The 69983-nt window shown below is 36.7% G+C and overlaps 8 protein-coding genes across 16 annotated transcripts; 3 read left to right on the forward strand and 5 right to left on the reverse strand.

Moving 5' to 3' along the window:
* Window positions 1-1827: 1827 nt before the first annotated feature.
* LOC149954158 (uncharacterized) lies at window positions 1828-2996 on the reverse strand. Its single transcript, XM_090169859.1, has 4 exons — window positions 2928-2996; window positions 2412-2775; window positions 1927-2338; window positions 1828-1849 (listed from the first exon to the last, which is right to left on the reverse strand). The coding sequence occupies exons 1-4, from the start codon at window positions 2994-2996 to the stop codon at window positions 1828-1830; spliced, it is 867 nt and encodes a 288-aa protein (XP_090025985.1).
* Window positions 2997-8936: 5940 nt separating this feature from the next.
* Window positions 8937-14615, forward strand: LOC149954159 (uncharacterized). 2 transcript variants are annotated; one of them, XM_090168933.1, is made up of 7 exons: window positions 8937-9441; window positions 10640-10864; window positions 11081-11559; window positions 11623-11927; window positions 11994-12199; window positions 12267-12516; window positions 13581-14615. In XM_090168933.1, the coding sequence occupies exons 2-7, from the start codon at window positions 10644-10646 to the stop codon at window positions 14064-14066; spliced, it is 1947 nt and encodes a 648-aa protein (XP_090025059.1). In that variant the 5' UTR covers window positions 8937-9441; window positions 10640-10643; the 3' UTR covers window positions 14067-14615. The 2 variants fall into 2 exon arrangements, with proteins under 2 accessions (XP_090025059.1, XP_090025060.1); XM_090168934.1 differs by lacking the exon at window positions 8937-9441 and adding an exon at window positions 9479-9735.
* A 10598-nt stretch (window positions 14616-25213) lies between these two features.
* Window positions 25214-27629, reverse strand: LOC149954160 (uncharacterized). Its single transcript, XM_090168935.1, has 6 exons — window positions 27502-27629; window positions 26850-27051; window positions 26459-26778; window positions 25989-26398; window positions 25780-25915; window positions 25214-25717 (listed from the first exon to the last, which is right to left on the reverse strand). The coding sequence occupies exons 1-6, from the start codon at window positions 27524-27526 to the stop codon at window positions 25539-25541; spliced, it is 1272 nt and encodes a 423-aa protein (XP_090025061.1). The 5' UTR covers window positions 27527-27629; the 3' UTR covers window positions 25214-25538.
* A 142-nt stretch (window positions 27630-27771) lies between these two features.
* On the forward strand, window positions 27772-29393 carry RagA-B (Ras-related GTP binding A/B). The gene is made up of 8 exons (XM_090168936.1): window positions 27772-27927; window positions 28000-28099; window positions 28169-28299; window positions 28368-28526; window positions 28582-28677; window positions 28736-28858; window positions 28920-29127; window positions 29184-29393. Exons 1-8 carry the CDS (start codon window positions 27916-27918, stop codon window positions 29276-29278), a joined length of 924 nt encoding a protein of 307 aa, XP_090025062.1. The 5' UTR covers window positions 27772-27915; the 3' UTR covers window positions 29279-29393.
* Window positions 29280-30818, reverse strand: LOC149954162 (ADP-ribose pyrophosphatase). Its single transcript, XM_090168937.1, has 4 exons — window positions 30424-30818; window positions 30070-30364; window positions 29866-30009; window positions 29280-29801 (listed from the first exon to the last, which is right to left on the reverse strand). The coding sequence occupies exons 1-4, from the start codon at window positions 30594-30596 to the stop codon at window positions 29571-29573; spliced, it is 843 nt and encodes a 280-aa protein (XP_090025063.1). The 5' UTR covers window positions 30597-30818; the 3' UTR covers window positions 29280-29570.
* A 315-nt stretch (window positions 30819-31133) lies between these two features.
* On the reverse strand, window positions 31134-44070 carry LOC149954163 (mediator of RNA polymerase II transcription subunit 12-like protein). 8 transcript variants are annotated; one of them, XM_090168942.1, is made up of 32 exons: window positions 43921-44070; window positions 43724-43792; window positions 43507-43653; window positions 43354-43437; window positions 42858-43289; window positions 42527-42792; window positions 40221-40630; window positions 39843-40153; window positions 39663-39786; window positions 39401-39601; window positions 39033-39262; window positions 38853-38964; window positions 38171-38314; window positions 37333-37940; window positions 37099-37262; window positions 36685-36793; window positions 36375-36505; window positions 36039-36306; window positions 35837-35974; window positions 35373-35761; window positions 34564-35310; window positions 34260-34490; window positions 34063-34195; window positions 33822-34003; window positions 33639-33768; window positions 33412-33573; window positions 32953-33354; window positions 32441-32615; window positions 32099-32382; window positions 31957-32038; window positions 31684-31891; window positions 31134-31564 (listed from the first exon to the last, which is right to left on the reverse strand). In XM_090168942.1, exons 1-32 carry the CDS (start codon window positions 43993-43995, stop codon window positions 31234-31236), a joined length of 7479 nt encoding a protein of 2492 aa, XP_090025068.1. In that variant the 5' UTR covers window positions 43996-44070; the 3' UTR covers window positions 31134-31233. The 8 variants fall into 8 exon arrangements, with proteins under 8 accessions (XP_090025068.1, XP_090025067.1, XP_090025066.1 ...); XM_090168941.1 differs by having other exon boundaries at window positions 37333-37925; window positions 39033-39601; XM_090168940.1 differs by having other exon boundaries at window positions 36039-36291; window positions 39033-39601.
* Window positions 44071-44438: 368 nt separating this feature from the next.
* Window positions 44439-46326, reverse strand: LOC149954164 (uncharacterized). Its single transcript, XM_090169860.1, has one exon. The coding sequence runs from the start codon at window positions 46324-46326 to the stop codon at window positions 44506-44508; it is 1821 nt and encodes a 606-aa protein (XP_090025986.1). The 3' UTR covers window positions 44439-44505.
* Window positions 46327-54670: 8344 nt separating this feature from the next.
* LOC149954165 (protein FAM43A) lies at window positions 54671-58217 on the forward strand. The gene has a single exon (XM_090168946.1). The coding sequence runs from the start codon at window positions 55087-55089 to the stop codon at window positions 56041-56043; it is 957 nt and encodes a 318-aa protein (XP_090025072.1). The 5' UTR covers window positions 54671-55086; the 3' UTR covers window positions 56044-58217.
* The last annotated feature ends 11766 nt before the right edge of the window (window positions 58218-69983 follow it).

Genomic DNA, 69983 nt, shown 5'->3' on the forward strand with positions numbered 1-69983 from the left:
ACCTTGCGTAAGCCAACTAGTGGTTGTTCGACAGAAAGGTAAATTAAGACTTTGTATGGACCCAGTAGAGCTGAATAAAAATATTCTAAGACGACACCACCCGCTTAAAACCTTAGACGAAATAGCAGCCAAGCTGAAAGGTGCTAGGTATTTTACGTTGTTAGATTGCTCAAGAGGATTTTGGCAAATAAAGGTGTCCGAACGTACAAGTAGTTACCTGACATTTGCAACCCATTGGGGGCGTTACCAGTTTAAAAGTATGCCATTTGGGATTTCCTCAGCACCAGAGGTTTTTCAAGAGTTGGTTAGTGGCTTACCAGGAGCAGAGTCCTCCATGGATGATATCTTGTTGTATCACGAAACTGTAGAGGGCCTTGAAGCGTTAACAGCGAAGGTTATGAAAATTATAGAAGAAGCAGGCCTAACTTTAAACAAGAGTAAATGCTTTTTTTCCGTACCAACTGTAAAATTCTTGGGACATATTGTAACGCGAGAAGGCTTACAAGTAGATCCGGAGAAAGTTTCGTCAATAGAGAAACTCAAGGAACCGTCTAATAAAGAGGAACTCAGACGTTGGATAGGCATAACTACTTACTTGGGGAAATTCGTACCTCAATTTTCGAAGAAGGTTGAACCGTTAAGGGGGTGAGCTCCAGCGTAAAGCCATACAAGAAATAAAAACAGCATTGACCACTGCACCAGTACTTCAGTACTATGATGTTAATTTGCCAGTAAAGTTATCAGTAGACGCCAGCTCAAAGTCACTCGGTGCTGCTCTTATGCAGAATGATAAGCCGGTTGTGTTTGCGTCCGCCGCACTAACGGCGTCTCAACAAAATTATCCGCAAATTGCTAAAGAAGCACTAGCAGCTCGGTTTGCATGTGATAAGTTCCACCCGTATATATGTGGTAAAGAATTGGTGATCGAAACTGATCACAAACCGTTAGAAACACTTAGTCTAAAACCACTTTCAGCAGCGCCACCCAGACTACAACGTATCCTATTCGACATACAACAGTATTCGCCGAAAGTCGTTTATCGCAAGGGTTCAGAACTAAGCCGAGATGTTGAGACGGCGGAGAGTTTTACGACGGTATCTCAGGAAGATATGACTGTCTGTTTGGTTGTACCGATGTCCAACTCGAAATTTAAAGAACTTCAAGAAGAGACAGCCAATGAGCCCGTGTTGTCGAAGGTCATAAAATATCATTCTCAGGGTTGGCCGGCTGATGGTGCAAAGATTAGAGACCAAGTTACGACATACTGGTCCTTCAGGGATGAAATTTCTGTTCACGACGGCGTGGTCCTCAAGGGTGAACGCATCGTTATACCTACCGCCATGCGGCCTACGGTCTTGAAGCACATCCATGAAGACCATCTCGGTATTCAAAGTTGCATAAGGCGAGCAAGAGACGTTCTCTACTGGCCTGGCATGACCAACGATATCAAGCGCCTGGTAGAGACCTGTGCAACTTGCGAGGCGAATCAGAGGGCGCCAGCGAGTGAACCGTTGCTAATGAAGCCCGTTCCGATAGCTGGAGGGAACGTATCACGCCAACTTTGGAGTCATCGCCAGTATCCAGGTCACGCCTTCCAGTCACCGAGTCTTCAAGCGCCGGAAGTCAGATCTCAAAACCGACATCTCCACCGGTGCCATCATCACCGTCAGTTCCTGTGTCCAGTGTTCCTGAGGTTCCAGACGTCTTGCCCAACGCTACTGTCACGCGTTTTGGAAGAGTCGTGAAGCCACCAACTCGATTCGGTTTTTGTTAGTTCTGTTACCTGTTTTGTTTTAACTTATTTTCGCGCGTTTGAACTTTGCGTTTTTAAAGTTGTTTCGTTAAAATACTTAAGTAATTCATTGTAAAAAAAATAAAAAGTGAAAGATGTCACGATAGACGGCGCATGTACAGCGCCACCTGTACCTAACGAGGTTTATGTTTTTAAAATAAAGGTCACTCTTCCCTTGACACTCGTTGTTGTTACAGGTGGGGAAACGCTTCTGGTTAAGTCGCCAGAAGTCCAACACGCTGACATCTTCCTGATCGCATATTTTCTCATCTAAATACGCGACTAATTCCTTCTCATATTTAGATGAGTTTCCTCGCTTTTCGTAGCTATTAGCCGGCGCCATCAGCAGCGGAAAGCGAACGGATTTTTTCTTGGCCGTTTCGATTTGGAGGCTTTCGTCCACGATGGTGTCTTCCGCCGAAATTGATTTTAAAAACTCCAAAACAGTGTCGGTGGCTCTCTTTACATCTGGCGTTTTGAAACAAACCAATTCAGTTTCTAAATCGGGCAATTCTGCCGAATCATCCGAAGGATTGCTGTAGATTTCTGTATACCAACAAAAACGTTTTACATAATGGTTTAAAAATTTGAACGAGAAAAATTCTAATCATAAATATACCTTGAAACACGGTGGTTTTTTGCCAAGAGTCCAAAATTGCGGCGGCGATATACTCCTCGTCACTAATTTCTTTTTTAAATCGAGAAGCCAATTCCTGGAGTAATTTCATTTGAAATTCCTTCAGGGAAGGCTCCTCGATCGCTTGTATTTGAAGGAAGATAGTGATTAGTTGTCCTATAACTAAATGCGAACTTGGCCCGCTAGTTTGAAACATTTCAGTGGCCACTTTTACTGGTTTTAAAAGAACCAAAATGTCTCTCATAACTTTGGCGTGAGCCAACGATGGTATTTCGAGACCCTTGGGGCATTGTTTCGCCTCTCGAGCGTCCAAAATAGTCTCCCGTAAAGCTTTAAGCATTCCGTCCTAGAATATGAAACAAAAATATGGTAACTCTCACATAAAGCGGTTACCGCCGTTTTTAACTTAGGTAACTTTAATGGTTTCCAATGGGCTTAATGGAATGATTTGAGGTTTCGGTAAAGAAAAAGCCATTTTTAAAAAATGATTTTATTTACCTCAGCCAAACGCTCCATCGCTAAATAAACCGCGTTCCACCGAACGCCACCGATGCTTTTAACATCCATGTTTTTGGGGGAACGGCTCTTGAATGCTTCCGTCCATTTTGGAGAGCGGTGTAAGAAAGCGATCCAACCGCTAACGCGATCCACCATTCCTTGGACTACGTCGCAGCGTTTCATCGCGTTGTTTACGACTAATTGAAGCGAATGAGCTAAACATCACTTCCTGATCCACGAGGCTAAAGAATCTAAAATATCTTCGACCAGTTCTTCTTCATCGATGGTGTCGTCGAAAAGTTCCCCCAATTCAACCGATTGCTCTGTTTCGGGCAACGAGTCTACCAAATATTGTTCGGGGTTGAAAATTTGGTTTAGCGAGTTCCAGCCTATAGGAGTATATAAAATATCTAATTAAATTTATGAAAAATGTAACTGAAAAAAAAAATGAAATGAAAGCTACCATCATCTAAAATAGGAGCGTAATTGGTAGCATTCGGCTGACTGTCGCTATCGTCGTCGCTGCTGCTTATTAGGTCATCGGCGAATTGGGCCTTTTTTCCAGCCTCGGCTGACGGCTTCTCAAGAAGCCCCGTGACGGTCCAATTTCCATTGACCACGTCCGTCATATTCAACGCTTTAGTGATATTCTGCGCATTGTCGGCACATACGCAGGATATCTTAAAATAAGTGTAAATTAAAATGAGTATTAAATCAAAATGAAATAAGTACAAAACGTGTACTAACCAAGGAAGGTTGGAGGCCAACCTGATTTAAAATTTCCAAAATCTTCTTCTTGATATTTTCGGCGGTATGACTACCGGGAAAATGAACGAAAGCGAGGAGAAGGTTTTTAAGGGACCAAGCAGCGTCAATAAATTGTACTCTAATGCCCATGACGGATTGGCGCATTCTGCTACTCCAAAGGTCCAAGGTGAGGTGAACCTCTTTTGGTTTCAAGCTACTTAGCAAGGTCTAATAATAGATTTTATTACTACCTATAATATTTCATTTTGGGTAGCAGAGTGTTTTGGACGGTTTTCTCCAAACCTCTCACCAACGTCCGTCGGGAAGGCACAGCCAAATCGGGGTTTGCTATTTTTAAGTATCATACCATAACGTGGCGTTCCCAATTATAAGGACTGCTACTTTGGGCTTTCAACTCCTTGCTGCAGAAATTGCACACGGCTTTAACCGTAGTACCGAGATGGCCCGACGGGCAACTTCCAACGTAGACAAAATGGTCTTGGATATTTTTGTTGCCAATTGATCCGTTGTAAAAAGCTGTTTTATATATCTCATCTATTAAAAAGGTTTGAGATGGTCTCGGGGTGATATCTTCACTGCCACTACTACTAGGCGAAGTAGTTATACTCGACATGGTCTATATAATTCATAAAGAAGAAAATTAATCGAAACATAAACTTAATTTCGAACGGGGCTTATTTAAGTGAAAAATAACTAAAAATCCCCATCAGAAATTAGCCAATGACATTAATTGAATTACTCGTATTCAAATCGATTTTTTTCAACTATCATCACCTTTGGCTCGAGGTATCACTCCTTAATTAAATAATTACCTTTTATATTGAAGCTGTTGAATGATGTCCGTGAGACGAAGCGAACTTAAAGCCTGAAACTGAATAAAAAAACTCAAGTCGAAGTACTATAACTCCAAAACTATGGACTCGAAAAAATTAAACTTCGAAGGCGAGAAAAATTATGAACAGCTAAAGCAAATAACACGAAAAAATTAAACTAAGGAAGGACCGAAATACGAATCGAAAGACGCAGACTTGAGAAAAGTCGACAAGAAACTGTAACGAAATGAGAAAGGAACCTACTATTTATACTATTATTGTAGAAAGGATTACGAAGCGAGGTATAAGTATAGGAAACTTCGAAATTGCCCTAGCATTGGCTATCTTAAACGGCTAAGACCCAAGGGAGGGGAGACTCATTGGCGTCAGTTCGGAATTCTGGCGTTGACCCCCCGTCATATGACGTTAAGAAGTACACGCTATTGTTGAAATTGAAAACTGCGAGAATGAAGAAAATGGGTTCGATGCTAAATAGAAAAAAACCTCCATCGACTGTCCCCCTATTTTAATATTTTGGTCAGGTGCAGTAACGAGTAAGTGGCGCTCTTGCTGTCTGGAATGGGCAGTGTTGGAAAAAAAAGCCCAAAGTGGGAAAAAAGATTTGCATATCCAAATAGGATTTTATGAATCGGGCCAAGCCGCCAATTCAATGCTTTTGAATTAACTAATATTATTCTAATGTCTGAATATATCGGCTATAGATTCCAAGGTTCAATAATATCTAATCGGCCCGATTAGTCGCAACTTGGTAAATAGTAACACAGAATAAATAAATATTGTAAATAAATGTAGTAAAAATAGATAATAATACCATTAGTTAATAATATTGTTACATAAGTATGACACGTCTTATTCTTTATATGCAAAACGTTTACTGATAACTAGCCACAAGAGACACTCTATATAGAGGGCTTCTCGTGTATGACGTGCCCTTTATCAGCATCTCGCTATATTGAGTCCGCTCCTGTCAGAGGTGATTACAAACGACTTCCGGCCAGTGGCGTACCTAGGGGGGGGGGCGGGAGGGGCGGTCCGCCCCGGGTGGCACTTTCTAGGGGTGGAATTTTTCACTCAAGAAAAAAATTCGTCTTTTTAGTAATGGTTAACGTTTAGTCTTTTCTCGTAGTGAGCAGGCCCAGATTTAAGGGTAGGCATCCTAGGCACGTGCCTAGGGGCCCCCACAAAAATTAAAAAAACAATTATAAAGGATTGAAAAAATCCAAAAATTTGTTGAGACTTAGCTACGGCCCTGGGGAGTTCCAGAGGGCCCCTCTTTAGTTCATTTTATGACCTTGATTTTATTTTATTCTATCACGGCACAAGGTTTTCAGTCCTTAGGAAAAGATTTTTCGATAAATCGGGGATAATTATAAATGAAGAAAGTATTAGAATTATACAAGTTTTTAAATACGAATTTTACTTTCCTGAGTCCGGCGGCTACTATCATAGTAATAACCGTAGATAAATATCCGTCGAAGTTTTAGCCGATCGTTTTCAGTTTTTAGATTAACGGAAACGGATTATACGGATAGTTGAAATATATCTGTGCTGTGTAGTGTAGAACTGTAGATTACTCATTTGACATTGACACCGACTTTTAAGTTTGTAAGTTCTTTTTTTTCTGTATTTGTTTTTACATTGATAATACATATAGTAAATTGTTAACCAAGTTTATTAATCTTGAATTAACCCTTGGTTTAAAATCTAAAATCTAACAATTTTATCAATAATTCTAAAGTGAAACCAAGAATATATTTATTTATACTCGGGGATAATGAATATGTCGAGATTATTTTGAGCGTTTCTCCAATTCCACCCGTTGGGGCCCCCGGTATGCTCTTCCGCTTTAATAAAATCAAATAATACTGCAATCTCATTGGTTCTTAAAAATTACGTTTTTTGACGCGATTAACGCTACTGCGAGGACGCAAAAAATAAGACCGCCTCCTTTTTACCTCCGCCCCGCCCCCCCCCCCCCCCTTGGCGTGACGGGGTTAGGGCCTCAACGTGTCCGTCGATAGTCTCGTCATATACATTCTCCCTGAGTATAAATAAATACATTCTTGGTGAAACCAAAACTTTATCGTTTCCTTCAAACGTTCCATATTGTTATGATGTAGTAGTGTGCACAACCACACAAGATGACACATATATTTTTTAGGTAATACTAAAATACCGTTATATATAATCTGTTTTAATTCTTACTAAATACTAATTATACCGTATAGTACGCTATGATGGGGAAATATAATTTTAAAACCTTTATAGCACGAAAATCGAAACGAGTGCAAACAATTTTGTTCGGTTTAAATACGTTTATCACATCTTAACGAATTACGAGTTCTACTCTACTTCACTTTAACTTACATTGTTAGACTGCCTTGAAATCAGGGTTGCCAGACGTACAAAAATTATTGTACAAAACAATAATCTTAGGTTAAAATTTTGGTCGTACCATAATGTTAGGCTTGCACAATATTGTACGCTTATTTACAGTAATATAATAGTAACTTTACATTGCGTTTTGGCTCTTTTGGAAATTGGGAGGGGTAGCAAATTCGTGACCCGCCCCGGGCGTCAAAGGGTCTAGGTACGCCACTGCTTCCAGCCAGCGTTGCCAGATTTTTCTGACTGAATTATTGTACAAAGGGTAAAAGGTTATACCATATGTAACATAATTACTCATAAGTATGCCACTGTACCTTTATTCCATTCAAAAATCTTCACTAACGGTTTGTTTCACCACGAACCAGTAAAAAGTGGACTACGTTAGATTTTAACCTTTTTATTCATCCTAGTAATTTTGGGAGTCACACTATTGAGAAGGAATCTTTTGCGTCGGAATTTTAGTCTGCCCAATGTAGCTTTATTGAAATGTATAAACTCTCTCGGTTTGTGCGGATGAAGTTAAATTATGAGTAATTTAGAAAAATAAAAGGTTGGGGAAAATGACCAATAAGTGATCGCTTTCCAAGAATGGAACAAGTCGTTGAAGTGGGATATTCTACCAGCGTTATTAAAACCCAAATCAAGCCTAGAAGAGTTAGGCCTAGGCTCAAAAGAATCTGCAAAGACTGAAAGACTCCAACCTTGTAGATGCGCCAGAAAAGCTCAACCTGAATTTCAACTATTTTTTTCAATAAACCTACCTTTTTATTTGAAAATGCAAATTTATTATAGAACGTGAGTCTCCGAAAACTTTATTAATTTGCATATTAATAGCATTAACAGCACTTGACACTATATTGTAGTTCATTTTAGCTCCTAAGCCTTGGTTGCTCAAACCGGTTTGTTTACTAAAATAATGGCCGTCGGTTTATCAGACGTAGAGCTAATTATACGACTGCATAATCGGCATTTGAGATTCGTTGACGTCAAATATGACATCAAATATGACGTCAAATATTACGTAGGGTACGGATGACGCAATATCTGTGAAACAAACCGTTAGTGAAGAAATAGAGCTAGTGGCATACTTATGAGTAATTATGTTACATATGGTTATACTACCACAATAGAAATTATGGTACCAATATAAAATAGTATTAATTACTTTCAATTTAAAGTGTTTCTTGCAAAACATGCAGATAACTACTATCGTGTGTCGTTTCTTTATGGGGAGTGGATGTAGTCAATATCGACCGCAGAAATCGGAATAACTAACTATAACGATTTTTTGAAAATTTGCCGCGTGCGCCGATTAGAAATTTCGATTTCTATGGTATCGACTATCAATTGATCTGGCAACACTTGAACGTGGGCTTAATATTTAATTAATATAAAGTTACGTGGTTTTTGCTTTCAGGCGACGATTTTATGTATAGTTAAAATGAAATTCTTATTATTTACGTAGTGGAAATGATGTAAATATAAAAAATAGTACCGTTATAGTACAATAGGTTGGAAATATGGTACATTTTGGTACTATATAGTACGCTCTCAAAATAATAGTACCATTTATAATATTATGAAAAATTATGGTATTTGTACCATAATTATAGTACGTATGGCAACGCTGCGTCCAGCAGAGTTCTCTTCCCCCAGCCGCCAAGACGAGGGTTATTGTACAGCCTTCTGTCCACATTTATCCAGTTTCGCGCTAAAATACACGGTTGGCCAAAAACGCTTCTATTTGAACTTGTCAGCATAACGTCACGCCGTACTTTCTTACTATTCTTTGAAAAAGCATGAGTGACGTGTTATCTACGTCATGCTGACAAGTCGCTATAAATTAGCTTTTGGGCGGTAATACGATACCATTGGCTCCCAAAGCATCTAATTTGCCAACGATTCCCGCAACGTTAACGAACCGTTACTACATTGTTTAACAGTTTAAACGGAAACCCGTGACATCGAGGATGGATAGCGATACCAATCATACCACTACGAAAAAGAACCGTGTTTGTACGATAAAGTCGTTTTAGTTAAAAAGAAATAGAAAATTAATCCGAGTGCGACATATCGCGTATATCTTCGCGCATTTTCGCGTCCGTAAAAATTCAGGACACGTCGGGAAATTAGAAACGTCCGGCGGGAGATTCAATCGATCGCTTTGGCGAAACAAGGAAATTTATTTTTCGGCGGAGACGCGATTCGGAATCGGAGGTGAAGCAAGTCACTCGTCGCTCTCTCTCTCTCTAACTCTGAACTGGCGAAAGAAAGTTGTAAACAACCTTTAAAGATGGCTCCGCGGTGATAATAGACTCGCGGAGATGGGATAAAACAGGATTTTGTTAAAACGATTTTTGACAAATGGTAGACATCAAACCACCTTGAAGAAACACCATTAGTTTTTCTTTCAGGGTCATCTTAGGTTTTAAACGCCTAAAAGATTCTAAAAGCGAAGGCTTAAACAAGAATGCCGTAGTAAGAAAAAACCTTTTCTTGGAATGAATAACGTAACTACCAATTAGGTAAGTTAAGACGTTAGAATCCAAAGTTAGTGCATGTAATTTATTATAAAGATGACTCAGGGTAGGTGCTTCCACTATACTAGGTGGCAATGCCTCAAGAAAAAAATTAACATTTAGTGTTATGGTGATAAACTTTCACAATTGTTCGCCATCTCTCCAACCTATTCAAAGACTACGATATTATTTTTGTGAGTTACAAGGCAGAACCTTTTAAAACTACGAAACTGTGTGTGATAACTATTTCTGTGACTTACAAGGCGTAACCTTTTACCACTACTTTTTTTAAAACAAGAGGTAAATTTCCTACTATATTTATAATAGACAAATGTCAAGGTGTTTCCTGCTCATATTTCTTTGTTTATTCTATCAAGTTAACCTTATAATTAGGGTTAAAAAAATCCTTGAAATTTTTCCAGTATTTAAAAACCATGTTTTGCTAAATGTTCTATTTTCTCAGTTTAATTCCATGTAAACTGTTTGCAATTTGATATATTTTGATACTTTTGTTGAGATTTTTAATGAAACCAAAAGTTAGCATCAAGATAATTGTCTAAAATACAGGAACAGGAAACCATTACACATAAATAACTTAAATGTAGAAGTACTAATCATGAAGAAAAGAAATTTTTCCTGATCCCTCTTTTGTTTAGACAGCTGGATTTGCTGTGGGCTAATACAATGATATATCCATTTGGTTTCTACTTTATTTGAGGATAGTCATAATTCAAAATGTACTTTATCTGTAGTTTCCATTTTAAACTACTGCAAAGAAAGTAACCATATTGCTTCTTGCATTTTCTAGAATTTTATCTTAAATTCCAGGATATTGAATTTCCAAATTTTATCTAAAGTGTAAGAGTTTTGAAAGCAGGATTTAAGTCCAGGAGTCGAATTTGAGCCAGTATATTATTAATTAGGAAAAACACCTGCTCTGTTGGAAATCGTGGAAGATAATTGCTTATGTAAATGCTACAATAAAAACCACAACAACTGTGCTTTCAAACAAATTCTACAACCTCCTTTTTTTTGTGTAAGGGTCTATGGGAAAAAAACTTCACTATTTAAGTGTTCAAAAATATTTTATTTAAAAAATTAAAGTACGATTTTTAATAGCTTAATGTAGGCCTATAACTATTTTAATTAGGCTAGCATTAAAAAGTGGTGTCTATATCTGTTTTTTAAATGTTTTTCATTTCAGAAAAATGTTGCAGTGTTTAAGTAAATTACGTTTTATAAGACCACGTTGCCTATTGCTATCTACGCTTTTAGGCGCTGCTTTGCTTTGGACTTTCTTTACTAAAACTCAATTTTTAAATAATGGCAATTCATATTCTAACACTGTACCGCAACACGTAACCACAGCTCAATCAGAAAAAGCATGTCAACATCCAGATCTTGAGATCTATAACCCGTTAATGACCAAGTAAGCTACTCTATACAATTCTGGTACTGAAAAAAATATTTTCTTTCCCAAAAAATTTTGTACGTAATTTTATATAAATTATCTTCAATTTATTTTAGAAAATTTATTTTGCAAATTATATCTAACTTTGCAATTACAATTAAAATAAATTGCTATATTAGAGTTTTGGTTATCAGTATTGTTCAGATTAACTAGATTAATATAATCAATTTTTAGACACATTAAGAATTTGGGAAAATTAAAATGTGCCGATACTGATTGGCTGTACGTGAGTGATGGCTACGTCCACGTTTGCTCAGATGCCAAAAAGATTTATGGGGCGTACACCTGCTCTTTATCCTACTATGAAAGAACTTCAGACTATAACTCAAAGACATCAAAAACTGTTGTGATAGAGTCCACAGATGATAAACAAAAATTAGAAGCAGACTTTTTCAGTGCGGAATGCAAAAGCAAAAAAGGCCAATCTTGGCGCAGCATTTTGGCCGGAATTCACCGCCAAGATCATGTTGTTGAGAGATGTAAAAAGATACTGGAAGAGGATGACAAAAAGGGACTGGGCATGAATGTTCTTATAATGGGGCTGGATTCAATGTCAAGAGCTCATTACATTCGGAAAATGAACAGAACTTACAACTATATCACCAAAGATTTGAAAGGAATAGTATTGGAAGGTTACAATATTGTTGGTGATGGTTAGTTAGATTTATGAATATACAAAATTTACTAAACCAACGCTGATAATATTAATTTATTAGGTACACCGCAAGCTTTAATTCCAATATTAACTGGTTTCACTGAACCAGAATTGCCAGAAACTAGGAAAAGGATTGAAAATGCGAATTTCGTTAATATCTATCCATTTGCGTGGAAGAACTTTAGTGCAAAGGGTTACGTAACAGCATTTGCGGAAGATACTCCTAACACAGGGATTTTTACGTATCGTCTCACTGGTTTTAATGAAGAACCGACTGATCATTATATGAGACCTTTTCACATTGAGGCATCCAAAATCATGGGTCAACATAAACCATTTTGTCTCGGAAGTCTCCCCAGACACAAAGTATAATAGTTATTTAAATCCAAATGAAACAGTAATGAAATACTCTCAACTAAATTCTTTTCTCAGGTCATGTTCAACTGGGCTAAACAACTATTTGAGGTCTACAAAGATATACCAAAATTTGCTTTTTTATTTCATGGAGAACTTAGTCACGATGATTACAACATTGTGCAGTATGCGGACGATGATTTTACAGAACTACTTTCATCTTTGAAAAATAATGGTTACCTTGATAATACAATTCTGATCTTAATGAGTGACCATGGTCACAGGTATGTATTACTTTAATTTTTAAATGTCTTGCGCTCCAATTTAAATTCTAATAAATTTTTTAATTAGGTTTGCCAGTATTAGGTCAACTCAACAGGGCAAACAAGAAGAAAGGCTACCTTTTTTCTCTGTGATACCTCCTCAATCATTTAGAGATAAATATCCAAAATATTTTGAGAATTTACAAACCAACTCTAAACGTCTGGCAACGCCATTTGATATCTATTCAACCTTGCTAACCATTCTTAACCCTAATATACCAATGAGGGGTGACATCCGACAACGCAGCATTAGTTTATTTTCGGAAATACCAAGTGAGGTGTGTCATTTCAAGTTATAATCAAAGTTTTACTCTTAAACGAAGTAATACATTTCAGTAACAACGTTTTTCCCAATTCTGGTTTTTAAGATATAACACTAGAAACTTTTTTCTTATTCTATTTTTAAGAAAAACAGGGTTCATACAAAATTTCCGGAATTAAATTCCCTGACTTTTCCAGGTCGTGTACGAACCCTGAAAAACATTCTACAGGGTATAAAATTCAGTGAAATTTAAAAATTAGTCTAAAATTCAGGGAATTTAATTTCGGTGGCAAATAGGAAACTGATTGTGAAAAAACTGTGGCAACACTGTTTAATGGACAAGTCTAGCATTACTTTTAAAGCAAAATTAGCTACTAAGGATTATATGGGAACAGTGAACCCGACCCGTAAAATTTGAGATCCGTGTTTTTCCAAAAGTTAGATCTTTTTTCCTTCCAAATTAAATTGGAACTTCTTAAGAACGTAGTAAAAAAAAGAAAAAGCAAAGCTCAACCTGTTAAATTATGTAGCCAACACAACCAAAATTCCCAAAATAATTATTGCATTTACATCAATGAGGCTAATTAGAATTTCAAGAAATTATTTTTCAGTCTTTCATTCAAAATCTGCTATTTTTAATTATGACTATGCATTTAATAAACCCTGTTCTCAGACATTTTTTATCTACACGCTCCAGACTAAAATCTTTCCCTGTATAATCCCATTACTAAAATTTTATTATCATCATTAGTCTCATTTACATTGATATTTGGAGTAGCATTGATTGCAGTGATAGAATAATGCGGACGTAATCATAACAAAACTTAAGCTTTATTTGTAACATTTATTGACTAGCTACATTTATATTTAAATAGTAAAACCACAGAGATTAATTGATTGACCTAACTCAATGGAGCTTAGGCGTGGAGTGTTTGATAATGGAGAGGAACCTCTTATATTTTCTCATCTATGGGTGACACTAACACTCTCTGTTAGGCCTAATTTCTGCACTAATGGTGTTTTATGTCCTTTACAACATTAAATAAGTCAATTCCAATATTTAACTATAACTATTTTCAGAGAACTTGCGGCGATGCCAACATTGAACCCCATTGGTGCACGTGTCTATCGTGGGTTCCAGTACCCACGGAGGATGCAACGACAAAGCAAGCCGCACAAGCTGTTATAGACTATATCAATGAGTATAATAAAAAATATAGCTCGCTATGCGCCGAATTAACCCTGGACAAGGTTACAAAGGCCGATAAGCACGTTCCTAATCCTGCCTTACTTCAATACCTACATAATAAGGACCAAGATGGTTTTGTTGCCGATCTCAGTGATAAAATGGAATCATCGGAAATACTTTTTGAAATTCAGTTCAGTGTTTATCCTAGCCAGGGCCTTTATGAAGCGTCAGTTAAACATAAAAAACTTTCCTCTACTTTTCATGTTAAAGAAACAGAAATAAGTAGGGTAAACCTGTACGGGAACCAACCAGACTGTGTACAAGAAAAGTTCCCCAACCTGAGAAAATATTGCTATTGCAAGGCTCATTTAGTCTAGTTGAGAAGTCAAGAAATTACATTTTTAGAGTGACAAGATTTCACCCCACATTGTTTTCAACCAAAAAAACTTTCATTTCATATGGTAATAAAAGCTTTTAGCCTTTCTTTTCAGAAGAATCAAAAATATTTCTTACTTGAATCTCGAATTTTTATCCAACTTTAATTAAACTTCAAAGATTTTCTTATTATAAATGTTAAAAATAATTTTCACATCACTGTGTATACTGTGCAAAACTATTTAAATCTCATATATAGTATTTGTACAGTCACACAAAATTATCAACTAGTCATCAGTTACACCTTAATGTATAATTATTTCTTAAGCTTTCACCAGCATTATATATTTATATTATTGACCTGTAATAGGGCTTATAGATAAACTATGACCACATTAAAGCGCAAGTACGTATAATTAATCTCTAACGACCCGCTTCACTGTGCCAAAACATTTTGTTGAAAAATTAGACAGCTATATACAATTCTAACTTTGAACCAAAATAATTTAACTTGAAACTATGACTTCTATCTCTAAATGTATTACAAATGTCAAGAAATAAAATATATTTATCTGTGAAATCATCAATGTATATTTCAATGAATTCTTTGTGTAATAAAATTTTTAAACCAAATTTTTAATTGTATTTAAAAAAAATTATGTATACAGTGTATTTCATTGTTATGATACCCTTCATTATTTTAAACAATTGGCAGATGCTTTTTTATTAATGGGTTTTAATATTTCCCTATAACTATTAATATTTCAAGGGGGAGGGGTATTTTTCCCTTCAAGTAAAATTTGTGATACCACTCAAGCAGACCACTACAATAAGAATTGTTAATGGTATTATGGTACTTTATCAGTAAAACGGTTCAAGTTTTGTTGCTTTCACGATAACTAATCAAAATATCAACCAGTTAGGAAAAATTGGAATCTATTTTGCTTAGCAGTTTCTAAATTAATAATACATATCATAACATAAATACCAATAATAAAGATATTCAGAGAATGACAAGGGATCTAATGATGTTATAATATTACTCTCGTGATTCTACTCATCTCACAAATACTGTCACAAAAAGAATTATAATTTCCTTACCAAAATAAATTATAGGCCTGTTATAATTCTCTATGATCACAAATTTCATCGTAGGTAGTTCGGAAATCCCGCCTTTTTCTGTGTCGAAATCTCTAACCATAATAGTCAACTTCGGGCCTTGGCAGCGATTCGTGATTTTGTTCAATGTTCAGTAATTGTTCACACGCTGCAGCGGTTCACGATTTTTTTTGTGATTACGACAAAAAATAACTTTTTAGGCGACACGTGTCATATATGCCGTATAAATTGAATATTAAAAATAAAGCAGACAAAATGAAGTTTCGAATTAGTGCATGATAAGATTCGACGAATGCGTTGGCCGCTGTAGCGCGAACAGCGCGTGATCAAAGTTGGCCGTGACTGAACTCTTTACCCGATCACGGCCATAGAAATCTCATAGGCGTTTGGGCCATTTGCCAGTTACACGGCAGCATTCTAGTTACCTATGAGATTTCTATGATCACGGCCGTGACCCGATCGAGTTATAAAAGAAAATGATGATAGAAAATTCATCCACCTTCCTGGAAATTATATAAATTTTTGCGATTCGGGCCCAAAACTCGAGAAATGTCACTTTTTAATTTCGTGCATGGATTTTTTTTAATTACTCATTGCTTTTACATAAGTAACATAAAATCGCTAAGTATGACATTAAGAAAATGTTCTACTACATCCTTCCTTCACAGTGACGTCAAAGGTTTTTCGAAATAGCGCCACTCGGTAGCGTCGGCATGAACTAATCTAACCCAACTTCCGGGAACGTGATTCCCGCGGTTTTGAAAACAGTCATTTTTAGGCTTAAGACGTATAGCCACACTAATTTCGTTTTCAGGGTTGCCAGTTGGGCGAAAAGTCGCCCAATTTGGGCTATTTTCAAACCGATTGGAGACAAAAAAATGCTTGGGCGATTTGGGCGATTTTTGGGCTCCTTTCAGTAGATCTATTTTTTAGGCTCGCCCGTGCTATTTTCAAAATTGGTCGAGCACATGTTTGTTTTTCTGGTTTTTTTGATATAAGATAACAAAGATAAGAAAGTGACAAAGTCAAAAGTGTAAATGTGTAATGTTTAAATTTCCAATTACGGCTACCAAGCCATTTAAATGTTGTTAGGAAGTTAGATAAAATTTCTCCAGAACATGTACTAATAAATGGCCCCCGAGTTATGAACGATTTGCCATTAGATTTTTTTAACTGCACGAAATGGGAGTTGGAAAGTCAACTTCGATTGCTCAATAGTTCTTTTTATAAAATAACCTTGGTCATCTTGTTGAAATGTTGCCTCCCCGCTTCAGCTGTGGATCCGTTTTCTCTCCCACTAAAGAGTTTATGAACTCATTCTTAGGCATTGGCTGAACTATTCCAGGGCAACATTTCAACAAGTTGGGCAAGCGTAAAGACATTTTATAAAATCAACTATTCTCTAGTCTGGGAAAATAAAACAAATACAAGTTAATTTTGGATAGACGTATACCGTTTTCAAGATGCCTCTGGAGAGCACATAATGAGGGAATTAGCTGAATGTGCAATTAGGCTTTTAAGTTTACCAATTTCTAACGCACAAGTAGAACGAGTTTTCTCCCAAGTGAACTTGACGAAAACTGATCTTAGAAACCGAATGGATCTCGATTTATTGTCTAGTATATTATATGTTAAATTCGGACTAGCGCGAATAAACATAAAATGTGCGGAATTTGTGCCTCCAACTGAACTTTTAAACGCATTCAACCAATCAATGTATAACGGTAACCAATTAGTATAATGTAACTTCTACATTTTTTAATAAAATGATTGGTTTGATTTAAAAATTTAGTTTAAGTGAGCTTGTACCATTTGGTTATTAATGTTTTACTTTGGGCGACAAATTGGGCTACTTAAGAAAGACTGAATTTATTTTGGGCGACAAATTGGGCTACTTTGAAATAACGTTTGGGCGACTTTTTCAAAAACGACCTGGCAACGCTGTTCGTTTTCGCCACGGAAACTTTAACAACGTAAGAAATTAAAGAAATTGTATGTATTTTCCCCAACAATATTAAATCTTTATATCGGGCAAATGGTATTATATTAGAAATTCACCAACAACTCGAAATTTGTGGATCACTAGTGAAGTATACTGTTATGTTTTTAATGTAAAAAGGTTTCTCATTTAGTTTACGAATATTTTATTACAATTTCTGCTAGATTTTTACTATTATAATTTGAATACACTTGTATTTTGTACCTTTATGAATGCCTGGTTTTGTCCGCTGTGATCAAAATAAAAATGAATTGATGAATCAAAATGTATGAATTAACCTTTTTCAAACTTCTGGAATAACTTTTACAATTGCTAATTACGCAATAAAAATATTTTTTTTCAGTTCAAACTTTGAAAATGACCCTAAGAAATAATAATATTTAGTATTTAGGTATAATTTTCCGATAGAGTTAGGCCTAATAAGCCGACTACCATAACGGCCATTTTATTTCTTACATTTCGTACCTCATAATATTTTGTAGCGCTATATGATTGGCTAAATTTGAACTCTGACTCCTTTTCGATGACCAATAAAAAAAATCAAATCCCAAAGAGTATTAAACTTCCGGGTTACAGAGTTGCTAGTCGTGTTTCTGATTTATCGTTGGTGAAGAAAGGATGTAGTAATAAAAAATGCATGAGCAAGGCTACAAGTGTCATACTTAGGGGTATTATGTTACTTATGCTTTTACTTACCTTAAATAGTGCATTTGTTATGGTTTATTTTCAATTAAATAGGGTCTCCTTTTCACACAAAATCCCTAGGGAATTTGTGAGTATTGGGCAGAATTTGTGAGTATTGGGCAGGGGCGGATTAACCACTTTTGTAAAATTATATTTTAATTTTGGAAATGACTAAATCACAATCTGAACTTTAGAAAACCGTATACCCGCCGAATTTTGTCATAACAAACTAGTTTAACTAAATCCAAATCCTGCATTTGATGTACCCCGTACCTGTTTCATTATCACAAATTATTATTTTTTAAATCCTTTACTTTTATTGTCTGAGCAAAAAAAACTTACAGGGGGCTTAAGATAGGTCTGGCACAAATTGACAAGGAGTGAAAAAGGTCCTAAGAAACGTTTTCCTAAATTGAACCCTTCAAAAAGTCGAAAAACTCTCAATAGTGCAATTTCTATTATTCCATGAACCCAATTGTTTCCTTTTACTAAGCATTTGGTTTTTATCGAAAAAGATCAGTAGTATCAAAAGTTCGTATTCCACGTGTAGAATTTAACAATAACAAGGTGTTTGATAGTGACCACGTCAATTAAAATAAAGTTACTTATTGAATTTCGCTTATCATTCTTGAACCCTTTCGAAGATTCGAGGCGTGTTACGAATTCGCGACCGAAAACAATGGTTGCGCTCCCTAACGGCAGCGGGCGGAACGTCAAATTTAATCCACTGTGGAAGCTAGCAAATTAGAAACTTAAGCAGACACTATAAACCCGTTTCGGTCGCGAATAGTTTCACAGCTATCAATATAATGCGTTGTCGTAGGTCGTCCATGTTTGCGGACTTCAGTCTTGTGTACCAATTTTCCAAGATGTTTCCGGGTCTAGACCCCCCTTGGGCCTACCTTTGACTGTGTACTAAATATCCACCCCTTTCTCGACCCCCTCTTAACATTCACATACTCCCCCCCCTTGACGAATTTCTGGCTACGCCACTGGCCGTGAATGTTTGTCGATTTGGAAGCTGTCTTTGAGGAAAGTGCTCCTGATACAAGCGCCACTCTTCCACCACATTTCTCTGAGCGATTCCACGCATGCCGGCAGGTTTAAGATACGAAGTGTTAATTTAATTATTGAGGTCCCTCAATTCATTGCAAATTTGAGCCTCTAACCCGTTTATTAAGTTAAGGTACAAGATGTCAAAAAATTAATTCAAATTAAAGGCCGACTACATAGTTATTCGGTTTACTTGGTCATTATCTAAAATTTGGCTCTCTGCAAAACCCATGTGCTATGCAAGCAGCCAACTTCAAGTGAAGGATCTTTGTAGTCGGCATTTAGCGTGTTCGCGTTTTGCTACCTTATTTGTAAAACAGGTAAGTCATACAATTCATTTCCGATCAATATCCTCTTGGGTTTATAGTGATTTAAATTAAATATTTTAAATATATTTAATACATCGGGAGGATTTTGTGTACTTAAATGTGCATGACACGAGGGGTCGGACACTTGCCATTATTTTGTACGGGATTTAGGGATTTCGTAGAGATTTTGGCGATTTTATCATTACTTTTTGAAGTGATTTCGATGATTTTATCATTACCTTTTGAAGAGATTTTGCCGATTTTATCATTACTTTTTGAAGTGATTTCGATGATTTTATCATTACCTTTTGAAGAGATTTTGCCGATTTTATCATTACTTTTTGAAGAGATTTTGGCGATTTTATCGTTACTTTTTGAAGAGATTTTGGCGATTTTATCATTACCTTTTGAAGAGATTTTGGCGATTTTATCATTACTTTTTGAAGAGATTTTGGCGATTTTATCATTACTTTTTGAAGAGATTTTGGCGATTTTATCGTTACTTTTTGAAGAGATTTTGGCGATTTTATCATTACTTTTTGAAGAGATTTTGGCGATTTTATCATTACTTTTTGAAGAGATTTTGGCGATTTTATCGTTACTTTTTGAAGTGATTTCGATGATTTTATCATTACCTTTTGAAGAGAATTTGGCGATTTTATCATTACTTTTTGAAGAGATTTTGGCGATTTTATCATTACTTTTTGAAGAGATTTTGGCGATTTTATCATTACTTTTTGAAGAGGTTTTGGCGATTTTATCGTTACTTTTTGAAGTTATTTTGGGATTTCAATGTTAAATTACCATAGAGAGAGTTAAAAGATTTTGCGATTTTCGACAAAGTGTACGGGATTTTGGTGAATGTCCGACCACTCGGCGTGACATCTTGTTAGATACTTAATTCATTTTTTACCGAGCACCTAAAACATTGGAGGGTGCCAAAAAATCCTAAGACATTTTTAGGGGCTATTACGTTACTGCTTATAATTTTAGGGTACTAGGCGGAGTAGGCGCTACTTCAATACTAAACAATTTACTTTCAAAACACTTCAGAATTTAGTGGGCGCCCCCATTTTACTGCTCGGGTGAATCTGTCCCTCTTAATACGACCCTAAGTACTGGGTTTGCTAAGTATAAGCAGGGTATAAGATATATTTTGTTCATTTTATACCCATTTAGAATTTGGCAGCACTTGTCAGAATTAGGTAATTCACAAAGCTGAAATGAAAAACAAAATACAAAAACAATTTAGTGGCACTCTATATTTAGTTTTAGGTATTACCAAGAATTGATCTATTTATATATAGAGATAATGTTTATATTCCGGTCTCGACGCATCATGAACCGGGGGAATCAACTAAAGGGGGGAGGAAATGGAAAAGGAGGCGTTCTTATTTAACGCGTCACTCACGCGAATGTCAATAGCGTCAAGAGGACGTCATATTTAGGGAGTCAATAATGCGCCGCCTGGAATTGATTGAATTTTAAGGGGAGGGGCCAGGTTCAGATCCAAGAGCTGCAACGGGAGCGAAGGTAACAAGTCAGCCCAGCCAGAATATTAGTTTCACATCGACGGCAAGTATCAAGGGTTAAATAGTTAAGCTACCATCGATGTCTTACGACGTGCAATAATAATCCAATATAATTAATTTAATTAATATTCCTATTATAACATATCGAGTCCCTAGGTTTCGAGCTTCTTTCTTTGGGCCCCTCAGGCCCTCAACATCCTCCTCCACCTTGTGATGCATGGGCCCCTACTCTTGGTGGGGCCCTAGGCTTCAGCCTAGTCACTCTTATGGATAATACGGCACAGGAAATGTCAGAATTACCGCCTTAAATGCAGGACCCTTCCCGGCCAGTGGTTCAGTGCAAATGGAAATGTGATGGTCATTGATGAAATACAGCAGGACCCTTCGCGGCCAGTGGTTCAGTGCAAATGGAAATGTGATGGTCATTGATGAAATACAGCAGGATCCTTCGCGGCCAGTGGTTCAGTGCAAATGGAAATGTGATGGTCATTGATAATATCCAGCAGGACCCTTCACGGCCAGAAAAATCGTGACTCGTGAGAGTAAACTTTAACATAACATAACATAATCAGCTAGGCTAATACCCAAGGCACCACCTTAGGCCTAAGTCATCAAGCTACTTTTGAAGCCATTAATTCAGGTGGCCGGGTTACAATGCGTAGGAGGGTGGTGGCCAGCCCTTCAAGCCACGCGAGCCAACAGCCCCCTACACTAACTATTACCGTTAAGGCGTTAACCACTCTTTCGTCACTCTTTTTACACACAATCCCTAAAGGATTAGTGTGTACTATTTTCACATGGCATAGCTCTCGACAGGTTTGTTGTAAAATGGTAAATGATACGTCAATAGGCCTTTCTATAAAATACCGTGGCATTCTTGTTTACTGTTTTTCTCACTTCTACCTAGGAGCAACAAACACAAGGAGAACGCAGCTAGCCTTTGAACAAGCTAAGGCAGTGTTGTGTACAAATTTCATTGGACGAACCATTACGCTGAGCGTTTTACGGAAAGGGGGAAGACAATTTCCGAATTTTCCCCTTCCGACGGCAGCGTGCGCTAAAGCGTCTAGCCAATGAAAAACGTACACAAGAAAATCCACGACTTTTGACGGGTTGCGTTCTCTTTGTGTGGGGTGCTGTGTTTGTTGCTTCTAGCTTCTAAAATGCTTCCCCGGCATTCACACTAATAGTTAGTGAATTCGTCCATAGCATAGGTTTGACTGCACAATTTTAAGAACAGGTTGGGCAGTCGTAGCGAATTTATGGAAAGGCCTATTGATTGCCTTTATCAAACCCTCGGTAGACCAATAGGCGCTTAAATAAATCATCCTCCAAGGAAATCGCTATGGAGTAATATTTCCGAGAGCCAGGACCCGCAAGGTTTTCATTAAATGCTTGTTGAAATAATTTAATGTTTTCATTTGTAAACCGAACGTCTTGTTTTGGCCAAGCCTTAAAAAGCTACCTGGTTAAAAGGGAACGCTTGTTGCTGCCATAAAGGTGAAAATTTGAAACCTAGATAGGTCGCGGCTAAAGTAGACGCTATTCGCGACCGAAACGAGTCTAGGTGGCGTAACGGCGCTAGCTTCTCCGAGGTTGCGCCTATGATCTAGCGTCTGCTACAGACAAATTAAAAAGTCATAAGAATGTTTTTTCTTAAATAAACTTATCAAAATATAAGCAACGATGCCAAAATTATATTAAAATACAAGTAGCATTATTTATAATGTCAAATTGACGAATAACGATGAGGAAAGACTAATAGCGTCTGCTTTAGCTGCTACCTATCTAGGTTTCAATGGCGAACCAAAGGGGGCGTAACGATAGTTTTAGTTAAAAGGAATATAACCTCAGGTATTTGGTGTGGAACACCAACGTTTGAAGCTCTGGCCGCTTTTGCCTTTGGCTTTAAAAATGTTTGGTGCCACAGTACAGGGATATTTTAAAAATTGAAGGGGTCTTCCATAAAGATTGCTTTGCAGGTTATATTCCCTTAAAGGGAATATAACGTTCATGAAGATAACGTACAAGAAGATTGAAAATTTGTTAAATTTTCAATTAAATATTCAAAACATATTTAATACATCGGTGGAATTGTGGGTACTTAAAAAAATATCCGTGACATCTTTTCCCATTGGCGACAGACGGCGGGAAATTTGAAATTCAAGGCGGACTATTTAAATTGGTTTTCTTTTCTTAAAGGGAATATAACCTCCAACGCGTTCTTTATGGAAGTCCCCTTCAATTTCCTTCATTCCCTTCACAATCCACGATTATCAGCGCCGCAGGTGTGAAAAGCCATGGGAAGCAGCGGACAATATTGGAACCCACGGAGGGCGACAGAAATACCAGAGGTTATATTCCCTTTAACACACAAATGTATCAAAATCTAATTTTGCTCCTAATTAAATAAATCATTTTAAACAATCTTATTATGAATTGTATAAAATATTGGAGTAGCTTATATAGGTTTATGTGTTATCGTTAAAAAGGGTCTTTTTTCTTGACATAAATTATGATTACGTTGACAAAAATTGTTTATAGTTAATGGTTTTTTTTGCCTTAATTAAAATTTCGTCATATCCGTAACAATACTGTAAAATATCGTGGCTGTTGGAGCTTCAGAAATGTAATTAAAAATAAGCTTTATAATTTATTATTTATAATAGCAATAGTTACCTAATAGTGTAAAAACTATAAAAAAAAGTATATCATAAATTATAATGTAATGTGATGATTATTAGATATTTTTCCAAATTAAGTTAGGCTTGTGGAAGGCATGGATGAAAAGTAATAAGTAATTCCATAGCGGACCGGCACACCTGGGTGCGCCACTGCCTCTAGTTTTTGTTTAATAAATCTTAAACTTCATGAACCAACCCAAAACTTTACATTTTGTGCAATTATTTTAATCCTGTTTGTGATAATAGAATTTTATTTAAATTAGGCCTTTTAAGCTACAATTTAACCATTATTCTCCATACTTACAGCAACTAATAGATGGTTTTTGTATTATTAGTTTCAAAACTAAAATAGTAACAACTGTTTTTTTTAGCTGAGATATGAATTAATTAAGCCTATGTTAAGATGCATGCAGTTTCTTACTCTCCTCTGTTTATAGATAGCATATTTGAGTCTTACTCTAGTCAATACAATGCGATGCTAATTTGTCCTTACAGCATCTAGTGACAGAAAACGTTACCAGAAGTAAATGAACCCAAGTTATCAGACTGCTACACTCCTCATGGGGCCATGTGGGAGGCGTTTTCCCTATGAAGTTACATTTTGACCTCGAATTTGAAATTTTGCGCGCTTCTAGGCCAAAAAAAAAAGTTTTGGTTTTTATGAAACTATTTTTTAAACATAGAAATAGCTATACCCACAATTCCCAAGTGCAATTTATCGCGTCAAAAGACGGGGATGGAAATAAGCTTTTATTTGACTCGATTTTCTCATAATTTTCATAAGGAAAACGCCATCCGATTCTGAGCGCTATTTCGATAACTTTGGTTCATTTATTTCCGACGTTAATAAATATTCATAGTTTTTTAAAAGAATTTTAATTCATATTATAATTATTTTAAATTACGTAGATACCATCTGATATGTTTTTTTGTAAGAACTAGTTTACCATTAGAATTAGAAATGTTCAAGAAAAAAGATATTTTCTATCACAGACATTTATTTCTTAATGGTGTTACAATAAATGTTACAATTCAGTAAAGTGTATAAACATGGCATGCAAAAATTGTGTAAAATATACATTACAAAAAATAAATTGAGCAATAGCAATACTTTTTGACAGTGACACGTATTTTTAAAGATTCTTATAAACTTACGAAACATTGACCACAAATTTTAATTTGAGAATGAAATGAGTATTAAGTAATTTTTGTTGTTGGGTCAAAATATATTTGTACGAATAGTACAAAACACTGAGAGTCTTTTAAAGACGTTTATGAAGTGTATAAGCTAAGTAGCAAATTACATGTACATGAGAAACGGTATACAATATCTAGAGCTACACCACAAAAAAGTAAAAAGGCAGTTTGTTTTTTAAAGACAGTATAATCGAATAAAAAACTCCCAATTTCACTCCAAAAACTTTAGTTTCTTCAAATGTTAATTTATTCAGAGTGACATTTACCATAAAATTGTAAAAATATCTTTTGGTTTATAGCAAAAATTTTGGAAGCAATCATTCGGCAAAATTTTTCTTATTTTAGCCGGCTAAACCCACAAATCGAAATAAACGTCCCTAAGCTCCAACTGATCATCATTCTAGGCCTAAAACCAACAACTTAAAAAAAAAATGGTAATGAGAAACGAATTATATACGCAAAAACCCCGTTCAAATTTATGGAGTAAATTGAATGAGAAAAAAAGGAGTTTATAGAAAAATGATTCGTGTTAAATTTGAGCTTCTTTATGTAGAAAATTTGTTCCATTTATAGTAAATGTTCCTAAACTAATGCGTTTAAAAAAATAGGCCTTCTGTTTTCACATTCACAAACCTTTCCAAACGAAACTTTAAAAGCTTATTTTTACGAAGTATTAAAAAAAAAAAACGGAACAGTTAACGGGCAACAAATTGACCTTTTCGTGACAGTATTTTTAAAATTGACTAATCATTAACGGATAAAAAAAGTTAAGTATAAAGGGGACATCTTTTTACGAGAATGGAGAAACTCAGAAACAATTTTACAATCTAACCCTAATTAAAACAAACTACTCTCTCAAGAAATGTTTGTATACCATTTGATATGACGAGATACTTTTTCAATTGGCTTCAATTTCCTGTTTTTGATCCCCCTGTTCCTTAATAACAGCTGCTGCTTTATCTTTGTCTTCAGGTTCCAATTCTTCCATCTTTTTTTCTCCAACTTCTTCCTTCTCTTTAGGTTCCGCTTCGGCTTCTTTACTGCCTTCGACATCTCCATTCGCTGGTTTCTCTTCAGCTGGAAAAGATTAAAAATAAGGTTATCTTCGTAACTACGCGAAAGAATCTTTAAACGCTTACTAGTTTGTTCTCCGTCCTTTTTGCCTTGTTTGTATTTTTTGCTCTTTTTGACAAAACCATTATCGATTAAGCTATAACCAGTATCAATTATAGACTGGTTGAGTTCGTTCGGAGAAATGCCCAAGACTTCCTTCATCTGGAGAATGAACAAGAGGAAAATAATTAGTTTTAAGCAGTCAAATCAGCGTATTAACGACCAATTTTGCTACCCTTTGGTTATCGAACTTGAATTCTCTTCCGATCCTGGAGAGCACCAGCCTGGAACTTTTGTCAATGATACTGTTCAACCATACTGCGAAATACGGAGCAGCCATGGTTGGAACGCAATATCCTTGAGATTTGAATTCCTTAGAGAGAACAAGGGCTATATCCTTCATCCAAACAGTTTGCGTTGTGATTAAGTGTCGTTTGCCAGCCGCTTCTGGTAATGTCATAGCTTTAAAATGAGCCTGCGCTACATCTCTAACGTCGCAAACGCTGAAGTTGACTTTGGCCACCATTGGAATTGAACGTTCGAGAAGGCGTTTGACTATTTCGGAGCTAGTGCCGCATGCGCTACTTAAAACTGGTCCCAAAACCAGGCCAGGGTTGATAACAGAGAGCTCAAATTTCTTGTCATCTGAAAGAGGATGAGTGTAACGAAGGATTCTGAACTATGGAAGAAGAGGTACTAACTCACCAGGTAACTCTTTAACGTAGTCCCAGGCAAATTTCTCTGCCAAAGTTTTGCTTTTGGAATAGGCATCGTTACTAAGAGCATCGAGATTGGTCCAATCTTCTTCCGTATAGAGTTTTCCTTCCTCGTATGTTGGGTCTCCATGAACAGCGGCTATAGAACTTGTGAGGACAACTCTTTTAACAGTACCAGCTTGGTTACAAGCTTCTAACACACGCTTGGTTCCATCTACAGCTGGCTTAATTAAGTCATCTTCGTGAGACGGAGGTGCGTTAGGAAAGGGCGAGGCCATGTGCATGACGTAAGTACAATCTTTAACAGCCCTATGATAGCAAATCCATCAGTTTAGATTAAAATCTCATAAGAAAATTTATTTTGTTTAATTAATACTGACTCATTCCAGCCTTCATCTTTAGTGAGATCAGCTTCGACAAGCTCGATAGGATATGTGGCATCAGGCACTAATTCTTTAAGAGGCCTAACTTTCTTTTCATCTTCTAGGCTTCGTACTGTTCCTCTAACTTTATAACCTTCTTCTTGAAGTATTTTAACTACATGCATAGCTATAAAGCCAGAGGCTCCAGTGACTAGGACCACTACATTTTTAGAAAAATCAATATCAAGATCCATTTGTATGTACATGGATTTATTTGTGTAGATAGGTATCAAGCATTTAATTTTTCTATAAAAATGAAAATGAAAATGCAACTTTGAGCATACGGAAACTTTAAGTAAGCGCATTTTCCCATTTTCAAACATTCAAGGCTTTGCCGGTAAACCGCATTTAAGCGTAGGTCTATTTTCGATCCGCCGAATGGGTGACAGACAAGCCACACCTGCTTTCTAAGCCTAACGGCGTCAAAAAAGAGGCCTAGGTGTCTACGGAGCTTTGTTTGACGCCGACCATCATATTCCATAAAGTTTCAAATTAACAAGCTCAAACCATTATGCATACACATATTTCACGTTTATTGTTTAATAATTAACACAAAACTTCACGTAAAATCATGCATTTTTTACTAAAAATAACAAAAATAATATCTTACGGGGAGAATCTGTTGAAGAAGCCATTTTACGGGAGTGACAGTTCTCTCTCTTCTGCGGATTTTCCAAAAATTCCCAAGCAATCCTTTTGGCCTCTTATCGCGAATCGTTATTGGTTAATTTGGTAAACGCCTACTCCCCTTTATATAGTGCAGAAAATATTCCGGGGAGGATAATTTTTCATTTTTAGGATAAAGCTATCGCCATCTACAGGAGATATTTAAAAAAATTAATGTATGATTTCTACAAAATTTGTAGATGGCAATATTTGCTCAAAAACTAATTTCACGTGATTTTTGAGGCGTTTCTTAACTTAGGCCTTAGCGTACAGAAGTGTTTTGATTTTTCCAAGCTTTAGCATTACCGTGTCCTTTTCTATTTGACCGTAAAGATTAATTAAATAAAATTGGTTAAAAATGAAGAAAAAGGTACTTACAAAATTTTAATTGTTTTGAAACAAATATACACAACGATTTACGTAATTTTATAATTTAATTAAGGTTCTTCTCATGGGGAAAAGTGGGTCCGGAAAGACCAGTATGAGGTCTATAATTTTTGCAAACTACATTGCTAGGGACACAAGAAGATTAGGAGCTACAAGTTTGTGCACTTTAAAATAAAAAAATTAAAATTATCATGAAAAATTTAACGTAAACACTTCTTTTTCAGTTGACGTTGAACATTCGCATGTTCGTTTTTTGGGTAATTTGGTCCTTAATTTATGGGACTGCGGAGGTCAAGAAGCCTTCATGGAAAGCTACTTTGCAAGTCAGAGAGATAACATCTTCCGTAATGTGGAGGTCATTACGATTCCATGTTAAGAGTTTTTTATCGAAGCTCGCACAAATCATGGCATTTCTATTAAAAGGTTTTAATTTACGTCTTTGATGTTGAATCTCGTGAACTTGAGAAGGACATGCATTATTACCAATCATGTTTAGAAGCTATTCTACAAAATTCTCCAGAGGCCAAAATATTTTGCTTAATTCACAAGATGGACTTGGTACAGGAAGATCAGCGTGAAGTGGTAAATAAATTAAATGTTTGCTTATTATTTGAATCTTCAAAGATCTGTTTTATAGATATTTTCTGACCGCGAAGAAGAGCTTAAACGTCTTTCCCGTCCCTTAAATTGTACCTGTTTCAGAACCTCAATTTGGGACGAAACTCTTTACAAAGTACGTAAATTTATAAAACAAATAATTTAAGTAATAATTCGTTTTAATCCTTTCTCAGGCTTGGTCTTCCATAGTCTATACTTTAGTTCCTAATGTTCAACAGTTAGAAGCGAACTTGCAACAATTTGCCAATATTATTGACGCGGATGAAGTTTTGCTTTTTGAAAAAGCAACGTTTTTGGTAAAAATTTGGCATTTAAATTCACAGGCAGGGTATTTAATATTAATACTTTCATTTTAAGGTTATTTCTCACAGTCAGAGGCAACCCCACAATGACGTTCATCGCTTTGAGAAGGTGTCAAATATTATCAAACAGTTTAAACTCAGTTGTAGCAAATTAGCAGCCCAATTTCAAAGCATGGAAGTTCGAAATGCAAACTTTGCCGCTTATATTGACGTTTTTACGCCTAATACTTATGTAATGGTGGTTATTTCTGACCCAACAATTCGTAAGTTATACAAAAATGAAATTTTTAACACTTCGCTAATTCACTGAATATTTTAGCATCAGCAGCTACTTTAATTAATATTCGCAATGCTCGAAAACATTTTGAAAAGTTGGAAGGCGTTAAACAATCTCAACATTCCTTGGTCAGATAAATAGAGATGAATTTGTACATACCTACTGAATTATATTTACGAAATTTATTTGTTTTGTATAACTAAATATACAAATGTCCATTATTAATTAAACAAAGTGTCATTTATGATGAAAGGGTGATGAAAATTGATTAAAGCTGCTTAGTTTTAAGCCCTACATAAGTGCTTTCAAATATATACATATTATGCAAATTAACTTAAAAATTTTTAAACATAAAAATAAAAGTTTAAAAATAGAAGTTAAGATTCAAAGGAGTGTGAGAATTATTGGTAAATATTTGCGAAAATTTTTTCACCAGTGTGAGCCTAATCTTTGAGCAATTTCTTTAAGAAATTCAGTGTGGCTTGCATAAAGTTTTAGCTCGCTGTTGATGTCCATCCATTGGACACGGTGAGCATCATCACCCGCACATAGTGGAAATTTGCCAACATTTTCTCCAGTTTCATCATGGAAATTTCTGACAGTGGTTTCCATCCAAGAATTGTCAGTATTTCTTGGGTCATCGACGTAGCCTTTAAATACCTACATCAGAAGTTAACGTTCTGCATACAAATCACGCAAAATTTAAATTTAAAGTAAACAATACCTCTACTCCTGAATCAAAGAAACCACCCAAACTTTTATTCAAAACTTCCTTGTCATAGTCTGAAAGTGATAAGCTATTCACAGCTTCTTCACAAAATTCCCTTTTGAGTGTTTCTGTGACATTTTCATTTGGATCAACCATTCCCTAGAGTTCCAGACAATTAATTGTTGGGCCCGCCTTGAAAACCAAATTTTCTCTACTTACCCCAGGAATAGCCCACTCTCCGCTATCAGTCCTTTCAATAGCCACAAATTGTAGTATAGGTTTGTGAGTTTGTGAGTGTGCCATTTTGAATCCATCTGAATTTCTTTTCCACCTTGTTACAACTGGGTCTGCTGCGTGATTTGGTCCCCATCTGCCTAACCTTCCTCTTCCCTTTAAACCCGTTCTACCAACAATATTCAATGGAGATCCATTCACAATGGTATACTGGCCGTTGAAACTTCTTCTATCAATGGAGTTATCTATGTCATTCCATTTTGGTTTAAAACTGAGGTCACTGAATAAATAAAAATTAAATTTGTATCAGGTTCAGTTAATTGAAATTAATTGGTTTACTTTAAATCAGGGTCCTCCCATTCTTTATTTGTTACAAGGGAGAAAGACGGTGGATCATATCCAGTCCAAACGTTTGCCCAACTAACTTTATCATCCGGAACAAAAAGACGTTGAATAGTTTTAAGTGAGTAAGGATAAACTGCGTTTCTACATTTCACGTGAAAACCCATCATAAATATTTTTATAATCAAACCATAGAAATCTTCATAAGCAAATATATACCCTAGACTAGGCTCTTGATAAATCAAACCTAAACCTAACTCAAATACCAGAAGAAATAGCAGCCGATTAATTTATATATCCAAGCCGGAAACCTCAAGCAGGGCTGTACGCCGGAAGTAGTGGCGTACTCCTGTAATCCCAAGCGTCTGGGAGGCAGAGTTTGTGGATGGCCCTGTGAGGACGACCACTAATCTCCAAAGGGTGGTTGTCATATTTCCCCCACGGGTGTCCCGTCCCTATCTCCCCGTAACGTTGGCGTGGTCGTAACACATATCTCACACCTGATTAAACAGATGGACGAGTGAACTTTTTTTTTTGAGATACACAAACATCGGTGTCGACCCGAGGCCTTAGACACCAAGACGAGCGAACTGAATCGTCCAACCCGCCATAATAGCTCATAACGAGCTTCAAAAAAGAAGCAGGGCTGTACGTAAGTTATTTTTTTCCCAACCCACCCAATTAAGCATATCAAGCATAATAATTTAAATGTTTTTATTGAATTTAAAATAAATTATTTACAGTAAACAAATAAAAATTGAGTTAATATGTACAATATACATTTTTTACAAAAATTCTAAACAATAACTAATAACCTTGATAGGGTTGCTGACGTAACTGGGCAACTAATGCTGCAGTTTGTTGCTGTTGCTGATGCTGTTGTTGTTGCTGCTGTTGTTGCTGGTTTTGCATAGCTAGCATTTGTTGTTGGTGCCGCAAGGCTGGCACATTCTGCATGCCTCCTGCCATGGTATTGGGATTTGCTCCTGCACCTCCATAGTTAGGCCCACTGCCAGCTGGAACACCCATTCCGGATCCCATCATGTGTGGATTTGCATTAGCATTCATAGAGCCTCCCATTTGGCTAACTGAAACATTTGGAGCAGGCATAGTGCTTTGCCCCATGTTATATTGAGCCCTGATTAAATGCAAATTTGTTCCCATCATCACACACAATAACAATAATTTTTTATATGCCAGATGTGACAAGTATAATAACTTAAATACACTCATTGGGAAAAAAATAAAGCATCTTACCTAGCAGATTGAGCCATGTATTGATTCGATTGAGCTCTAATATTTCCTCCAGGGTTCATCATAGTATTGGGAGTCCCTTGAGGACCCATGTATGACTGATTGTAATTTGAGGGCCCTTGCATCATGTTGGGTACTCGTGGTTCCATCATTGTTTGATTCTGCTGCATAGCAGAATAGTTGTTTCCATATCCTTGATTAATTCCAGAACCTAGAGATCCACAAATAATGAAAATAAATACCTGACAAATAATTCCGTCAGAAAACGAATTATACCTTGAGGTGGTAAATGATGCAAAGGAGGTGTCTGACCAGTGCCTTGTTGCATTTGATTGGGATACATATTTCCAGGTCCAGACTAGAAAATAACAATCACTGTTTATTTAAAACGTCTTAAAACAACAAACACATTACTTACAGCAGCCATTCCTTGAGGTCTCATGTGCTGTTGCCTCATCATCATCTGTTGACGTTGCTTTTGTATTAATTCCATATTTTGATATGGAAGAGGTCCACCCCCAACTGCATGTCCTTGCATTTGTGCGCCTTGGTTGTGGGTCTGAGGGGGTTGACTGACTGGATTTGAAGCAGCTTGGTGTTGAGTTGCTGGATTTGGAGTTGGAAGAAAATTTGATGCAGGTTGACGGTTTCTGATCAGATTGCTCAATGCTGCTTTTGAATGTGACAATCTGGGACCTCCAACTGTGTGACAAATTTTTAAAATAATGCCCAAATACTTTGAAGAGTGGAGAAACTGTACCAGGAGGTAGTGGTTGTTGAGGATAATAAGGTTGTTGCGGCTGTGGCGGAGTCTGTTGTTGAGGTTGTTGTGGAATTGGCTGCTGCTGTTGCTGCTGTCCATACCAGGTTTGAGGTGGTGGAGGGTTGTACATTGGCTGTTGTTCAGGGGGATAAGGCATTCCTCTCATTGATGACTGATTAATTATAAAGTGTTTCAAACAAAAGAAAAGCAACTTCGAACAACAAGACTTGTATAACAGGCACATCCATTAATCAGATGCATATTAAATAAATCTCGTTATTCGATGATAAACAATTTGTAACCAGTTTTACCCAAAGGAAGCCTCTACTTTTAAACGTCTCACACCTCGAGAGACACAAGTAGAGTCTCACTTCAATAAAAAAAATTGTGGTTTAAATTGTTTAACCACGGATGAACCTCAAAAACCAATTGTGCATAAAAAATGAAGCCAGAGTTTTAGAAACACTGGTCATAATGATAAGGATGAAAATGAAAGAATGAATAATTACATTTTTGGTCTTTACCTGACCATTGGTCATTTTAGCAGTTCTCCGTCTGCGAGGTTGTTTGGGCTTTTTAGCCACCAGTCGTGGAGGAGGGATAATCTCCATGGGGATCTCTTTGCCCCGCTTTGGCTCTTCCAATTGCATGGTAAGAAAAGGTTGAGGTTTAATCTCTTGCGGGGGCTCGAGATCCTCAGGAGGCAAGACCAATGGATCGAGGTAGTAGCTGCTGGGCTTCTTTAAAGAATGGGTGTGCCACAACAGAATGCGATGCATTTCTTCCAAACGAGGTATCTTTCTCTCCATACGAACAGCTCCAAACCAGGCTCTCGGAAGCGGAGCTGGGTTCTTGTGACCTTCCATCAGATCCCAAGGGCTCACTTTCTGTTTCTCAGATACTTGCAACCCCTAATTCATTGGTAAAATTCAATACCAATAAAAGTATGAAGCTATAGGAATGAGTACCTGTTTCTTATCAATGGAATCGAAACCAGCAATTTTGTTGCCTTTAGTATCGATAAGACTTCCCATTGCTTCACATGTAATGACTTCACAGAGTTGTTTGGACAGAGGTAGTAGCTGCCTCACCATTTTGGTACCGATACTATTTTTATCAGCCATTTCTTTCTATAGGTGAAAAAAATAATTTAAGAGTAAAATTCATTCTGTTTCCATCTAAGCATTGATAATACTTTGAGTTTCTTGACAAAATTTGGGTAAGATTTGCGAGTTTCTTCGCCTCTATCACTACCAGATGAATCAGAAACTTGAGTGGAGTGTGTCAAAACTGCGAGCATGTCCAACACAGTTGTAAAAAGCTCACTAAAGAGACAGAAATGAATAAAAACTTTTTTTTTTCATCTTAAAGGCATTACTAATTTGCATCAGGATCAACAACATCGTAGCTGATTAGCTGAACTAGAAGTAGTGCCCAATCGGTTGTAAGAGTCATACTGGCTTGAATCATGTCAAACATGCCTCCAACTAAACTAAGTCGCAATTGCAAAGCTTCTTGCATAGATTCCTGCGATCGTATATCATCGGCATTCAATTTCTCCTAAAATTTTAAGGAAAATTTTAGTTAATTGAAAAGCAGGAAGATACAAAATCAATTACATCTTTTATCAAGTGAAGACATTGGAAAATCTGGGAATTCAGAGAATTGAGAAGGCCTTCCCTTTGTTCATCTTGACCTTTAAGACACATTAGGACCAGGGAAAGAAAAGGTTGATGACTCAACAATGATGTTCTATAATCCATAATGAAGGTGTTATTTCAATAATTTAATTCTAAATAAAGGATATTTAATTTACGATTTGCTTGGTTTTTCTTTCTCTTTGCTGTTTTTACCCGATGAGGTGTTATTTGAGGAATTGGCTGAATTATTGGCTGAAGAAACTGTGGTGCTTGAATTAGGAGTAGCCCAATTTCCACTTTCCAAAACTTGCCCGGCAACTTTCAAAATTTTTCCTTGAACTGCTGAAGGCAGTTTGGCTATCAGTGGAGCTATAAGCCATACTCTACCATGTTTCTCTTCGTCATTTCTAAAAAAACCAAATAACTCTAATAAAAATTCAAAACCAACTAAAAAATTTTAAAATGATTGGCTACACCCACCGAAGCCCGCCAATTCCTAAAGCTGATTTACTAATAAACATGTGCTCTGACGGAACGTTCGACGAGCCACCGGATGAATTTAAGATTTTAACTGGTGGCAATTTGTGGCATTCTTCACTGGTTAGTTGGAAGACTTCTATTGTGGCTCTAGCTATATTGTCCAACCAAGTATTAACTTCACTAGATCCTGGAAGGCACTGCTTATACATTAGTTGAAGTTCGAGCCAAGCTACCCTCAAAGTCCACTGATCCAAATTCTGTAAAATGACGATAATGGCTTGTTTCTGGTCAGACCCATCTTCACTTTTCGTTCTGGAAACTCCCGGATGACATATCATTTGCAATAAGTGCTGGGCTTGTTTATTGGTTAACATTTCATCTAACAACAAATCGGAGCTACACAGCATCTCAGGATCTCTGAGGCAACGCTCATGGGCCCAGTCCTGACCACATATTTGCTTCAATGCATACTTAGCAAAATCACTTAGACCAGCGCTTTCCATTCCACCTCCAGAAGTTGTACCCATTCCTACTGGTACTACAGTTGTAGAATCAGTAGCGGTAGGAGTTGCGCAAGTCGCCACAACAGCTCCAACCGAGGAATTTGGCACACTTTTGTCATTCCCATTGCCAGAACTCACTGGTCCTCCTCCAGCATTAGGTACACTGCCTGGTCCACTGTTACTTCCACTAGAGTTACCACCACCACTTCCAAGCATGCCTTGAGGCGTTTTACTGAGATTGGCCCTAATGGTGAGGAGAAGTTACACCAAGCTGACAAAATACAAGGAAGAGACAGAATTACTTACGACAAGCCTAAATCAAAGTCAGAATCATCAAATGGCCCCAAAATTTCACTGATGCTGATTTCCCCCTTCATTTGAGGGGTGTCTATTTTAGACCTGGATTCTTGTCCTTCTTCAGTCGAATCACCCAATACCAAAATGGCCTTCAACACTGTTAAAACAGCTTCAACTCTGATTCCATTTCTAGCAGCTGCTAGCAAGTGTCTATCACAGGGGGACTTGATAACGTAAAGTGGTCGATGAGTGGGTGGGGGTGGGACTGGTACATTTCCAGAAACAGTTAAAGAATGATAAGCCAGACCAACAGAAGATGGGCTTGCACTACCAGATGACTCTGTTTTAAACAGCCGAAGCAGCAAATGGCATGTAAGTCGAGCACCAGATTCGGCATCCTAAAAATTACCATACTTAGTAAGTGAAAAACTTATATTATTATTATTATTATTATTAATAAAAATAAATAATACCTGATCACCCCCACCAGCGGGTGACAGTAAGGATGGTAAAGCCACTTGAACCACAAAATCTTGTAAGAGAAAACATCTTCTAGCTACCATTATAGCAGTGAAAACAGCTAAATTATCGTGAATCGACAAGTCCCCAACCTAAAGAGGAAAAACAATGCTTGAAAAAGAGACCAATCATCAAAAGAAAATTCTTCAATCATACATCCACTTGGGTCAGAACATCGATAAATCCACAGCCATGATTTGACGAACAACACAAAGCTTTCAGAACACCCAACCATTCTCCGGAAAGAGCGCTGCAACTTGCAGTTAATTCAGCACAAAACATTGAAATCTCATTTAATCGATCTGCGTCTCTAGCACTGGAAATGCCCTGAATGGCATTGCAAACAAAGCTGTATCTATACGAAGCATTTTCATTGAGAAGCAACAGTTCCTTGGGATCAATCTTCACTCTGCAATGAAAACGACTGGAAGAAAATAACACACTTTAAAGGCAAAAAATGTAACCAAAAGGGTTTTGAAGAACAAAAACTACCTGGGGTTGTTAATATATTCTATCATACAAGTTGGAGTCCACAGTAAATTAAGAGCAGAGGGCGTTTGTGAAGAATATAAGGTTTGCTTCACCTTGGAGTACATTGCACCAAATAATTCTGTATGTTTTGACTGTGAAGACAAAAGAAAAATTAAAAAAGTGCTTACATTGTAAAGCTGGGGCATAGCAATGGAGAGCATGTTCCCCCAAAAAATGTTTAATTTTCTGAACCATTTATTTTTTAGCTAATTGTGTGGGCCCCTTAACCAAAATTATGGGTTTGCCAAGGTTATGAATTATTAAAGAGTACTTTTAAGAAGCTGCAAGCTGAGGTCAGATCATATAAATAGCACAAAATGCATCGTTCTGCTGAGCTACAATCAGTTGGGTTGGATATGTGAGCCGTTATTTTACATAACCTGCAATGAAAATTTTTTTAAGTAAATTCTACTGTCTAGAAACATTGGCTGAGAGAAAAATCAAGCAAAGTTGAGACAAGTTTTTTAAATAAAACTGAAACCAGAATCTTCCTATTTTTATATTAGACTGACTCAGTATTTCACTTTAAAGTTTTAAGTTTTTAACCCATATTTTTTTCTGTATTGCCACTATTAGTTCATAGTGGTCATTATTATAGATTTAAAACATAAAAATTGTTTTTCAAAAACACCAATTTAACAGTTTTTTAGATTTGCTTGACTTTAAATTCTTTTAAACACCTTACCCTTCAAAAATTGACAATGTTTGTTGCTGAGAAACCAACAAGCAGCAATGATATCTGAATAATACTCCCACAATGTAGAGTCCAACGGAAGTGGCGTAAGTACCAGCTAAAGCTGCGGTTTTCTGAGAAAGCTGGGTTTCAACTTCAGCCAATTCTTTTAAAAGCTTAATTGGATAAAAAGTATTATTAAAATGAAAATGTACAATTTCAACACAATTATTAAATCAAACAGACCTGAATAGTAAATTCAATGAGTCCATGTATGTTTAGGGCAAGTTCCATCAAATCAAACAAAAAAGATATGTACTCTACAAGTGGAAGGTAATTTGAGTTCCCTGTAGCAAATACGTTCAGCATTTCCACAACTGAGGAGGCAAGTGACTGAGTCACAACGTGCTGATCAAAATATGACAGAGATTGAAACCTAGTAACGGCTGACTCAAAATTGAATCCTTCTTTGACGTTTTTCTTCACTTTTCCTCCATCAGCCATATCCATACAGGTTTTCTTGCTAAACAATTTCATTATTTCTTTGGTAACTTTCTTGACTGTATGTCTAGCTTCATCTCGGACTCTGCCAACGCCAAAGAGCAAAATGTGCCTCTGATTGCAATCGTGGAAGGCTGTCTCATCTTGAGGCAGTGGAAAATGAGTGGTGTAAAGTAAATGGCGCATTGTGCTAGTTGGTTGCGTATTTTGACTCGTAGATACAGTTCCACTGTTAGAATTACTAGCAGCACCATTAGAATTTGATCCGTATGGTGGATGTGACAATGGTACTGTGTCCATCAAGGATGGTCCGTCTCCTTTATCAGAGCCTACAGACTCTGGAAGTAGAATGTCTACAGAGTCCAAAAAGAAAAAAAATTGGGAGGGGAAAAGGTCAAAAATCCCCGCTTCTTCGTTAAAGCCTTAAGCATTTGGATGAGATTTTGAAATTTAATAAAAACCTAGCCATTAAAACCTAAATGAGATTCCCAAACCACTACTTTTGAAGGATTTAAATAGTAAACCTATTACGAAGAGAGGAAAGGGTGGGAAAGAAAAGTGTTGTGCTAAGAGTAGAGCAAACCCTTTTGAGCATGCAGGTGTTGGCAGCTCGCTCGCAACCCAGGGGTAAAAGATTCACGCTTCATTCTCGAGAGAACCATGCTTCTTCCACCTTTACGATCATGCGTACTCATGCATTGGTTTTTGTACTTTTGCTTCCAAAGGGCTGAAACTCAAAAACTTATATTTGTCAATGCGATTAATGGTAAAACAATTTCATGTTTAGCGATAAAAACTGATCAAAATCCACTATTTAAACAAAAACCTTATCGCCTATCATCCTCATTCAGGGCAACTGTAAAATATATTAACTCAACTTTCCAGGCAGAAAATAGAGCAAATATGTTTGCAAATATGCTAAATTACTGCGCACAAGAAATTGAGGGAAACAATTTTTTTCTAATAACCAAATTGTCTTTCAGCCTTAAAATAGAAATAATTCCAAAAAAAAAAGGAAAGGCTGAAATAAAATTTGGCTCTTATAATAATAATAATAATAATTTGAAATTAGATTTTACCAGTCTCAAAAATTAAAACACATACACAAAAATTTGCATAGATTGAAACGTGTTAGTAGATAGGACACCTCACCCAAAAAATTGTGACGAAGAGACAATCATTTTAAAAGTTAGTTTTTAAAACGGAAATACAATACATTCACAAATAAAAAACAATAATATCTTAAGGAAAGAACTAAAACATACCGGGTTGATCACAGTTGTTTTGCTGTCCTTCTTTGATATGCTGAAGCAATTTATCCAAATCAGCGTCAATTCGAGCATCATCCATATCCATATGCATGGTATCCCAAGGATTCTGGGATGGGAAAATCTTTAAAGTAGCCAAAGTAACGAGGAAATTTTTTAATAACATCAAAAATTTACCTCAGTTTTAACTGATCCAGGTCTATTATCCACAGGATCAAACATGGGCAGAGATTCCGGTGGTCTGTTGGGGTCTCCTAGACCTAACATGCCTAAACTAGTTGGTCCACTCATATTTGGTCCTCCCATTCCAGAAGGACATAAATTGGATCCCCCTAGGCCGGAACAAGGCATACCAGGACCGCCTAAACCAGGATTTCCCATGACAGGGATATTGGGTCCAACCATTCCTGGAGACATTCCATGAGAAGGGTCACTCATAAAACCAGTCAGAAGGGGCTCTAAAGCGGGTATTCCTTTTCCCATTTGATTATTGGGTACGTTGGGGTTCACCATCATGACATTTGGGTTAGTCGAGGGATTTATACCTTGGTTGTTATTACTAGGTAATGATTGTCCAGGATTGCTGGATGACACGGCTGGTGGTGTTAGAGAATTGGCTAAAATTCCTCTGGAGATGAGGGAACACATGTATGAGTCATGGGAAAACACATCCAAGCGAATTAGCTCCGCAAATAATAGGACTAGGTTGGAGAAAGCGGATTTGTTTTCCATACTTGGTTTCTCATCTGCAAATATAAAAGATTTGATGGGCAAGTCTTCTGAGGCACTTTATTTCATAAAAATTACCTAAGACTGGAGCTTGGGTATCCAGAAAATTACTAAGTAGCGTTTGGTAGATAGGTAATCCAATTGACAAAATTGCGGAATCCTGGCTATCTTTATCATCAGCTATATCTGATTCCGAGTACCTCTGTAAATAATCACAAAATAAATTTGTACTCATATTAGAGATAAATTGAATTTTACCTCAGCTACTAAATCATTTTGACGTTTTTCAAGCAATCTGGCAACTAATAAAGCGCGATGTTCCCCCGATCTTTTAGTGGTGACCGCCCATTCGCACAGCAACTGGACAATGGGTTCATCTTGGGCTAATAGAACCTCCGTAGAGAGGTTAGCAGTTGGATTTGTGATCCCCTTTTCTTTGGAATTATTAGCAGTGTTATTGGGAAATATCTTGCCATAGAGCACATCCAAACAATTGCTCGAGTCAACTTTGTCAAAAGCATAACGGTCCAGGGCATCCAGAGCATTCAAAACCCGTTGTATAGTTGCGCCTTTTTATAAAAATAGAATTGAATTAAAACATTAAAATGATAAACATTAGATAATATTGAAACATACTGGTAGCTGTTTGTTGCCACTTTTCACAAGACCACCACACTTCCGCCGCTTGCCCCCGTTGCCTGATAAGTTTCTCAGCTTGACGAAGCATTTGCCGTATGTGAGGGTTGGTTGGTCGTGGGGGCATTGGCAAACTGGAAGGGGCACATGGTAGAAGATCCAAAGGTGAGCCATTCAAAATGGAAGTGGCCTTAGTTTCACCAATGTTATTCCAAACAAGAGCTGTTGGACACTCCAAAGTTATGACTTGAAGAATGGCTGATAACTGAAGTACAACACTACGGTGATAGGAACAATTTAGAAATTCGTTGAAACTTGATATAATTGGGTTGGTAGGTTGTGGTTTCTGTAGTTGTTGCTGCTGATTTTGGATTGGTTGTTGATTAGACTGGTTCGTAGGTGTTCCAGGACTGGAAACAAGCAAATATTAAGAAAATTATCAGTTTTATCATTAGCCTATCATAATGTCCCCATAAGCAAAGGTCTAGGCCAAATTATTGACGATCACATACCCGTTATTAAGAGGAAGGTATTCAAAATCTGCACCTCCTTGTAATTATGTTCTCAACTAGGCATTTCCCCAAATGAATTTCGCGAGTTGCATGTTGAATGCTCAGAAGGCGTGCGCGATCGTTTTAAATGTAGAACCACGTGGGAGAAATCTCCACCACCAGACCTTATTATTATTGAGTGGGGTGGCAAGCCAAACACTTCGACCTAAGGTCCATTGTGCATCCCCAAACTGGGTGACTTAAATAAGTCCTATTGCCGACATAAAGCTTAAAATCTGCCCGGCCGTGATATTAGAGACGTCATACGTCTCCAACCGATGCATACCCAAATGCTCAAACCTCTGGGCTGCATAGTAATCGCAGCTACAGAGTACATGTGAGGCAGTTTCCTCCTCAGCTAGACAAGATCTGCAAATCGGGTCATCACTGACCCCAATAAGCGTTAAATGTCTGTTAAGATGGCAGTGGCCTGTAAGTAGGCCAGTAACAATCCTAATACTGGACCTAGATAGCGAGAGTAATTCTCTAGCTCTCTCCCTAGAAGGGCCAAGAGTGAACTCTTTGGTCTGCCTTTGACCCTCAATTTCAGACCATTGTCTGAGTTGACGATCCGACATAAACTTGGAGATTAAGCCGCGTACCAGTCCTCGGGAGATGGGGAGAGCAGGTTCTGGACCAATGAACCCAGCCCTCGCACCTTCCTTGGCCAAGGCGTCGGCCCTTTCGTTCCCAAGATGCCCCTTATGCCCAGGTACCCAACAAAGTTGAACTTTATTGTGCAACCCAAGAGTGCAGAGGAGATCTAAGCAGCTAAAAACCAGTTTAGAAAGAATACTATACTGGCTGAGAGCTCTAAGAGCAGCCTGGCTATCTGAATAAATCTGGATAACCTTCCCATGATACCCCTGATGTAAACCGTGAGCAGCACAGGAGCAAATGGCAAAAATTTCAGCCTGGAATACACTAGTGTGTATCCCTAGGCTTTCATAAAAGCCAAAATTATTAGTAAGGCAATACATCCCCGCACCAGTGCCATAGTGGGTCTTAGACCGATCAGTGAACCAGACCACCTCTCCTCTGGTACCGAGGGTCAAGTGACTCCACTCCGCACGGCTAGGGAAGTTGACCTCAAAAGGTTTACTAAAGTGGAGTTTAGTAACCATCAGATTAGAGCCCATAGTTAAAATCGGCATCTGATTGGACATATCTCGGAAGAGCTTGGTGTGGCTATGCTCCCAATTATTAGCCTTCCACCAGCCTATAGGCACCTAAAAGGGCAGCTTCCTCAATAAAAAGGTGGAGAGGAAGCATATTCAGGAGTATTTCCAGAGAAGCGCTTGGGGCTGTTCTAATGGCTCCTGTAGTGCCGACACAAGCCAGCCTTTGCAGAGTGCACAGATCAAACTGCACAGTCCTCACCACCAGACCTTAGCATTGTAACCAAGGTATTTTCAACATTTTATCGCTTTCAAAGTTAAAATTAACACTTATCTTGACAAAATGATTCATCGGAACGTAAACATAGCTATTAGAAATATGAGTTGTGTTTCTGAAGGTATTTGTTTTTCAAATTTAAGATTTAGACGCATTTTGCGTGGCATTTATCAGCGCAAGTGTGGCTGCTCTACCAAGCAAGATAATATGTTAGATGTAGAAAGTTGGAAAAAGAAGATGGCGCTACTGCCCTATCGTCGTACATCTTTGTACGTTAATTTTTGGACAATGCTAGACCTTTACTTAGGTGGACCTTATGATAGGCTTATGGTTTTAGGTAGCCAAGGTAAATTAACGTACCCAGTTTGATTATTGTTGTTGGAGTTATGGCTAGGACTCTGTGGTCTCGGGGAATTTGGATTTCCGACATCGGCTATTAACTGATTGAGTTTTTTGGCACAATGATGAGCCAATCTACGGGAAAGTATCTCAGAGTGGACAAATTCATCCACATATTGAAGAGCCAGAGTCATAATTAGTTTCAAAATGGGATCATCTGGAGATTTGGTTTTTTCAATCAGCTCTAAAACCCAAGACAAAAAATCTTGCCTATCTAACAGCCCCTCCTATGTCAAATATAATGATTAGTTAAAATTGACGAAATAAAATTCAAACTTCTAGATATACTTACCCCATATAGATGCCACGACAACTGCGTACAATACTGCCATTGTTTATAGGCCACTTCTGCAGAGATTCCAGATCCTATATTTGAACCAGGTATACTCGATCCAGAAAGACTTGAGCTTGTATTAGATAAGGAACTTCCACCACTACTCGAATTACTACTGCCTAGATTACTACTACTGGAACTACTTCCTCCGAGTGATATATTACTGTGGTAATGCTCAGCTAGTTTTTGAACTTGTTCCCTAAGAAATTTGCACAGAGCTTGGGTCCACTCTTGCGATTGATCCGGCAATTGTCTTTTTTTAATTTTAGCTTCAGAGATTGCAACAGTGTAGGCTGATGACATTTTAACAAACCACGTTGCTCGAACCATAGGCACAGAATATTCGTATAGAGTCATAAATATTTCCTCTTTCTTATTAAATATTGGTGTCTGAAATAAGATCAAGAGATTAAATTTGAGTTTATTTATGCAATATTTATATTAACAGATATACCTTTTTAGCAAGAACATTCAGAGGTTTAGATCCAGCCAAATCTTTGAACCAAGCTTCGATTGGGATTTTAGATCTTGGTGTAACCTAAAATTGCGATATTTCAGGGTAAGACTTGCTTAATTAAAAAAACAATTAGGTTAGCCTAAAACTGACCGGCCAAAAGTTATCTTTGGTGTTGATTTGCGGTCGTCTTTTACCAGTATCCGAGAATGTATTAATTTCCTGTTTCTTTGTTAATATTGCACTGAAAAAGGCTCCAAATTTGGCTGCTGTTATGTTTGCATTACGAGCTGATCCGTACTGAAATTAAAATAATTTTGAAGTTATTGACTACTTTTAAAACTTCCTAAAATATTCTTAAACAAATTACCTCATCTTGGGGAGGAATGGGATGTGTGTTTATGAATCCTTGTTTGACGTTAACCGCAGTTAATTCATCCTAAGCATTAAAAATTAGACATGTACAAAGGCCAAGGCTTAATACGAACATTTAATGCGGTATTTACTTTCGTTATACAAATATAAATTACTTATTTTATATTCAAAAACAATTGTAAATAAATTTACCTCTCTCTGTTTTGGATCTTGCGGATAAACGTCCGGCGGACCTAAGGTAGTTTTCTTAAGCGGCCGCTTCGCCATTTTCTCCTCAAAATCTCGAATGTTCACTTTGTCCAGGTTCACCACCAACTCAATAACGCGTTACGGCGCTGTTCTATCCATAGAGATAGAAAATAAATAGAGGCACTATTGTATCTGGCGAAGTTGACAGCGAGTGCCGACCACCTTTTCGCCAATGTAGGAAGCCATGAGATAGGCAGATTACGTGGCGCCATCGACGCGCGGTGAAATGAAATACATTATGCCTTTTGGAAAATCAACTGTCATTTGATGTAAACAAGATTCAAGATTTTATTGAAGACTTGTATATAAAAATACAGCTTTTTTTTTTTTCAAAATAAGAAAGATATTTATTTGGTGCCTATGACAGCGGGGTCTTCGCACCACACACTCCAAAATTACATAAAAGGACTTAGCACCAGAGCAAAGAAGAGGAAAAATTAAAAAACAAAAACAGAAAAAACTGACAACAGACGAAATCTAATGACAGCCAATTAAAAAACTAGGCAAAACAAAGGTAGGAACTTAACATTAATTGATTTTCGCCACTTTAAAAATGTCACAAAGATCGTTAATAATCGCCAGGTCTCCATGCTGAACTGATTTTTTTACACCATTTCTATTTGTATCATATTTGCCGGTGACTAGAGAACCCAGAAGCCTAGGTCGAATTTTTTTACCACTCTCACAAGTGAAAAGAAGATGATCCACAGACTGCACCTTATCATAAGAACAGCTTGAGCATATGTTGGAAGATCGCAAATTTATATTATATAGTCTTTCATTTGTAGGTAAACGATCGCATATGAACCTGGCAATGAGGGAGTCCTTCCAACGTGGAAGTCTCAAAGCAGAAATGACGTCACTGGTGGGATCAGATTTATAAAAACCCTGAGCACGACTTTGCACAAATTTTTTCCATTCAGAAGTCCATATGTCATTAAACAATTTAGTACAACGCAATTTCAGACAAGATTTAGAATTTGGGAGAAACACTGAAATTAGAGGGGGACAAGAGATGTTAGAAATGTCGGCACAGCGGTCCGCAGCAACATTACCCGGCACTCCTATATGTGAAGGACACCATAACAATGAGATTTTGCCCTTGTATGTAGCACTCAAGGCCCGAAAAGTTAAAACTTGGGGATCTGAATTAAAACCAGAGAGCATGATGAGAGCTGATTTAGAATCGGAACATATGATTATATCTCCAATGGAATTCCTCTGAGCATACCGCAATGCTTGGTTGATCGCAAACAGTTCCACGGTACTAATGGAATGGCCCGGGTCCACCAAAGTTTGGTTGTCTACCCTCATGTCTGGAATGCAAAAACTGGCACCTGCACAGCCAATATCATCCCTTACAGATCCATCAGTATAAATAATGGTCTGATTATGGTGCATGCGGTCCAGTTCTGAGAAAAATAGCTGATATAGTTCTACATCAGATGTATTACCCTTAGAAAGCCGTAGCCAGTCACAATTCACCACCGCATTAACAGCCCCCCAAGGGGGTGGGGGAGGAATGGTCTCGTTCCTTTGTTCCTGATCGTGGTACCAAGCAAGGTTAAGTGACTCCAGCTTCTTCCAATACTTAAGCATGGGAGGAGTTTTATGTGATTGCCATTTATTTTCGTAGGGTCGCAATTCGGCAATACTCGATTGAACGTGCCTCCTGTAATATTCTGGAGTATCTGATGCCGCCGCTATTGCTAGATATTGAACTCCCAACAAGTCTCGTCTGTGAGAAAGTGGCATGATGGCTGCTTCTGCCTCCATCAAAGCAATGCGAGTAGATTTGGGAACTCCAAGAATCGCCCTAAGCGCTGCATTTTGCACTCTGTCTAGTTTATCTAAGTGAGTTTTCGCCGCCGTACTATATACCAAACAAGAGTAATCCAAGCGTGAACGAATGAGGTGAGTGTATAAAACCCTCAGAGCTCGTCTAGAGGCACCCCAGTATGTAGATGAAACAGCTCTCAGTAAATTTAATCTCTTCATAGAGGACCTGTGCAGGCTATCAATGTGATTTCGCCAAGTTAATTTTGAGTCAATAGTGACACCAAGGTAGACGTATGTCTCTACCCTATCCAAATGTGTCTGACCCACACTGAAGAAAATATCATCATAAAAGTCAGTATTCCGCTTGTTGTGTATCACCATATATTTGCATTTGGTGGGTTGAAATGTTAGGCCCCAGTCTGTACTATAAACTTCCATATTGTTCAGAGCCACTTGGATGTGTTCTTGTAGGGTCTCGGCATGGGGCCCGGAGGCCCAGATAGCCAGATCATCAGCGTGTTCACCGTGTTGTACGCCCACTGGACATCCCTTTGAAGCGTCTGCCAGCATTATATTAAAGAGAGTAGGGCACGAGGCGGCTCACCAGATGGGAGCACAGTCGATGAGAAAAAATATAGAAGAAGGAATTTCAAATGATATTGTACAAAAAAATAATAAAACCAAGCATGAACTACAAACTTTTTTGAATGACTGCAAATAGGACTGAAAACTATTGAAGATAAAGTCATATAATTGGAATAACTTTTGTTAACATTTGCATATTTTAGACCAGGACTGGTACAGTAGCCTAACTTATTTACAACTTTAGGTACGATTATAGTAACCTAACTTATTTACAACGAATATTGTAGATACTTACAATTCTAACATGGTGTTTACAAATTATATAGTTGTCGATATACAATACTAACCGACTAAGGAACTGAATAGCAACAACCAAAAAATATGGGAGGGAATTTCAAATATTTCTATACAAAAAATAATAATAATAGAACCGAGCATGAACTACATAATACTAAGAATGACTACACATTGAAAACCGCTAACAATGAACTGTAGATAAAATCACATAAAAGGAAAAAATTTTGTTAAGAATTGCATAAGGAAGGATAGATTTTCCCGGTCAAAAACAGGGGTGCCTTAACGTGGTAATCTTCCCTCTATTTCTTTACTATCTCTATGGTTCTATCTATGCAGGGCTGGCTCTAGGATTTTCGGGCCCCAGGTAATTTTTACTCCAAAATTTGTGTTTTTTTTGGAAATAGATAGTTTTAGTTAGGCACCCGTTCCGGCGGCCCCTTTCGGAGGCCCGGGCCCGGGGTACTTTTGCCCCGCTTACCCTCCCCCCCCCCCCAACGCCGGCCCTGTATCTATGGTCGTACCAACATTAAAGGGGAACGGCCAAGCTTTTACAAATATGGCCTTATTTCCGTATCAAAAGATTAACAAGACGTTCAATATACTAACACGTACCTTTTTTTGTCTTGAAAAAATAGCTTTTGGCCCAAAAAGTTGAAACGAAAAAAAAACGCCTGGTGTTTGGGTTTGAATTTTCGCCGCCATCTTAGGGGCCGCCGCCAGCGCCCCTAACCCCGTATGAGCGATTTGCCAACTATCCTAACTTTTAAAATCGCGCAATTTAGGCTTAGGTCTCTTATAACGCGCCGCGCGTGCAAAACAAATTTTTTGCGTCTTAGGCAGCACGCGCTTTTACGTTGTTTTTCTGTCTCACCGACTTGTCACCAGGTTTCGCGGCAGACGGGCGCTTTTCGATTTCCCGAAATTTCTTTATTTTATTAAAAATTAACCACTCAATATTTTTTGATGCGGTTTTCGCCATAAATTTTAGTTTTTAATAGGCTATAGGGCTATCTAATGGTTAAAGCTTGACCGTTCCAATTTAAGTATATTGCACATTCCACGGATGCTGCAGCGCCCTACTCAGACCATAGAAATCTCATAGGTACCTATCAGATTTCTATGACTCAGACCTGAAAATCAAATCGCATGAAGGCGGTAGCAACATATCATTTTAGCGGGCATCTTTGAAAAATATTTATTTAAATATATGAGTAAGTTTAATAACTGGTTAAAACATTACTGATACTTCATGGTATTTTTATTAAAAACAGTTAAATTTTATTTACATGTTTACCGGAGCTTTCGGGTTCGAGACCCCTCGTCAAGCGGTATTTTGAGGAGGAGTCTCGAACCCGAAAGCTGATTTTGTATTTGTTACTGTCCTTGCCCCATTTTGTATTGTATTACATTGTGTTTTGTGCCAACTGCCAATTCAACTGTAAAAGATTGGAAGCCTGCATATAAGCCTATTACGGCTTTGTGGGCACAACATGTGATAATAAATAAATAAATAATGAATGAATTGAACTATTAGAAAAATGTTTCTGGATTCGATTGAGACCTCAAGTGGGTTTTTATTCTGGCAAGGCTAGGTGAATCCAGCTCCCAAAACCAAGTTCCACCAATTATAAAGGGTCGTTTTACAATTTACGACCAGAATTTCCGCTAGCGGTTTTGCGTCCAAAGGGAATCTAAATCGAAACAGTAGAGTTGGCTTATTTAAAGGTGTTTTTGTTATCTTGAAATTTAAATCTGGTTCCCAGTTCACACATACTGACCAAAGCTCGGGAGAAGTATACTCGAGTATACTTCTTGTGACCGAACTTGACACTACTCAAGAATTCTATATGTATAAAAATACACAATGACCTAAGAATGGGAGGGTACACTGGTACAAATAAGTACCCCCTAACCAAACTGCTTTGAAAGGGGGCGCTCAATTGATGGTGATGGGACAACACGTGATACTTACAAAAGGTAAAACCTTGGAGGAAAAAAAGTATTTCCTTCAAATATCATTAAAGTTAACTCGACTTTAAGATATACCTCCCATGAATGTTTCTGATAACTTTTAATTTGTCTTATTTTGGTTTCCTTATAACAATGCAAAGGGCCACTGTAAATTCTACTTATCTTGCAACGCTTCCTTAGGATCATTTTCTCTGTGCGAAGTGCAAGCCCTATTGAATAACCTTAAAGAACTGAATTTATTTCGTTAGTGGCGTTAAAATTTGTTTTGGAATGGATTTGGGGTTCAACAAATATTAAAAAAAACTTGTTGAGGTTAACGGTAATTATAGTAAGTGTAGGGAGCAATTGGCTCGCGTGGCATGAAGGACTTGCCACCACCCTCCTACGCATTGTAACCCGGCCACCTGAATTAATTGCTTTAGAAGTCGCTTGATGACTTTGGCCTAAGGTGGTGCCTTAGGTATTAGCCTAGCTGATTATTATTATTATTATTGTTATGTACAGTCAAAGCTAGAAAAGATGACCCAATAGAATAATTGTTCCCTATCAACCTTGACCCAACGGGAGTTTCACTACGGATTCTCCTTGTCTACGCCATGGTGTTCATGCAAAGGGCGTAGGGAAATATATCAACTCAGTAGTATGTAATTATTAAACGATTTAACTTCAAATCCTATTATACTCTTAGCAATCATTATGAAAAGGGAAGCTCATTAGAGACAGGAAAAATAGTGTGCTCGCCTTTAAACATCTATGGACAGAAAAGCGCCGCAACTCGACTCTTTCCACGATCATTGCGCTCATTGTAAACATTAGTACAGCACTATTCTGTTTTCGCGATCATTAGAGAAGCAAAAGTGGCGTTTCACACTTCTCGCTTATTTAACAGCGCTTTTAGTTGAAATTTGCTCATTATTTAGCACAATACACAATAAGAGGTTTTGAGGTTCAAAACCATACTCAAAACCTAACATTGTTTTTTTGGATTCTAAAGGGAGCCCTTACTATGCCCTGAGAACGTTCTTCGTGAAATATTTAGGACCAAAAATATTATTTATGTATATGGAATTGTTTCTACTTCAAATAGAGCTCTTTCTACAAGGGTGACATGGCACCGATATAAAAGAAACGGTGTATTTATAATAGCGACTTGGCAGCATGACGTCACGCCGTACCTGTGGCTATGGCCGCCATGCTGGTAATCTTTTTTTTTTCAATTGGAAACCGAAAGTAAAAACATTTTAATAAAATAAATAATATATTATATACAAAAAGCCCGGGCTCCTACTTGAAATTTCCGATGCCCACAAAATTTTTGGTGTAGGCAAATATCAAGGTGCTACGCCTGCTGTTCGCGAAGTCGAATTTCCTAAGATCATAAGAAGTAGTGTCATTGCGCGTTCGAAAAAGGTCCGTGAAATCATAATTATAAAATAATTTTTGATGATTGGTAAGACAATTTAATTATATTAATTATATTAATTTATGTTATAATTTTTCTTTATAAAATAATCTTGAATATTTAATATAGCTGACTTCTGATTGGTTATCATTACACCATGTTAGAATAGCACGCGGAATTTGTAAATTTTAAAATAAACATTAGTCCGGAAATATATAATAATTTTTACATTTTGATACCATTTTGCAGTGGCGTAGCGAGGATATTTGGCGCCAAGGGCAAACCACCGAAATTAGCGCCCCCCCCCCATCCCCGTTGCCTCTGGAAAACCACATTATTTTGTTTTATTAAAAAAAATTTACTTTTCAAGTTTCAAGAAAAATGAGTTTAATATATAATTCAACAAATCCATTTTACATGTAATACTTTGGTCGCCCCTTTGGCCACATCGAGTACCCGAAATTTATTTAGTTCGGGTACCCGAACTCGTAACTCGATTAAGAAAAATGCAATACTCGTCGATTATCGAAAATCTACATACTCCGGTACTCGAATAAGCCGCCTTGATGAATTCGTCAATTTCCCATCATGTTCGGGTACTCGACTATTCGACGAGCATTTTACTATTTTGTATTTTAACGCGACGCTCTCTGATATTACTAGAAAAGGTTTGTTCGAGCGAACAAAAAGACGCGAAACTCGGACCAAATAGATCTTCGAGTGAAAAACTAAATTAAATTAAATAAAATAGCCAGAAATTCCAACGGTAGACCGGTTTCGTCCAAGGGACTCGTCAGTACCGTGCGGGAAATCTCAAAACGAGCTATCGGTACGAGCTATTAGTAAGTTTTTAAATTTCTTCAAATTTGTAGGGTTTAGCTTTATTATCCCTTTTCATAATGGACTTTTCTACTTATTCGCTAATTATATAATCCTTTACAATGCAGTCCATAGGTGGCTCCTTTTAACTTAAATGGTTTTAGCCAAATTAAAACCATATCGACAAAAGTCTTTATAAAAATGGATTTTATTGATAAAAAAAATCTTAAATGTGATAAAAATCAATTGTGTTTATCAAATGATAGAATCAGATAAATTTGAACAAATTTTGAAATAGTGATAATTTTGATAAAATTAATGAAATATTGATTGCAGTTTTACCCATTTTCATCAAATTGTAAAAATTTATTAAATTTTGATCAATTTTATTTTTTTCCCGTCAATTTTGATAAATTTTTTCTAGTTTTTGCATATTAAAATTTTTAATCCCATGTTATTTTCGGTAAGGAATTTTCCATTTTGCGTTGTCAGAAACATTTTCGGTTGCCATGGCAAAACTAATGCCCGTTGAAACTTTTCCTTTGGGAATTTTCATGATTTATTGAGTTTGAACAAAATCGGTGTGTTACACCTCGGGTAGTCTCCTTGTTAGTGACTTCAGATTTTACCTTCCCCAATGCTTGCTATCTTATTTAGCCCGCTCGCGATTCGCGAACACATGACATAGTTATCCAATAGCATCGGCTGCTTCAGTTTCAATTACTACATTTTTATTTGGGGGTTTTGTACTTGGTAAATTCGTTTCTATGCGAAAGATTATTTCCCTTCCTGCGCAAAAGCTGGACTCGGCTTGGTAGGCCAAGTTCCTAGTTAAATAAATAAATACAATTCACGTCTGTAGTCAAAGATTAGTTTTCTTACATTTTGTAGTACCGACAACAGCTATCGCTACTATTTTCGCTTTCATTGAAAAAAAATGTTTTAGTAGTGCTGAGCTCCACTAGGAGCCGCTCTGTTCCAAAAGGGTGTAAGAATAAACCAACGTTACAGACCAATAGTTCTTTTTATAAAATAACCTTGTTGTATTTCTGATACAACTATTATTACATAAATTAAAACAATTTTCTTAGAGTAAATTATTTTAAAATATGTAAACTTGGCGTTTGTGACATCCTTTAAAGTTTTTCCTAAATTAGAAGGAACGTTGTGCGGAAAACCTTCTTCAGATGGCGCCAGCCTCTCCGTGAAATGAGTTTGGTAAGTTAACTGTTACTATACTATCATACTATATATTGTCGTTCCTTACGGGATTATTTAATTCAATATTTATTTGTGACGTGTATAAATTGCAAACCCTTTGTCACCCCACCAAAAGTAGATGCAATTTCGAACGAATAAAGAAATTATAAAAAAATGTGAATTGTAGATGACGCTAGGCTGCTCATAAAAATTGTGAAAGAACCATTCAATCGTTGCATGGGACTCGAAAGATTTAAAATCAAAGATTGTACGTAGCATAGTTCGGGAATCTAAATCCCAAAGAATTATTCTAATATATTTAAATTGTTATTAAAGGTATATTGTTGCATTTCACAAAATTTTCGGACACCAATTTTTAAAGGGCAACAGTACCGTTTGAATTTTGAGGGGGGGCTTCATAATTGACCGATTTCAAATTAAGTTTTTGCACGTGTCAGTACCGTTACATTGTGAGGTATAGCAGGCTTATTTACCTGCTTTTATACCCTAATATGGCGGCGTATTTTCAGGTGTAAAATGAATTTTAAGATCAACCAATCACATGTTTAGGGAAGCGAGAATTGACAGGAAGAGAATTAGGAGTTGAGCTACCCGAAATTCGCTGTGGTGTTTAACTTTTGTCGCTATCTTTGTCTCATCACCCATTAATTAACGCAGGGATGTGTCTTTTACGAACAGATACCCTATATTTTTTGGGATAGCATTTGTTCTTAACAAGGCCGCCAGATTTCTTCGGTTAAAACTAATTTTCCCCCTTCTTGTGATTTAAATCCTTAACTAAACTAGTTGCAAGGACAGTCGTAAATTAGCCTGACGACGGCGCTAGTATTGGCGCCGAAACGGCCGTAGCTAAGTTTTGTAATAAAAACTTTTTTATTGTACAATATTGTTTTTTTATTTTAATCAATTAAATCCTTAAGTTGGATACGCCATCTACCGTTCACCTCTAGCACTAGTTAACCTGTAAGAAGACGACCAACCTTTGAGGTCAATTTCCCTCTTTATTTGAACAAATTTTTCTAGTTTGTCCGCTAGGTAGCGTTCCGACCAAACAAATTCCACCTGTAAAGAGTACCTGTGTTAATTAATACATGCATGGATTAAATAAGGTTATATTGTCCATGATCCATGCGTCATCACAGTGAAACCACTGAGTAGATGATAATTTGATTAAAGTTGAGCATTTTCCTCGCTAGAGGCGCTTATCGATTGCGGTCTAAATTCTACGTCACCCCACACATCAGTAATTATTTCGACTAACATACACACTTATGGAATATAATTATAGCCTTATGATACTCAGTATGGTTTACCAAGACACGTTTCTGATGTGAGTGTCTTTCTCTGTTGACGTCCCTTTATTAATAGTTTCCAGCAGCGTTGCCATACGTACGATAATTATCGTACACGTCGATAATTTAGAGGTAATTTTTGGGACGTGCGATGTTTTCAATCGCGTACTATATAGTACGCATTTTTCGATAATTCAGCTCACGCGTACGATAATGTACGATAATTTTTTAAATATAAGTTTTCAATCGGCCAAACTTTAAGTATTGATTTGATTTCACAAGTTTAACGTCACTATTTCGCACGCAATTTAAGTCTATCGCCAGTTTTCAGCGAGGGGTAAGACAGTCTCAGATAATCTGTACACCGAGTTCGTGCATTTAGCACTGTTAAAGGTACATATTTTCAAGAGTTCGCGAGTTCCATTTAGCACTGTCAAAGGTACGGCAGTGTACACCGAGTTCGCAGAGTGTCTTACCCCCCGGTTTTCAGGCATACGATAATTATTTCTCAGATCGATAATGTTTTAGCTCTGGCACGATAGTTTGAGTTTCAGGAACTGGCAACGCTGGTTTTCAGTAAAATATTATCACAATGTTATAGAGTTATGGTAACACAAGCTCCCAGCCTCTGCCTATATCAAGAATGTATTGAAGTTACTAAGAATATTTCAGCATAGCATTAACCCCTGGTACCATCCTCGCAGCTTTTGTGGAGAAAGTTCGTCTGCATTTAAGGCGCATTCAAGGTCATATCATATAGCAAACTTGAATGGGAAAGCAGACGAATTTAAGCTACAAAGGCTGCGAGGATAGGAATCAGAATCCTGTGGTCCAATATTCTTAGTAACTTCAATACATTCTTGCCTATATTTATAGTTATGGAAAGATAACACTCGTAAGTACCGCTCAATTTCTAAGCCGTGTTTGGTTTTCATTCGAACATTTGAGTGTTCGTTCATTTTGTTGGACTGACCTAAAACTAATGGCATCTGCTCTACCGGGAAAGGTTGTAAATGCCGCGGGGCTTATTTCCTGCCCTCCCCTTCTGCGTCTCACTACAGCAAAACGAAAGCGTATGAAAAATACATAGGCTACGTCAGTGGAAAGCGGCAAAATTTACCGGCGTGGCTTCGCACTAGCAACCTTTACCACCGTCCCCTACCCTTCGGCAAAGTATCGGCTAAGTCGTCGTCTTAACACGAGCGTGTGTCCCGCTTTTTCGCCGCCAGGTGGAGCCGTCGTCGCCGCGAAATCCCCATCTATCCAATCGTCTCGCGTCTTTGCCGCCCTCCCTCTCGTTACTCGCTTGCCCCCCTACCCCAACTTCGAAAGCTAAACGTCAGGTAGACTACGAGAGTAGTACAACAGGTAATTTTGAGTTTGGTTGCGATACGAATAAGACGGTGAGAAAATTTATCCTCAACTTAAAACTTTTGAAACTTAATAATATTTCGACGCGTGTTTTGTTTCACATTACGCGCGGTTAACGATACTGTTTCTTAACTTAAAGAGTTGATAAAATTATACGATTAAACTAGTGAAGTTCAACTTTTCTACTAGAAAAATGAGCCAGATTTCTCGGATTTTCGACGCACCTGGTGCCTAAATAAATTCGCTTTGTCAAAAGGTTAAAAAAAATTACCCGAACCGGGCGACTTTTTTTTTTGGTTGATTTCGTCAGTCGAACAGATTCGCGCTATTTTAGCGCCGTATTTTCGAGTAAATCAACTAAATCGAGTCAAAATGTCAGTGCCATTTACCTTCAACAACAACACTATTCGCGTCAAACTGAACAAGTTCTGGAATAAACGTTCGGTGACCATTACGGAATACGACCCGACCTACAAAGTGATATATTTAGGGAATGTCCTAACACCCTGGGCCAAAGGCGAGGGTTGTTGCGACAAACCGTTGGCCACTTTGTGGCGAAACTATTGCTCGAACGTGAAACACGAAATGGTCATGAAAGTCACCATCTCCAACTCCGGGTTGAAAGCGGTCACCAAAGAGCACGGTCTGACGGAATACTGGGCCAATCGAGTCACCTTTTGCATGGCCCACCCTCAGTACCCGCGTCTCTTCTGTTGGATATACCGGCACGAGGGGCGCAAGATGAAACAGGAGCTGAGATGCCACGCCGTACTCTGTGCCAAAGAAGAGAAAGCCAGGACCATGGCCGCCCTCCTCAACCAAAAACTAACGGCCGCCCTGCAAGAGTTCCGACGGGAAAAATTGAGTCGCCAGAAAGCCCGACTATCTTTGGCCAACTCCTGCTACGAACACCCCAGTCTCCCTCGTCGCAAGTTGCTCCTGAGTACGGGTACCGTCAACTTCAGGCCACCCCTGGAACGCTCCAAGAGCGCCCCTAAGTTGACGTCCATCGAGGAAATCGAAGAAGCGGCGGAAGAAGACGTGTTCGACGAGGACTACTACGACTACGAGGACTTGATGGCCGGCTCCGTGGCTTCCGAACAAGAATCTTCCAATTCCGACTTGACGCCGGACGACGTGGACTCCTTGTCCGACCACTACATCGCTGGCGCTGAAAGTGACTTTTTAGACTCCGATTCGGTGGAGGACATGCCCAATCCCAGACGGATGCGGCATCTCAACTCCATCGACGAATCCATCGACGAAGAGGACAGTGTTTCCGACGAGTCCGGATACTCGGAAGACAAAGAATTCTCCTCCAGAATGTAATAACTTTTTAAAATTTTAAGCGCGTGAAGTTAACTTTTTAAGGTTCTTCCTACCCCTACTTCAGCCCTTTATATTTTGTGTAAATATGTAATAATAGTCCCAAATACTTTAAAAAGTATTTGCCCTTGTCGTAGCCGAGAATACGCCCCCATATCATTGTCGAAAAAAAATATTCAAAACCTAGTTTTGAAAGTATAACTTGTTACCTGAATTCCCTTTTTGATCGTAACTGTGATTTTATACGTTATATTATTGAAAAAAGTCCCATAAATAGTTATCAAAAGTCAGGTATTACAGTTAACTATACTTATTTGACCGATAATAAATAACTTTAATTATTTTAAAACGTAATCGTTAAAATTACTTAGTTACTTTTAAAAGTATATAGAACATCCATACAGTTTTTTTTTAAATAATTTACGGGAAATAAACTTATTATAAATAATAACCAATAAACCAAAGATGAAATCAAATTAAATAGATGGATATAAAAACATTTTACCTTTTTATTATATTCTGCTTTTTTTTCCTTCCTTTATGACGCGAGAGATTAGCTTTTACAATTTGCAGCTCCCAACACCGGTTTTGGGAATATCTTAATATTTTTCCATCCATATTGCAAATTATTTGACTGGAAGGGCCGAAATACCTTGGCGTAATGGTTATCTCGATGGCGGGTACACCGCCAAAACTAATCCCCCTCATTTGGCACTTCTATCGACGGCTAGGATCGTACGAAAATCCCCCCGTTTTAGAATCGGCCTTAGTGTCAACTAACTGGGAGTTAAAAATACGAACGAGAAACTTGGTCTAGGCACTTTTTATAATGTCATAGCCCGATTAATAACTTGCCTTAAGGTAGAAAAACAAGAAATAGGCATTCCACGACTTTTTTTTCCCATTTGGCTCCTCTCCTAGTTTCTTAAGCTCTCTATTTAAGCCTAGGCTTAGTTTAGCTTCCATTTTTTTATTTAATCTATGATATATCTTTTTAAGTAGCGATTAGATACAATTATTTTTATTGAATCGCACCATCGGCCTAAAAATTCTTAGATTAATATTCTTGAAATTTGACTCTTTTTATTTTAAAGATTAGATTGGTTTTTTAATCTAAATTGGGATATAAAAAGCTGAGTGCACCTGTTATTTAATTTAGTTTGTAACTTAACTTAATGCGCATTCACCCTTTGGACAACAGCCCCCGCAGAATATGGAAATGAGCCAAGACCTTGCCATATGAAAAATATGAGGACTAGGCGTTTTGTGTTGGCTGTTAGAAACTTATCGGCTGTCGTATTACCAATCCATTACGTTCAGAAATATTGTAATATATTTATGTAATGGATATATTTGAAAGGTTCACGCGTTAGTTTTTAAACGAGGGTTTAAAGTTTTCCTTATTGTTCAAAATAAAATTTATAATAGACGATGAACCTGTACTAAAATTTATTTCTTAAATTTAAATAAATTTATACTCTTTGAAACTATCCTCTCCAATTTTCTCTCTGTGAAAATTTATTTCGGATCAGGGTACTAGATATATTTTATTTCCTTTTTTTTATAATATGCTAAAAGCGTTTATCTAAACTAAAAATCAACCCTCATTTAAAATATCTTTAAAAAGTTAGAAAACTCTCCTGTCATCCCTTCAAGGCCAGACTTTTCTGTTCATTTCTTTTTAGAAATAACCTAGACCCAGTTTCTGTGAATCTTTTTTTCTACCTAATTGGGATATGGGCTTTTTATTATCGCAAATCGAATACATTAAAACTTCGTTTTAATTATAAAATGAAACTTTACAACTCCTGTTTCTTAGCTCCTGGCCAATTTCGGATTAACTTCGAATTGAATGCATCGAAATCCTTGGTAAAAGATGTTTTTATTAGAAAGTGTACATAGAAATTGAAAAAAAGGTGATACCAAGGTTATTAGATGTAACCTTTACGTGTATTTGAAAACCAATTGCTCAAAATATCCTGTATAAAGAAATGTATGTATTATAATAAGTAAAAGGTTTTTCGCGTGCCTATCCTTAATGTATATTTTGTCAATTCTGTAACTATAGAAATTATGCCACCCCCCCTCAAGTGTTGTTGTTGTGTGTAAAAAAATTATATTTAAAAGATTGTGTATATTTCGTGGTTTTGAGAAAATATACGATTTTTTTTTAACTATATGAACTGAATTATTTTGCTTAAAGCTTATACCGGTACCTATTCCTACTCTTCGGTATGTAGGCCAAAGTCATAAAATACACGTAGTCGCTCGCACGTAGCCGACACCTGTAGGAGTTATAGATGTTTAAATAGGTTAAAATAAACTAGATAGGCGTTAAATAGGCTATTTTTCTTATAACGCTTAATATTAGAAGTAAATAATATGTTTTTACGAGAGAGTTATCAGTGTTTTATTTTAATTCCGTAAATGGTTACTACTCTGCTAAGATCTTTAACGAATAATTACTGGACTCGAAACCTAAGCAAAATCCGCGGTTCCACAATTTTCATCACCCGTCAGCGCTCCTACCGAGAGAATCGCGAAATATTTCTATCCAAATACAAAACACGATGTCAGATGATCCGCATTCCGTCTACTGCTCTGCTGTTTTTAATAGAAGTGAGGCTTTTGGAATCTTAATAGGCTTTAGATTATTCAGTAATAATGGTATTGGTAAGGCTAGAAATATTTATAGTTTCTGAAATGAAAAGAGCTTCTTAAATATTGAAGGGTTACCAACGTTGCCAGTTCCTGAAACTCAAACTATCGTACCAGAGCTAAAAAATTATCGTATGCCTGATAACTGGCGGTAGATTTGAATTGTGTGTCAAATAGTGACGTTAAACTTGTGAAATAAATTTTTTTAATAACACTTAAAGTTCAAGCGATTGAAAACTTATGTTTAAAATTAGCAGGTTTAAAAAACTTATCGTACATTATCGTACGCTTGAGCTGAATTATCAAAAAATGCGTACTATATAGTACGCCATTGAAAATATCGTACGTCCCAAAATTATCTCGAAATTATCGACTTGTATGATAATTATCGTACGCCTGGCAACGCTGAGGGGTACCCAAAAAATCTCCTCGTCACTGTTAGCCCAGGGGACCTACTGCCTACGTGTAAATGTATAAAGGCGGCCCGGAATGGGAAAATCTCGAAATATAAACTCAATATTTATTACTTTTAAAATGATCCATTACTTAATAGTAATAATCGATTAAAACCGGGGTCGCAAAGTTTAAAAATGTCGAGATTGTTATATGGTGAGGAATTTAAAATTTGGTTAACCACTTAAACTAGGACGAGCATTTGGCTAGTTAATTTAAATTCAACACTATAAATCAAAACGGTATGAAATTTCAAAATTATCACTTGTTCCTTACACCTGCTTTTCGATTTTCTGAAAGGGTCGGTAGCTCCGAAGATAATCGTGGGGTTTTCCACCATTGTTTCCATCTAACACTTAAGACAAATCGAGTTCGTGACCTGCCAATTTTTACATTCTTGCGTACACTTGAAATTTTAAACTAAACGGTTTTTTTAAGCTGAGGTTATTTATTTTAGAGTCGAAATATTCTTTCAAGGAGTCTTTGATATTAAAGAGATTAAGAACGCGTAGTATGTTAGTTTGTGCGCGATATATCTACACTAGTTCCCTATTCTATCGACGAATAATGTATCTTTTATGTAATCAATTTCACACTTGGGATAGTCTTAAAAATATCAATTTTAGAACTTGTCTTAATTATTAATTAAATATAATGTTACAAAAATATAATTATATAAATTACCACAACCCAGAATTATTTTATTTATAATCAGGAAAAAATATGATGTTAAGACCATCCGCGGGGGGCACTATGGTTCCAGGGTGACCACAGAATATTTTAAAATCCTTTAAAGGAATTATAGGAAATTTATCAGTGAAATATAGGAAGAACATTTGGGGGGGGGGGGATATTAGAAAATTAATTATACCATACGAGAAAACGGTTGTCAAAATTGTTTAAAGGGGTATAACATTAAAAAAAAATTGAAAACCGATAGAAATAGTGGAAAAACTATCGGCGAACAGTGTTGGAACTAAGCATCTTTAAAATTTAGGACGTTTTAAAGACTTCTAAGGGTAAAAAACAAATATTTTAATTTATTAAGACTTTTGAGTTAAAATATAGGGTATTAAATTTAATACAATTATAGGAGAAAATATAGGAACTGTGGTCACCCTGCCATTCTCCCCATTCGTACATTACGTAAATTGTTAAATAATTTATGGTTGCTGTAGTTGTATGTTTTCTTAGTTTAGTGCCCGTGTACCTGATTTTTGATGTCATTTTCTCGATGGAAAAATACCAATGCTCCCCTCCCCGTGTAAAAGTGACGTTCCTAGATTTTTTTAGGAAGTGCCTAGGCGAGGAAATTGCGTTTCTTGAACTTCCCCATTTCGGTCTGATTTCCTGAAGCGCGACTTTTGGAGGGCAAGGTGCCAAAGCGGGGCACCTTGCGCCTCGACTTTCGACGCCTCGAATGCGCCCACCTCTTCCCTTAATTTAATTGGCGCCCGATGGCGGATGGCTGCAGACAGGATCTTTCGTCTTGTGGGCTGTTTTCCCGGGCAAGCCGCTTATTTTTGGGGGGTTCTCGGAGCCCCTCTGCCAGCGTTGCCAGACGTACGATAATTATCGCACAGTGCGATAATTTAATCAAAGTTTTTAGGGCGTACTATAATTTTCATGGCGTACGATATCGTACCATTATTTCGATAATTCTGCCTCAACGTACTATAATGTACGATAATCTTTAGATTTTTTTAAAAACCTACGAAAGATTTATATTTTATTATTAAAGGGAATATAACCTCAGGTATTTGGTGTGGAACACCAACGCTTGCAGCTCTGGCCGCTCTTGCCTTCGGCTTTAAAAATGTTTGGCGCCACTGTACAGGGACATTTGAAAAATTGAAGGGGTCTTCCGTAAAGATTGCTTTGCAGGTTATATTCCCTTTAATTTATATAACTTTTCTACTTAAAAATGAATGATATACATTTTCTGTACGCGTAGTCCTGAGTGTGAGTTTATTACTCCTAGCTATTACCGCATTTTTTAATACATTTTTAAACATATTAAGTTCAGTTAATAATGATAATAGACATTTTGTTTATTTCCCTGAAATAAAACTCCTGTAGTGCTTTAAAAAAATAATCTAAATTCAACGCATTTATGTATGAATTAAAATTTAGCGCCAAAAAGAAATGTACGATAATTTTTTGGCCTAGATACGATAATTTCAGATTTTTGATCTGGCAACGCTGCCCTCTGCCCCTTTCATTTCATTAGTCTTCTACCTAGTGTGGGTTTCGCGTTGAGGTTTGCATGCCGTCAGAACTAAATTATATAAAATCTTATTGGAAGCGCTCTAACAAGTACTATATTTTTATTTATAGTGTATCAACGAATTTTACATTCTGCCACCAGGTTTAATAGAAGCTAGGGGTGATTGGCGCTAGCTACGTTAAAGGGAATATAAACTGCAAAGCAATCTTTATGGAAGACCCCTTCAATTTTTCAAATTTCCCCGTACAGTGGCACCAAACATTTTTAAAGGGGGGGGGTGCGCTGAAAGACATCTTGAGCTATGGGTGTAATAACAAATAAGGGGTTTTCCCCCGAGCCCTTCGGTTTCCCCTTCCATAAAAATTTGTTGAGGTTAAAGGGAATATAACCTGCAAAGCAATCTTTATGGAAGACCCCTTCAATTTTTCAAATGTCCTGTGTACAGTGGCGCCAAACATTTTTAAAGCCAAAGGCAAGAGCGGCCAGAGCTTCAAACGTTGGTGTTCCACACCAAATACCTGAGGTTATATTCCCTTTAATATTTCCCTGTACAGTGGCGCCAAACATTTTTAAAGCCAAAGGCAAGAGCGGCCAGAGTTGCAAACGTTGGTGTTCTACACCAAATACCTGAGGTTATATTCCCTTTAACGGTAATAGTTAGTGTAGGGAGCCGTTGGCTCGATCGCGTGGCATGCAGGGCTTGCCACCACCCTCCTACGCATTGTAACCCGGCCACCTGAATTAATGGCTTCAAAAGTCGCTTGATGACTTAGGCTTAAGGTGGTGCCTTGGGTATTAGCCTAGCTGATTATTATCATCAAGTCCGATTCAAAGCTTAAGCGTCAAGAGGGGGGGTTCCCCCTGAGCTCCCAATATGTATCCGCCACTGTGGTTATAGTCCCTTTAAAACGTCGTGTTAGCAGGAAAAAAAAATTCGATTTAGTTCCTACTCCCTTTAATGATATATTTCGTTGGTCATACTCATGGGATCTCATACAGAGAAAATAACAATTTAAATTCGTTTAATTATTATATTTATTATTTAAACATATTTTTAACTACCATTACGTCATCGTTGTTGTCTGCCTTCTGTACCACCGAAAATCGTTACTTTCTTACCAGACAGAAAGAAGGAAAGCAATTTGCTTTTGGCAACAATACTATAGTTGATACCAGAAGTATATAAGATCTCTCTTACGAGATAAGTATCTATATAAATATGCTGCTAATGCTATTCTCTTCAATCAAGCTGCTACGGTTTTTTTTTTATAAAAATCTTAAAGATGAAAAAAGGTTACTGAGTGTAATTTTTGCATTTGACATCGGAAGGCGCCGATGGGTCGGACACTTGCCATTATTTTGTACGGGATTTCAGGATTTCGTAGAGATTTTGGTGATTTTATCATTATTTTTGAAGTGATTTTGGGATTTCAATGTTAATTTACCATAGAGAGAGTTAAAAGATTTTGTGATTTTAGACAAAGTGTACGGGATTTTGGTAAATGTAAGGCGCAGTTTTGACGGGAAATTTGACCCCAGTGAAACGTTTCTCGAGTCTGCGAAATTTTACACCTTTCATTTCTAGGGGTATAGATGGTAAACTTCTCTCGTAAAATATATATTATAACAGGGTTGCCACACGTCGGGGAAAACAGGTAAAAGTCAGGGAATTTAAAAATGGGCCTACAAAGTCAGGGAAAGGTCAGGAAATTTTAAGAATTTGTAGAAATTCGGGGAAAAGTCAGGGAATTCAATTTTATCATGACACCTTTTGAAGGAAATTTTACTCTAAATCTATGACAAATTATATGATTATCATTTATTTCCTTGAAAGTTTGGCTAATTTTTTCAACATTGCAATAACCATTTTACTGAAATATAAGTTAATTAGATTTGTTAACTTCTGATAAAAGTAAAATATAAAATGAAAATTTTGGCCTTAAAAAGTCCGGGAAAATATTTTAAAATGCTCAGAGAATTTGAAAGTCTTGTGGCAATCCTGTATGAACCTCTGCTAATATGTTTAAAAATATGGGGGGAAAAAACTTATTTTTCGTTCATTTTTATTTTTCCTTACTTGAAACATTCATCAATTTTCCCCCAAAACAAAATGATCACAAATACAAAAATACTTGCTTTAAATACGACAAAAGGTGAATCCAAAAGTATTGAAAATTTGGTTTACCCGAAGAGAGGGCAATGAAAGGGCCTCCTTGTAGAAACAGCCAGTTCGTTGGAGAAATTAATAAAAAAAAAGTGGGTAGTCCTTCGGGAAGGAGTTTGAACGGAGAGGGAAAGCTCCAGCAGAGCGGAAACAAAAGGATTTTGGCTTCTGGGCAACTTTATTCGACGAACGCCCAACGCGTACGTCTAGAAAAAATGAGAAGAGAAGACCGTTTAAAGAAACTCCTCGCGCTTAGAACGTTCGTTTATTTATAATCGTTCTAAAATAACGATAATGAAATGTAAAATAACAATTTTTAATCGACATAAAATACTATTTTAATTATTATTTTACGTCGATGAAAAATATTATTTAACGTCGATGAAAAATATTAGTTAACGTCGATAAAAAATATTATTTTACGTTGATAAAAAATATTATTTAACGTCGATGAAAAATATTATTTTACGTGGATTAAAAATATTTTACCGTGATTAAAAATATTATTTTGCGTCGATGAAAAATATTATTTAACGTCGATGAAAAATATTATTTTACGTCGATGAAAAATATTATTTTACGTCGATGAAAAATATTATTTTACGTGGATTAAAAATATTTTACGTCGATGAAAAATATTATTTTACGTTTATTAAAATATTATTTTACGTCGATGAAAAATTTTAATATATGTCGATTAAAAATATTATTTTATGTAGATTAAAAAGTAGTAATTATTTTACGTCGATTAAAAATTACTATTTTACGTCGATTAAAAATATTATTTTACGTCGATTAAAAATATTTTATATCGATGAAAAATATTTTATATCGATGAAAAATATTATTTTACGTTGATGAAAAATATTATTTAACGTCGATGAAAAATATTATTTTACGTGGATTAAAAATATTTTACCGTGATTAAAAATATTATTTTGTGTCGATTAAAAATATTTTACGTCGATGAAAAATATTTTATATCGATGAAAAATATTTTATATCGATGAAAAATATTTTATATCGATGAAAAATTTTATTTTACGTCGATGAAAAATATTATTTTACGTCGATGAAAAATATTATTTTACGTCTATTAAAAATATTATTTTACGTCGATGAAAAATTTTATTTTACGTCGATGAAAAATTTTATTTTACGTCGATGAAAAATATTATTTTACGTCGATGAAAAATATTATTTTACGTCTATTAAAAATTTTATTTTACGTCGATGAAAAATTTTAATATATGTCGATTAAAAATATTATTTTATGTAGATTAAAAAGTAGTAATTAACGTGTATTAAAAACTACTTTAGTTTGATTAAAAATTGTTATTTAACATCGATTAGAAAAGAATACTTAACATCGATTGATTAAAAGTTATAATTCTACAATGATTAAAAACTATTATTTTACGTAAATTAAAACTATTTAATAGTTTTGACCGACGTAAAATAATAAGTTTAGTCAGTAAAAATATTCTTTAATAGATGTAAAATAAATTTTAGTCTATCTTAATCGACATAGAGTAATACTCTTTAATCGATGTGAATAGTCTATCTTAATCGACATAGAGTAATACTCTTTAATCGATGTGAATAGTCTATCTTAATCGACATAGAGTAATACTCTTTAATCGATGTGAATCGTCTATCTTAATCGACATAGAGTAATACTCTTTAATCGATGTGAATAGTCTATCTTAATCGACATAGAGTAATACTCTTTAATCGATGTGAATAGTCTATCTTAATCGACATAGAGTAATACTCTTTAATCGATGTAAATAATTTCTAATCTATAAAAATTCTAATTTCTAATCGACGTAACAAAATTTTTGTAAAAAAATATTATTTAATACATGCAAAATATTTAGTCAAAAACAAAAATATGTAATCGACGTGGAATAATAATTTTTCACCGACGTCAATTAATATGATTTAATTAATGTAAATAATTTATAATCGCGGGCAAAAAATTCTTATTGTTCTGAAACAGGTACGCGATGTTTCCGGCGGGCTTTAAACTCGGGGCGTCCACAGAAGCGTCTTTTTAATACTACTGGATTCATTTTTACGCACCGCTGCTTCTTGTAGAATGAAATTTCTTTTTGTTATAAGTATTCTTAAAAAATCCCCACTTCCGTCGTTGCTGCGTGTTGGGGGGCAGAAGGGGGTTGATTAATCGCGATTATATCGACATAGGTGGGCTAATCGCTACCTTAGAGTTAGAGTCAATCAAGTCTGAAACATCCTATTTGAGAAAAACCAGATTTAAGTTTGAAATCTAGCATAATAACAATGATAACCTTATAATGAAAATTGATAAAAATAGAGTGAAAATATGTATTGAAAATTTTGTACTGACAAGGAGACTACCCAAGGTGTTACACACCGATTTCGTTCAAACTCAGGGGATTAGTAGACCTTCATGTAACTTGAAAAATACTAAAGGGACTTTATTCAATGGGCAACAGGTTTGCCATGGCAACGAAAAATGTTTTTGACAACATAAAATTGAAATTTTCCCATTGAAAATAGCATGGGATTTTGACCGATTTCCCTGTGAAAAAATTTAAAAAATTGATCAAAAATGTGATCAATTTAATTTTTTTCGTCAATTTTTATTATTTTGGCATTTTATTTTATTTTTTCAATTTTGTAAAATGTTTCACAGGGATTTCTATTTTGAATTTCTATCAATAGTCACGTATCTCGACTTACTTGACTTTTGTTGTCAGGTAGCGTAATGTTGGTCGGTTTTTTTTCCTTTTTAACTATGAAATAATATTTTTCCGATTACAAGGAGGTGGGGTTCCGTGGAGATTACCTCTAATCTTCTCCCGTTTCTCCCGTTTAGTCACGGGGTCATAGAGAATATTTTTTTTGGCTAGGTTATTAACTACTCATCGACTGCATTGTTTTCTTGAAATCAATTCTCGAACGGGACGTTTTAAAGTGACGATAACATTTCTAGTACAGCGTAGCAACCGATTTTTTTCTTATTGTTTCTTAAGGTACTTAGAGTTAATGTCGTTTAATTTGTGGTATTGTTCTTAGTACCTACTTATGATTTTATGTCTATTGTAAAAGTATAGGTTTGATTATACAACCCCATTATTGGACCCGCCCCTGTAAATCGACTTTTCCTATGCTTTGAACATGTGAAATTACAAAATATTAAATTAAAATTAATTAAAATATACAATGAAATTCTGGCCCGACAAGATATGGGGAAGCCGGTAGAAATTACCGGCAGGGCCGGACTGACTAGTAGTTGGCCCCACCGGCTATGCAATCGTGTAGGCCCCATTTCCCATTAATACAAAATATTTCCTCTATGGCCCCCAATCTGATCGGCGATTGCCTGATTACCGGGGCTCGTGAAGCCTAGGGGCCCGGTTTGAACAAACGAGGGTTACGAGGAATATCTTATCTCCGTAATCTATATTTTACCGGAGCTAGGGCCCGGGCCCGCTCTCAGTGGCCCTGTAGAAAATATCTGTATTACTTCAAATAAGGTAAAATTAAAACGATGGAAAATAAGGGGTTTCAACCCAACGTGTACCCAGTTAAAAATTGAAATATTTATTCAGTGGATAAATTAAAAATTTATAGTTCTCAAAATTTAATCGAATTAAATTTTTCCTTTGTCTGCCAAAATGTTGGTTGCACCCTTGATATGGTGATAATAAAGGTGGGTGCCATTATCGCCCGAGGTATTCCAATTTGACCCTATGCCGCAGCCAGTAATTTTCGGTTTAACTTTATAATAGTAGGTTACGGGTTTTTTCGCGCAATCAAAAGTGTACGTGTTTTTTCCAAAAGAAATAAAAAACCGTACTAGCGAGACCTCGCAAAAAGTTAGTGATTTTAAAAAGAGGCTTTTTTGAAATGCAAATCACATTTTAGTCAAAAATGAAAATCGAGTTTTTAATAGAAGAATCTATTCAAAGTTTATTCCTCTGATGTCATCAACATACATAAAAAAAGGGAAATGACCAAATATAATTTGGGAAAAAAATACGTTTCGTGATAACTTGGAATTTTATCAAACCATTATGATAAAAGGCAGGAGCAAGAATGTATTTATGTTAACAGAGAATGGGGAAATAATACGTTTCGTGATAACTTGGAATTTTATCAAACCATTGTGATAAAAGGCTGGAGTAAGAATGTATTTATGTTAACAGAGAATGGGGAAAAAATACGTTTCGTGATAACTTGGAATTTTATTAAACCATTGTGATAAAAGGCTGGAGCAAGAATGTATTTATGTTAACAGAGAATGTGTAGTTAGCATAGGGTTCGTCTCGTGATTCCCCGGAAGAAAACCACGCCCCTTCACCTTACCGGCCGTAATTTTACCCCTTTCGTCCCGGTAAGGGGGGAAGACACACCAGTACGATCGCAAGCTTTCTCTCCTTGTGGGCGGAGAATATCTTCCGGGTATCATGAAAATATGAACTTTAGTCGTAGCTACATATTGTCTGTCAACCCGAATACATACTTGGTTGAATAATATAGCTGTTCATTCGATTGTGTTGTTAGGAGACACAAGTTCACTATAATTGGCGAACTATACCGGTTACCTGTTTGATCAGGCATCGTTACATAACCGCGGGTTATTTTTCAAACGAATTTAAGTCATTGTTATACGCGTTTGCGAACAAGCAATGGTTGTCAATTTAGTTGGACAAACCAATTACTCTGAAAATGCAGCGGTGTGAAATTTAATGTTTAGCAACAGCAGCTGGTTTTGATAAGCTTTCTAATGAAGTTCTCCATGTTTCTGTATTTAATTGGATCAAGATTTTATTTAATTATACTTAGGGAAAATGACTATGTTGAAACAACCCGCGGGGCATCATGGAGAGGGGGATGGAAAAACGTCACCAACGTGAGCTTCAATCGCTTTGGAAGACCTCAGTTTTAGGGAACCACTTAGATATCGGGCTGATTAAATTTTTTTAGGGGAAAGGGTCTACTGTTAGGGCATCAAGACCGAGACCAGAGCGAATTTCCACCCCTCTTATCCTGTACTTAATTTTTTGACGAGTGACAACTGATTGACATCTCTGACAACTTAAGTGACAGCTCTGACAGCTTGAGTGACCACCTGGACAATTCCATGTATTGTAGCTTACCTCTTTTTTTGATGCTCATTGTATATATTCTATTCAAAAACAGTCAGAGCCGTCGGTCAAGCTGTCGACGCTGTCACTCAAATTTTCGGGGGTCTAAATTCGCGCATGAGAAAATGGAATCTCTGTTCTCGGCCTTTAAAATCTTATCAACCTAGTCATTATCCCTAAATAGATAGATATAAATAGATTATTGATTGGATTATACATATATTTTAGTAACAGTAGTTATTTTTCCAGAAACGTTATGGAATATTAATGTTAAAAATTTCTTATCGGGCAAAGATTGCCAGTTTAAGCTTATATCATAAGTAGCATAATAAAGATAAGTATGCCACAGAACGAATTCGGTTAATGATAGTCTGCCGTGTGGTGATTATGAAATAAGAAGTTTCCGAGGGCACTCCGTCGCCGTTAAAACAAAACCACGTATCTTTTCGGTGGCCTTTTTGAGAAAAAAGGATTTTTTAATTTTGCAGGGACTTATGAAATCGCGTGTTAGGTTTTTACATGTGAGTTCATTTTATAGTTAAATAATTTCGTTTCAATATTGAATTTATGACGATTTTAATTTAAAAATATTTTGCTAAAGGGGAATATTTAGAGATACGGGGTTTTGCGTCATGAAGTGAGATAGGAGCTGAAAATAAGCAAGATACGTGCTTTTGCGCGAAAAAAACAAATTCAATTGCAACCTATTAATGTTTTTAATGTTATATACGTAAATTGGGGTGTAGAATCTAAATATGTCAATTTTGACCCAACCACGTATCTCAAGTTACGTGGTTTTGTTTTAACGGCGACGACTCGTCCCTTCCTACTCTTTCCGTTGGCAAAATAGTTGGTTAGTTTGATGGCGAGAAATACGAGCGTACACGCCTTTAGGTTTGAAATTAGAAGATAACTAACTTCGGAAATGGAGTCAATGTTTGTAATAGCTATTTTTATCTTCCGATTCAATAATTCATCATTATTATCCAAAAATAAGCGTTATTTACACTTTGGAAAGCATTTAAATTTTCAATAGGCCTTGGCTGGTCCGTCGAAAAGGCTGTAGTCGGACCATCGGCGATTTTCGGGCATCCTCCAAATACTTGGAGCAGTTCGTGGAGAGTTGTCAGTCCGTCGGTACGTAATGGTTTACGTTGTCATTGGCGAAACAGACGCCAAACAGACTATCATTAAAAATGTTGCATGGGTGAATAGGAAGTATCATACTTATGTTTATTATGTTACTTATGTTTATATGTATCATACAGTTCACATCTGATTGGTTACAAATGACGTATTTAAA

Source organism: Leiobunum rupestre, chromosome 3 (genome assembly GCF_980474605.1).
Source record: "Leiobunum rupestre chromosome 3, qqLeiRupe1.1.hap1, whole genome shotgun sequence".
Taxonomy (NCBI): domain Eukaryota; kingdom Metazoa; phylum Arthropoda; class Arachnida; order Opiliones; family Sclerosomatidae; genus Leiobunum; species Leiobunum rupestre.

Bases quoted from the DNA above. Each gene is read 5' to 3' on its own strand.
- LOC149954158 (XM_090169859.1), bottom strand. From the start codon at position 2,996: ATGGATGTTAAAAGCATCGGTGGCGTTCGGTGGAACGCGGTTTATTTA. The intron at 2,776-2,927 runs GTAAATAAAATC...TTCATATTCTAG, and splicing joins CGATGGAGCGTTTGGCTGAG to GACGGAATGCTTAAAGCTTT. The intron at 1,850-1,926 runs GTACAGGTGGCG...GAATTACTTAAG, and splicing joins AAAAACATAAACCTCGTTAG to TATTTTAACGAAACAACTTT.
- LOC149954160 (XM_090168935.1), bottom strand. From the start codon at position 27,526: ATGGCTTCTTCAACAGATTCTCCCC. The intron at 26,779-26,849 runs GTCAGTATTAAT...TTGCTATCATAG, and splicing joins AAAGATGAAGGCTGGAATGA to GGCTGTTAAAGATTGTACTT. The intron at 26,399-26,458 runs GTGAGTTAGTAC...ATCCTCTTTCAG, and splicing joins CTACGTTAAAGAGTTACCTG to ATGACAAGAAATTTGAGCTC.
- LOC149954159 (XM_090168933.1), top strand. From the start codon at position 10,644: ATGTTGCAGTGTTTAAGTAAATTACGTTTTATAAGACCACGTTGCCTA. The intron at 11,928-11,993 runs GTATAATAGTTA...TTCTTTTCTCAG, and splicing joins GAAGTCTCCCCAGACACAAA to GTCATGTTCAACTGGGCTAA. The intron at 12,200-12,266 runs GTATGTATTACT...TTTTTTAATTAG, and splicing joins ATGAGTGACCATGGTCACAG to GTTTGCCAGTATTAGGTCAA.
- LOC149954165 (XM_090168946.1), top strand. From the start codon at position 55,087: ATGTCAGTGCCATTTACCTTCAACAACAACACTATTCGCGTCAAACTG.
- LOC149954164 (XM_090169860.1), bottom strand. From the start codon at position 46,326: ATGCTGGCAGACGCTTCAAAGGGATGTCCAGTGGGCGTACAACACGGT.
- RagA-B (XM_090168936.1), top strand. The intron at 28,678-28,735 runs GTACGTAAATTT...ATCCTTTCTCAG, and splicing joins GGGACGAAACTCTTTACAAA to GCTTGGTCTTCCATAGTCTA. The intron at 28,859-28,919 runs GTAAAAATTTGG...TTTCATTTTAAG, and splicing joins TTGAAAAAGCAACGTTTTTG to GTTATTTCTCACAGTCAGAG.
- LOC149954163 (XM_090168938.1), bottom strand. From the start codon at position 43,995: ATGGCGAAGCGGCCGCTTAAGAAAACTACCTTAGGTCCGCCGGACGTT. The intron at 43,290-43,353 runs GTATATCTGTTA...ATCTTATTTCAG, and splicing joins TGAATGTTCTTGCTAAAAAG to ACACCAATATTTAATAAGAA. The intron at 38,315-38,852 runs GTATGTTTTAGT...TTTGAGTTTCAG, and splicing joins AAACAACTGTGATCAACCCG to CCCTTTGGAAGCAAAAGTAC.
- LOC149954162 (XM_090168937.1), bottom strand. From the start codon at position 30,596: ATGATGGGTTTTCACGTGAAATGTAGAAACGCAGTTTATCCTTACTCA. The intron at 30,010-30,069 runs GTAAGTAGAGAA...CTGGAACTCTAG, and splicing joins GAGAGTGGGCTATTCCTGGG to GGAATGGTTGATCCAAATGA. The intron at 29,802-29,865 runs GTATTGTTTACT...CTTCTGATGTAG, and splicing joins TCTTTGATTCAGGAGTAGAG to GTATTTAAAGGCTACGTCGA.